Below are 69,145 nucleotides of genomic sequence, written 5' to 3' on the forward strand. Positions count from 1 at the left end.
CGGCCTCCAGCGACATTGCCGAAGAGTGTGATGATTTAAATGCTGCAAATGGTACGTATGGCCACATGATTTAATAATGATTCCCGTCCTGGCCATCGTTGGGGATGCGCTCATGCAGACTAATCTTTTGATGGGAAATAGGTGCCTCCTCTAAAGATGAAATTAACTTTCCAGCTCCAGCCTCCTTTTCCTGGGAGGGTACCCATTTGCCTGCCGCACCTGGTGATATTCCACGATCGCCATCTCCTGGCGAGAGAAGTAGGATTCCGAAAGAAAAGCAACCTTCCGTTTCAAGTTCGAATTCCAATCATCAAGTTGCCACTGATCCTGCGTCGAATACCAACGCACATCAGCTTAGTATGCACGGCCGTCATAGCCCCTCTGAGTCGTTTTCCTCATCAGTCTCTCGTGCCATCAACACTGGCCAGCATTCATCTAGAGCCGAGCCAAATAGAAATGCACACGAACTTGAACAAAATAGAGCTTCGGGAGCCATTCAGATGTCAGTGCTGCCTTCTTCTAAGTCGAACCACCAACTAATTAGACAAAATCTGGAAAATCCTATCCAATACCAGAGAGAACCAGATATGGGAAATGAAATTCCTGTGGCTCACCAGGCAACTGTCCGTGGGCATAATAATGCGCGGGATTTTAATGATTGCAATTTTGAAGCCAATAGAACGACTCACGTTGAACAAAACTCTGGGAATCCCACATGCCCTCAGTTGTGGAGTACGCGAGGACCCTCTCCGATACACCATTCGAATGCACAAGGACAGACGGATTGCATTCCGCACGGCTCGATGAGACTGGGCGAAGGGCAAACAGGTTCCGTTATCAATCGCGAACCTGGGCACAATTCCATAAGAGTGATCAATCCCATCCAAAACAACATCCATCCTTCATCACACTCAGCCCAGCTGCTCTATTCTAAAGGGCAGGATACAAGTAAAAGAGCATTTACAGCGAATGGAAGCAGCCCATCACACAGTATTACCAGGAACACTGAATGGCCGCTCTACGCTCATGCTAACGGTGAAAGTCATCCAGAAACGCCGACGTCAAGCATACGAAGTGGGCGCTCGAATAACCAGAATTTCGACGCAGATTGGGTATCTGAAAACCATCCGGCAAGATTTGTTGGACAGCATCCTCCATTATACCAATTTTGTAACAATCAAAATGGTCATCAAAACTCCAACTCCCTCCAATGTGAAGGCCGCCTGACGGCTACGGGGTATATACAAGCTACACCTAGATCGGCCTTTACCATCCTTTCAAATGCTCCTTGGCGCCATCACCACATCACGACTTGGACATCCTCTCACACAACTTATCTCTCGCAAATTGTTCCACACCTGCACTCCAATTTTACTCATCCGGGCTTATTTCCACTGGTAAACGAAGTTATGTCGCCTCCACCGAACTCTCTCACTCTCCCATTCTCTCACCCAAACAGACTACATTGAATTCTCCAACTTCTTTAATATCCTCTTGGATTGCCACAGGTGGTCTTTGGGACATTGATTATTTTTATTGGGCGTTTGCAGCAGTGGCTTCGTTGAATACTAAGCTTGGTCATCTATTAACTTCAGAACGTCTGGATTGTTCTCTAGTTCAAATCACACAAGTTTCACTATTGTGATTTGTTCTTCCTGTACCACTGCAGAGGGCATTTCTCTTGAGCACAAAATTATGTTCAGTTTAAGTCATATATATATACTTCTGAATACTCTAGCAGGTGTGGACAGCTCATAGTACTCAATCCACCACGTAAGCACTACTTAGATAAATGCAAAATTATGTATAATATGATACTTATACCTACACGCCTCTTGAAGACAGTTTGATATAAATTTGTGAAATGTCACTGAAGATACTTACTGTGAGCTTCTAGCATTTTACCTGATTCTTGGGACACTTGCCTCTGCGGCCTCTTTTTAATAGGTTAAAGTAGTGCAATGACAGCAGGAACAACAATAACAATGTCCAGGCAAGAAATGTAAGAAGTCTTTGAAAAGAATAAATGAACAAAAAAAAAAAAAAAAAAAAAAAAAGGGTCTCTCCATGTCAATCATAATAGGGAAAATTACTTTGAAAAGCTTCTTTGGTATTCTTTGGTAGATATTGTGGGCACCAAGGCCTCCTATTATGGACAAGCGCCTCACACATCAGCATACAGCGCCCAGTGCTCTGTAATTACAGAGTAGATAGTTAGCTGCCAATACAACCACTCAAATGTCCAACAGTTTAACCCTCTGAAAGTCACGTCAGCCAAAATAACAGGGTTTTAATTATAGTTTACTCCATGGGTATCAACACACGGTTTTAACCTTAAAAATGTTTAAAAATGTTAAATGTCAAAACCTGACATCGATGAATATGTTATTCATAACAGCTTTTTCTTGATTATGAGATTTAATATTCTGTGGATTTTGTCATCATTACGCAACCAAGAGTCGGAGAACAGAGCCCCGTACGCTGATGGAATGACTGCTGAATGTGGCTCATACCAATCAGAGTTGGGGACGGCGGCCTTAAATGGGAGGTTTAAAACCAATCAAACTATCACCTGCAAGCTATCCTTTTACAATCAGCAAGTGACAATTGTTAATAATGGAATGAAAAGGGTTGATTCATTATGATGCGGGGTAGGGAAGAACTGAGGAATACTTCCCAATAACTACCTTTTTATATGGTGAGCAGAGAGCAACAATCCAGACATTGCTGATAGTGAATGCGTCGCACGGTGCGGGGTATATATGTGCATATGTTCCTTTTAGAGGAGCCATGATCAGAAAACGAAACCTTGAAAACTAAGGGCTTCTATCTGGGTAAGAAAGAGAGGGTACATCAAGGCTGAAATTACCTTTCCACCACATGAAGAACGGGATTTTTCCGTTCTCTTGTTGGCTTGAGTAACTATGACAAAAAGTTTAACGGTCAAGTTCTAGACTTGTGGAAGGGCTGGTTATGGGACGCGTCGTCGATCAATGAACCATAGCCCTTGCGAATTGGTTGCCTGTTGCCTGTCACAGGCTTGAAGACTAAGGGTCTATGGCAGAAGGTCCGCGGGTTAACTAGTTAACGAGCCAAAATCGTGGAGCAGAAACCTTGACATGCATTCTTGAGCGAGGAGTGGGGTTGCTGTTATCCTGAGGTTGACGCCGACGTGTAAGTAAGAGGAGAAGACGGTCACTAAAACGGCTACAGGAAGTGCAGGTCTTGCAGAGGCCCAGAATCCCGGACTGAAAGGTCTCACTTCAGCCGCTATCCTGGCTATGTTCCTAGTCAAGCCTGGAGATGGAACATCAACCATCCACAGGGGGTGAAAGCTGAGCAAGAGTCGTTGGCCCACTGTGCACAGACATTATTAGCTCATGATTGGCCAACATTCGATAACTAGTCCAGGAATTCACTTCGAGCATTTGAGATTGACCGCTCAGGCGCAGGCTACAGCAACCACCTGCAGAACTTCAACAAAGATCCACTTCGTGCCGTTTGTTGGCTCAAGGGGCTTGATGGATGGGGCACCCTTGCATTCCCAGGGGGGTTGTTTATCGAAGAACTGCGATATCCAAAGAATAATTGAAATGAGTAGTTCGCCGTTTTACCACTAAGATGGGCCCTATCCAGAACTTTGGTTCGTCGCCTAAGGTGGAGGAATAACGGCGTTGATCCCACACCCCTCGTTTTGTCTGGTCAACCATCTCGCCGGAGTGTGAGCAGGAAGTGAGAAACAGGAAACTTCGGCAAGACTAGTTTCGTGCTTCAGCAAACCTTCCGAGCAATCATCACTTACTCTCTATTGCATGCCATGACAACCTTCTTTGCTCCCAGGAAGGTTGTATGTCTGAAAGTTGCTGTTCTAAAACAGGGATGTGCAATCTAACGCAAAATGGCAACCAAAAAGCTCGCGGCAATTCGGTATCACAGTATGCGCACGGGAGGACCTCAGGAAAGAAATTTTCTCTCTCCTAATAATACTTCAGAAGCCCACATTTCAATTTCTAGTGATCCATGGATATTATGGTTTTTGGCTTTGAAGGTCGCAGACACGTGAAATCCACATCGGGCCTTGGAAGCGGGCCGTAATCCAGGGACATCTTATCTTGGCCGTGCGATCTGCTCCCGTGTTCGAAGCTAAGGGGCAGCTAGAAAACACACTGCTGTTAGGAAACGGCACAGTATATGCTCCCTTTTCTCTCATACTCGCATGGCTCTCATTGATGGAGTGTTCCGTCAACAACGCCGTCGGTCAACGATTTTCTGGAGATCATTTTTTTTCTCGACTGTCGCATGCTGTTGCAACGCTAACTCTTTGAAAGAACTTTTTGGGAGCAGGGGAATTAGTTATAGGAACTATAGAATTGTGCAAAACAAACCCTCAAAATTCCGGGGAAACCATGGCTTCCTATGCACTGTCATAAGAAACAAGGACGATGTTTGCTCAACTCGATTTGAGTCAATTATGGTAAGGGGTAAGTAAGCCTCCCCACATTGTCGGTTGCACTTCTACTCCTTCTTTTAGCTCTGATGTTCCATTTGCGACCTCAAAACGTGCATATCGGATCTCTTTTCAAATCCCGTACAGCCGGACTGCTATCAAGTGGCCATCCCTAAATAACTCTTGCTGGAGCTGACGGACTCTGCTTGAACGCATATCTCGTGCTTGAGTTCTTGAACAGAAGTATCCTTACCCGTTTCCCCTTCAGGGTTGGTTTTTAATCCACAATCGATTTTCACCACTCGACTTTTGGAAAGGACTGCTGCATAAAACTCCAGTAAAAGCGTGGGAAAGGTGCGTTAATAAAACGACGAAAGAAATCAGTGGCATACCTTATCCTTGGGTCGGCGAATTAACCCCGAATCTGGCGGCCCGTCGGCCTTCTTAACTAGCTACCCTTACCGTTCCATTGGGTCTCTCAACAAATTTGATTCGAATGGAACGTGGTTGAGGAATATGCCATTAGACCTGCCAGCAAGAAACTCATGATAAAGAATAGAATATGCATTGCTTACACATGGAGAGCGTGAAATCAAGACTTTGGCCGTTTCCAAATAAAACCCTTGGAACCCGGTGGATTGGTGAGTTTATGCAGGAGATGACGGGGTAGGGTAGTGGGCAATTCGCTCTCGGCGATTGCTCTTCACCATCTCAATTCGGCTGCTCCGACAGCTGCTAAGTTGAGACTGAAGTCCCATATTGGCATTATGATATTCACTTCCTTCAGGGTTAAGGGGCTAAGCATGCGCCCGCAAAAGCTAAAACATTTGGCAATGCTGTGTGTTTCCAGCAATCGTCACCTGTCTTTAAATTTCTCAGTACTTATTCCCTCTACCAATAGATATTGTCTCATCCTGCTTCGGCTAGCATTAAATATCCAATGGTCTTCTAAAATCGAGATACTGCTGTCACAATAGTCTCATTTGAAGTCCTTTTTGTTGCCGTCACTGCAACTACTGACAGAGGAAAGACTGGCAATGCATAACAGGGAATATAAATCTTGTAAGTTTTGCTCTGATCTCACATTTTCACTACTAAATATGCCTTCTCAGAAACCTACAAGCCACAGTAAGCATGCAAGCCAGCCAGCAGACGCTGAAAAATATCGAGTCCGCTCCAGGAAATCATACATCAATTCACGCAGGAGAGGAGTACAAAACCAGCAGCCCCCATCGTCTCTTCTCTTCAACGTCCAACATCTGAAGATTTGATCCGTTTCCATGATTCTTTAGTGAGAGACGATAAACGCCTCAAGAAGAATACCATCGAACATCCTATGGAACGGTATTTGACGCCCGGAGATCTCAATGAACCGAGCATCTTTGCCCGGATATAGTTGTGTGAGAATGGTTTAAAATACAGATCCCGCGCCTTTGTGGAAGAGAGGAAGACGATGGGGCCACTTGAACTATTTACAGGCCCGGCCACACTCCAGAGCATCATGGACGCCTAAAAATACGTGATGGTGACAAAATGTTAGCTGAACTCTCTCCTCATGTTGTTCCAAGCAACGGCTGATCTCTGCGGACAGAACTTGTGGTTACCGTGCAATGTGCATTGTCAATTTAGTAGTTTTTCTTTTCTCCATTTTTTCCCTTTCCCTTCTTTTCCTTTCCCTTTCCCCTTTTCTTGTTTCCACTCCCTCCTCCCTCCTCCCCCATTCCTTCTGACAAATAAATGGAAGCTCAGCTTTCATGCAAATAGGAATCAGCTAAGAAGGTATTGCGTATCACTTCAATCACAATGTCTGAAAAATAATATCATAATTCCCGCACATGTCTTCAGGGGATAATATGGAACTCCTCCACATCTTAACATCCATGAGTCCCCAGCCTCCTGGCCACCTAGAATGGTACCTCCACGAAAACAGAGAGCCTTTTTCATTTTATTTTCCTTTCTCTTTTCTCCTAGCCTCTATTGATTTTCGGTTGTACGTGATTTAGACTGTTAATTCTGTTTATTCTTCCGTTGCTGGTTAGATATGAACTTGGATGCCACATAGATAGATACCAGGGCTCAGTAAAGAATTCTGCAAGCACACTAAAATAATTAACACTGGATACTTTCCAACTCTTATTCATCTTAAATCCCGCAATTCCTATTTAATGCCCATTATGTCGTACACAGTCAAACCCCTCTCTGTCATAAAAGCAAAACGGTGTGTGTATGACAGCTCTAGCTATAACATCCAAATGTAGAACCAGGCTTGATCTAAAGATCTGTCTTCGCGCTCAGGAACGCCACACCCAAGACTGCAAGTTGCAGGTGATTCTCACATGTAATTTGTGGAGGAGATGTTTTCTGTTCTTATACATTCTTCATGGCGATATAGCCATCATTTGGTACATCTTTGGCTGGTGGGAGGTGGATTTCCATCCGTATGGGCAAAACTGCATCAGGGTTTCGGGAGGTGCGGTCCGTGCGGGCCGAGACAGAACTTGGAACAAACCAAACGTCAAAAGTCCCTCAAGCTGCAAGTCGACTCCCGTCCATGACAAGCTTTCTTTTTTGCTTCTTTTCTTCTCGTTTTCCCTTTTCTTCCTTCGAACAAGCCATATTTAGTTCTGGCTGAAGGGAACCTCCCAAAATTTACGAGGAAGAAAAATACGACGGGGGCGGCGTGAACGGCAGGGAACGGCGTGCAACGACCTTCTCTGGTCCCCAGATTTCGACGTTGGACACTGCGACTGGGTTGAGAAATCCCTCTGTGCTCTGCCTGGTTAGTGGCTCGTTGTTCCATTACAATGGCACTTAATCACCTGGAAGCCATTCTAGCCTCCGAGATTATTGACGAATGGAGAAAGAGAAAAATCCGATTTAGATCGGATGAATGGCAGTGGCTAATTCGCGCTGGGTTGATTCCGCAGAACTCATTTCGTATCATCTCCTCTTAATGAACGGTTTAAACATGAGTGGATAACTAACTAATGTGAACTTATTCTTCAAAGTGGTAAATAACAGAGACGAAATCCTATAGCTCTCACATCGATCGGCGTGAAAGACCAGATACTGGCATGAGGAGGTAGTCATAGGCTCACTTATTTTATTCTTACATGTTACTCTCCACATAGGCTGGTGGGATAGTAACTACGACATCTATAAGTTGCTGCTTTTAAAGCCATTAGCATCTATGCTCCTACAGGGATGGAGTGATAAGTCCATGCGTGCCCACGAGCTTCGGTGCATCTTAGCTGGAGAATCCCTCTGCTGAAGAAAATGCCGCAAACCACTCACTATGAACTCTAAACTTAGTTACCTCTTAGGTTAACTAGGAGAAGAACCCTTAACGTACACGCGAAGTACTCCGTGGTCATACAACAAGCATTGGATTCAATGGGGTTCCTGGGTAGATCACATACTCCACACTCCGCTAGCCGGATGACAGGAATTGCTATTTCAGCTTCATGGGTTTGGAATAATATGGCTGCAATGATAAATTATAGCTGCTGGGACAAAAAATGGCAGTTACCAAATGTCAATAGCTTTTCAACGCAGTATGAAATAATATTGTATCCATTTTGCATTCTAGAGCCTGTTAGCCATGGAGGTGCCTAGATGGAGCACATGGCTATTTGCAAGAGAATTCAGTTATAATAGCCAAACAGAGAAAACTGGCCCTAAGGTCAATGTTCCCGGAGAATATCCGTACCGTTTTTATTCAACCCCCTGGCCACTTTCACCAGTTATGGATATTTACATACTTCAATGATATGCGTCAAAGAGTTCACAAATGTACCCAGCCCCTGCATTTTCGGCTTTGTTGTGTGAACAGATACTACTTTTGTAAACCTGATGGTATTAAAATAGACATACCAATTAGACAAATTTCAAGATCTTTTTCACTCTCCCTCAATTCTCATCTGCAAGTAACGGATATTTTGGAATTTTTTGAAATCATGTATGTACAAACACACATGCACTTTCACACGGGGTGCACCTTATGAACCTGTCACTTCCACAACGTTCATTTACTCGAATAAGGAAGAAATATACTGAACAGGTGTTTGACATTCGTGCACTGCAGGGTTTCCCACATTGAATGACTTTTAGAGTGAAATGTGGGATGCAGGTCTACACCTCAAGAGGTCAAAACGCTCTATGGGATGCAAGAATCGCAGTCAGATTCAATAGTGAAACCTCTACCCCACCCTGGCCGCTCCACAGTTCTCCATGTGCTATTGCACTCATTACCCCGAATCCAGGGTATGTAGTAGGGTAATGATAATCATATGCAACCCATCCTCAACGCCTGATCTGGCACATCTAAGCTACGCAGATATGCAGTTATTCTCCACGTGTTGCATGCTGAATTCATTTTGAGACAGAAGCTGCCGAATATTAGCACATGTTCTGGCTGTAGATTCGTGAACAGTGTTGGCGTCTGCATTCAGCATAATCTGGATAGGTGATCGGGATACGCTGCTTCCAAGCTCATGCTGGCACTCTAACTCCGGGGCCAGATCGAATCTCATATGTCCTTTACTCGTGGCTTCTCATGAATGATCCCTTTCACTAGAGACGGGCAGGACATATAACGGAGCTACCTGGGCCAAGCGGTAGCGAGACTAGAAAATACCCAAAATGAGACCTAATACAACTCCATGTGCAGAGAAGAGTACCAAGCCTGTTCGGAGCAGCCGATCGGCGTTGGGTTGGAATTTCTAGTGCTCTCCCCACAAAGTTTATTTCAACAATCCTCGAAATAACCGGTGGTTGGAGCAATCAAGGGTCCTCCTAACTGTTTCACATATGGTTAACTACCTGATATATATTCCTTGGCACACATACCTGGACAGAAGGGGAACATACTCTCCATCTTACCCTGGAAAAGAATCGGGGTGGAGTACCTAAGGAGCAACGAAAGGGAACTTTGAGGAGAGATGGGAAATGCATAAATACGTGAAAGATTCCTGAAAACTTCTCAATTGCGCCTTCTATCCAATATCGCAAGCAAATCTGGCAGAAGAAACCTGCGAATGCAATCACTTGCCTCAGTCCATCTTCACATTTTGTATTTGACATATTTCTTCTCACTCCTCGTTTGCCTAACTTGTATTCTGCTGTTGTTCGCAATTGAAACAGTACCGAACTCTTTGTTGACAATAATGCGTATCCATTTCGCGCCAGTACTCCTTGGAATCTCATGCGCAGCAGCCTATGTCGCAAGGTCACCAGAGCACTTGCTGGATCTTACCCCTCGGGTCTGGAAAAAAGCCGAAATATGCAAGCTTCCCTTCACTGGGGTAAGCCAAATGACGTTGAACAACACCTGGGGGAAAAGCGGTGCTGGCGAGTTTCTCGATAAGTTCCTGAAGAAATATGGAACTACAAACTGGACCAACAAGTTCTTTCAACATACCGTGAATATGGGTAAACATGGCGGCTCGACGTTTAACTGTATGAGTTACCCTGGCGGCGGACCCTGTTCGACACCTGAAAGCTCAGCCTGCGAAACCTACAACCCGCCAGAGGCCTTCTTTGTCCATCAATCATTAGGGATGCTGAAGGGTGCTCTCGATAGAATCCATGAATCGATTCAAAACTTTATGATTAGTGCCCTGCTTGAAGACATACAGAATGCGGTTGACATATTTGGTCCTCCTGAATCAGAAAATCGCTATATATGGTCATTGATGATTGGCGTGTTTGTATCTGCAGTCGCGTTTACCGGTCCAGTCTGGCAAATTGGTGCTCCACTAACTGGGGTTGTTGGTGCTCTGAATCTGGCTGCTGGTGCGGAGGCAAAGAATGCCAAACCTGTGAGACCCGCAGACTTCAAAAAACTAACGGAGAAGGATGTGAATCGTTTCTTTACGAGCATTGAAAGAGCTCTCAAGGAAACTGTCGAGGCAGTTTTTGGAGGGAATTTCGAGAGTGTTGGTGAAATCGAAGATAAGGTCAAGTGGATCGGAGGAATATTTTCAGAAGGCAAAATGATGGACAACACAAAACTTGAGCCGGCTATCAATACCTATACCAACGCAATTGCGGCAATGATTGTAGGTTACATTACCTTTTCCTCATGCACGCTTGCTTTAATGGCTGAGGCTGACTGTTGAAGAAACAAGGAATAGTCATTCAGTGTTTGAAAGCAGGGAAGTATTACGTGTCTCAAAGGGTACGATGAAGCCTTTCATCATTCTGTCACGACCGATTAATCAATAACATGCGTTCCATCTGCTTATCTGTTCTGGTTTTTAGTACGACATAAGCAAAGACAAATGTGAGAAAGGGAGAAGAATATGGATGAATAATGCAAGTCCACCTAGCTAGGTATCCGCAATTGCTAACATTCGCCCTTGACGTCAATATTTTGTCTGCCACCGGACTAACATGCTGGGATTATTGCTGACATTATCTACTTACCGCAGCGCTGCACGGCGATCGTAAAGAGAACAGAGGACCACTTGAGTCCCGGACCCCAAATACTCATGACTGAAAAGATGTATAACTCTTTCACCAATTACTATGGCTTCGATTACAAGACAGCCTTAACAAATGCTGTCGACTGCGCAGTTAAAAAAGGCAGCGGCTCTCCTGATTGGACGAAACTCCCATCTTTCACTCAAAAATCGAAATGGCCTGAATGCTTTGTTAACCTTCCCGTGAAAGATGAGAACTTCTTTGGAGAATACCAACCCAAAACACCAAACCCAAAAAATCCCTGGAGGAGTGGTTGGTGCGGGCTCCACATTACTCAGTATCAGAAAAACCAAAACCAAAAGGGGTGGAAGACGGGGAAAGAGTTTGAGTTTGACGTGAAGATATTTGATGCTGAACAGAAGGAAATTGGAAGCGCAAAAAGGGAAAAAGCAAACACTGGAAAGAGTTTTGGGATTGGCAGTATGCTTCCATACAAACTCATTGTCACAGCTGGCAAATATGACAGTTCTCCTATCGAATTTGCGTATGCAGGGGCGCACTGGGACTCTGATAATAGGAAACAATGCAAAATTTCAGCCATGTATGACAAGGGTAAGCGACAGGGAGACTGTGGATTCACGTGTTAAACCGATGATATTAGAGAGATACAGCGACGGGACAAAGACCCCACTAGTTAGCAAGTTTAAGTGGTAGCTTGCTCTCCAAAAACTGCACTTGAATTGAATCCCATGCACAAGGGCAACGTATGCTCCAGCGTTTCCATTTCCCAACCGTGAGTCAGTTACTGTATGTATATTCACGGGGTCTTTGTTATAATGCGGAAATGGATGAAGTCGAGCAAGCGAGGGGCTAACTGATTTGATGACGGACGAAGAGCTATGGATGGATATCTGACATTGAGCCTTTGAATCAGGCCAGGTCTGGAGAGTTCTAGGCCTGCCATTTTCTAATTGTAAGAATAGGGGGTCTTCACTGGATTGCAGTTCTGGAGCGAGATCTTCATCTGACGCTTAAAACATTTAGTTCCGCCCTTAGTGGTTCAAGGGCTATGCAGAAGCCCTAGTTGAGGGACCCCTAAATGAGAAAGCACCGGCTCCGATTCAGATTGTTGGGCCAGCAGCGATGTGGTGGTCCGATTGGATAAGTAGGACTTGGGAACGTTAACTAACTTGTGGCTGAGCCAACTAGCGGGCATTGCCTTTATCCAACCGCGGGTTGCCTTGCGTCCTTTGCATCTGCTGTGACGGTCAATGAATGGATTATGAGGAACTCATATCCCACATCACCAGTCGAACCACAGGAATCCATTCGTTGGAGAGGAAGATGTCAGTCTTCACGTTCTCCGTCTTTCAACACCATCCCTAATAAATTGATCCAACAACAAAAAACGAACATCTCGCTGCTCTCCCAACCCCAAATCTCTTCAGCAACCTTGGCACGGGAGGATGAAGTGATCCACTCTGTTCCTCGAATGCGCTTCGCCGATTAAGCGCGTTGCATCATCATCATATCATAATTAATGCAAGGCACGAATATTTGCATTCTTAGGAGAAACTAGATTTCTTGCAGCGGCAAGGTCGGCCATCCCATCTCCTTCTATCCGCCAAACCTTCATGGCTATGCTTAAAGCATCGACAACGCGCTTCAATTTGCTGGGTGATAAAATTCAGACGCGGAATTGGTGAAGCCCAACGTTATTCAGTCAATCATATTTTTTCACAAGAAATATTATTTTCTGTTCTTTCTGGTCGCCAACTCCATTCCGCACTCCCCGCACCCAGAAATGATTTCGCATCTTCTCCTTCCTCGAATATAACTTGTAAGGCGCCTCCTCACTGGATTTGTTCTAATCAATAAATAAGAAGATCTCAGCCAATATCTGCCCACGAGTCGCGGTTCTTGAAGAGTGCCTTCGTGATGTCAAAATTTCCCATCTCAGAAGCTTCAGGCTTCCTGAAACCCTCTCGGATAAGAACATCCGTTTTAACCCATACTCCATACATCCTCAGTGGCTTTGGCTCTCTCCTAAACCCACTAATTCTATTCTTTGCCTGGCCTTCTTTCAAAATCCAACTTGCAAATAGGGCCGCACCAAGTCATAAAACCTTTATGGAAAGGATTGTTTCATATCTCGACGGGATATTCTGCTTCACCAGAGGGCCTCTATTGCCCTTCATTTCTCTAACTAACGTGTCCGGGGGAACGGGATATCAATGTGTCCGTAAGGAGAAGGCCAAACTATCACTGGCAGATCTACCCGCGGAGGGCTTCTTGTCCGTTTTCCTAACCCGCTTGTAGGGGAAAAAAAAAATTGGCAGGAAAGGTGTCTTCCCTTCTCATGGTCTGGAATCAATTGGATTGGGACCAAATTCCCTCGGTTTCATCTCCCGAAATGGCCCTTCTCCTAGGCCATTCGCCGTCAACAGAATAAACCCGTTCAAACGACCAAATATCCATATAGTCCGGGAAACAACGTGGATCAGGTTCCAGAGCAAGTTGACTTTCTGCCATTAGACAATGGATTCGTGCTCTCATGTTTACGTAACTTCAGCCAATGCAATATGAACAACCACTGAATGCCAACCAGCCAACGTTAGCCAAGGAGCTTTGCCAAAATGGATGGAACCTTCGCTGGGCCGATAATGATGAAATCTTTTGATTATGGCCTTAAATATACTTCTCTATCCAGTGTTCCAATGGGGGTTTTGAAATCCTGTTATGATCCAGAGAATAACAATATGCTGTCCACCTGGAACATAGTACATCCAAAGATCCCAGGCCAAAGTGTGAATAACGCATGCTTTCCATTGAAGAGTTTTTCCCAATGTCTCAAGGCAGTAGGCTGGAAAACTTATATCCAGTATCGTCTTCCAGATCTGATTTCGTCCATTACACAGAAAGCTCTCAAACCTTTTCCATTCCAGACTTCAGCCACAGCACCATTGATGGAGACCATCATTCCACATCCATGGTACAACTTCTAGAGTGGACCACTCGCATGTCACTACAACGGACTGTAGCCCCATTATACCTTTTCAGGTCGGAAATGGGCGCTCTTCCATGAACATGAATGCCAACGAAACATTAAAGAACCAAACATCTCATAACATGTCTCCCAGGCCCACCGACTCCAGATCATCCAAGATCAAAACCCAACCAGCCGAACACACATTTGTCCAAATTACCTTTGATGCAACCTCTGGCAAGCTGCCAACCTCGGGATCGAACAGGAGACGGAAAACTAAACTTGAGAAGCAGGAAGCCGCTCGAATCCGACAGAGGGGTAGTGCCTGGGCAAGATGACGTACAAAACACCGCCCAAGTATGTGCTCTCCACTGCTCGGTCTGCAGCGCTGACTCTAGTCGAACCATGCTTGCAATACCTAGTGCAGTATTGATCATCATCAACCGAATGATATTCAATCAACGACAAGTGACCCCCGTAAGTAGATTTGTCCCCAGTATTTGGTCTAATAAGGCATAAAAATGCATTATAAAGGTACAAACAATATAAATGGATGTGTTACCTAACGGATTGATAGGTCGTTTAAGTAAATCGACCACCACAGCATCTCGGCAGGCTATTGCACACACAGCAAACTCCCAACAACCCCATCAGGCGACACCTTCTATCACCACGTCCAGTTTCGTCAGCTTCAATAACACACTGCCCACAGAAAAGTGTGACAACTCTATCATATCCTCCAACACAGGAACTGGACGTTAAAATTTTAAGGGTGACGAATGACACTGGCGAGATTGAGGGACAATTTCGGTGAGTCACGATGGCGCAGTGCAGCATACCAAAATGGTTATGTGACCAAAGGGATTATTTTGTAGGTATACTCGTGACAAAATAACAGCGAGAACTTTCCGCTGCTGCCCGAAACCATGGCGTTATGCCTTCTCCTGGAAACAATTGTGATGACATTCAGTATCAATCATTCCCCGTGGGTGGTGTCAACGTCGATAATTGCCATCTTAGGGCCGCCGTAGATCTCTCCGAAAAAAAACTCTCTCGATACTTACTAGACAAAGGGCAGCCTTAGGTAGGCTCAGCCCTTCGTCTTCCAGGTTCTCACTGAAGGCATTCAACAAGAACTGGCTATAAAGATCATCCCTTTTCTAGATGGACCACTGTGCATAAGCAAGACGAATGTTGCAGCTTTAAAAGACAGTTAGGTTGCACACACTATATCATCTCTTTTTAGTTCCGGTAAGAGATCGGCACCTGTTGGGGTTGAAATTTGGGTTTGGTAGGTTCGAGTAATTTTAATTCAACGCCCATCTTGGAATTTGAATTGTAAGGCAGGTGCCGGAGTAGCTACAGGCGTTTGGTTCTTTTTTGGCTTTAATGTGACATCAACGCATCTGAAGTCGTGAATGGTGAGCTATCTTTATCATATATCCAGGAGTCGCACTTCTGTGGTAAATTTTGCATGGGAATCTATGGTATCTATTTTTGTTTTCATTTTCTTTTTAGTTTCGAGTCCTCGTAACACACTGGTAGACAGCTGTCAAATCCCTACCATAATTTTTATATCAAGAAGCCTTGACATTGTCACAGAGAAGCCTGAGCTTCAATAACTCCAGCAGCGCGTGAAACAGCCTTATTCTGGACAACAACTTCCACTGGGTACTTCCATTCCATCATTTTCGCCCATCCTGTAAATAAAACAAGGGTAGTTAGTAACCGAAAAGGAGAATAAATTCTGTGGATAAGAGAAGGCTGGTAGCATACCCAAATAAGCACATTTCCTTCCCAAATACTTGCCGACAAACGGTATAATCACCATAGTGAGAAGTAATTCTAACTGCTGTATACTTTCCTTCCACTCCGTTTCGGCATCGGACTCATCATCCCCATCGCTGAAGCCCCCTTCTAGCGAAGAATCAGAGGCGGAAACGGAAGGTAATGAGGCAATTTCGTCTTCATCGGAGGATGAATGTAGATGCGACGTTACCATATAAGTTGAAGCTGACTGGGGAGAAAAACAGGAAGCAAAACTGAAAGTCGGAGAAGCGGACATGGTGAAAGTGTTAGAGGGTGGTGGAAGGTTCGACCAGAGCGATTGGTGATAAAATAAAAAAGCTGGCAGATCCCGGGAGGAGGTTGGGAAGGTTCGCGGTATTGTAACGCAGTTATACCAAAAAGAGCATTCAGACCACCCCAAAATCAGTCCCTGGTGCAATGCTTTGCAAAGCGAAAGTAGTCAAATAACCTAGCAGCTGTCTTGTGCAATGTGCAGATACTGTGCATACATATACGCTGTTAGCAGACGTAACAAGATCCATGGGATGTCGTTGGAAGGAAGGAATGCCAAGAAATATACATCACGTGCCGCAAATTCTTCTTTTTTGTTGCTCTACTGCCAGCAGCGAGTGAATAAGCGACGTCAAGGGACTCTGTCGATGTACAAACCGCCCTCATACTTCTCTCTTTTTCACCCTTCAGCCATATTTTGTTGAACATCAATCCTTTACGAACTTCTTTTTCAGTGCTTGCGCAGCAGTTGGTATTTTTGTGGTCACGGGCTGTCCTGGAACGATCACCATGGCTGACACGGTACGTCACATCCAACTTATTTTGCCGATACGCTTCCCACATTGATTTCCCTACCACTTTTACCATCTATGCTATAAAGAACCAGGTCTCACCAATATATAATTTCCAACTAACCCTTATTCTTTATTGCAATCCAAACCCAAAGTGCTAACTGTGTTTTTATTTGTAAAGGAAGCTCCAGTTGTCCAAAGGAAGCATAGAAAATCAGTAGCGTTTAGTGAAGGGACTACGATCATGGATGCAAATGGGGCTATCTCTGAGGCTAACCATGCCGACAAGACTACTGCTGAGAAGCACACTGCCAGTAAGTGATGGCTCCCTTACGGTGTCTCTTTCTTCCCATCAATGATCTACTGACATTCAACGCGCAAAAACTAGCCTCTCCAGACAAGGAGGTCGACGAAGTAACGGAGCTTTTCAAAGGGCTCTCAAAAAAGAAGAAGACAAAGAAGACAAAGGATGCAGACGCAGAGCCCTCCGCGGACGCCGAGTTCGATCCCTCGATGATGAAAAAAAAGAAGAAGAGCAGTAAAAAGGCTGCCGATGGAGACTTCGAAGCTAAACTTGCCGAAGCTGGTCTGACTACCGAGGAAGCTGCGCCAGAGGACAAACCTTCAACCGAGGAGATCGTCAGCGACATCGAACATGGCAGAGGCATCTGGGCTCATGATGCCACACAACCCGTCCCTTATAACCTTCTCGTTACTCGCTTCTTCACCTTAATTCACAGCCACCATCCCGATATTCTTTCAAGCGGCTCCAAGTCCTACAAGATCCCACCGCCCCAGTGTCTGCGTGAGGGCAACCGGAGAACTATCTTTGCAAATATTACCGATATCTGCAAGCGTATGAAGCGATCTGAAGATCACGTCATGCAGTTCCTGTTTGCTGAGTTGGTCACCAGCGGCAGTGTGGACGGAAGCAGGAGACTAGTCATCAAGGGTCGCTTCCAGCAGAAACAAATTGAGAATGTCCTGCGAAGATACATCGGTGAGTTGTTCTCATCATATAAAGTGTGTAATCAAGAGAACTTGCCTTTCTAATGCCAACTACTTCAGTCGAATATGTCACTTGCAAGACGTGCCGCAGTCCAGACACGGAACTCAACAAGGGCGAAAACCGTCTTTATTTCGTTACATGCAACTCCTGTGGCAGTAGACGCTCCGTCACTGCAATTAAGACTGGTTTCCGTGGCCAAGTCGGAAGGCGGAAGAAGCAACAGGGCTAAACGAGGTGATACGTTGGGGCTTAAAATACTTTGTTTCGGCATCTAGAAGCATGGGTAGTAATGGCATGTTCTCTTTTTCCAAAATGAAACTCAATGACTTGATTAGTTTTTTACTAGGCCTCCATAAAACTTTGTTTACGACCAATTTCCCTTGTTATCTTTTATTTTATCCTTCTGTCTCAGTCGGAAGGAGCTGGATCTTTTTATTTCCTTTTTTTTTTTTCCAATATTTTTTTCTCTGTTTTTGCTACTGAAATGTATACATATCCCCAAGACATGCTATTCTGTCTTAATGATTTTACCCCGTCGTTGTCACAATGTCATGCATTCTTGTAGCCTTCTTGCTTTTCTCCTCAAAATCTTACTTTCTCTCTTGCTTTTCCCTTCAGAACCATCCCATCCCTGAATAATGCACATGTATGTGTAGAGGAAATCGGGCCGCCTTGCGTTAAAAATGGAAATAGGGAAAAGAAGGAAGATTAGAGACATGTGAGAAGTCCGAAGCCAAAAAAAAAAAAAAAAGGGGGGGTATAATCAGAAGAAACTGAATGGAAAGTATGAGGTCTTTACGATAATTTTGAACTTTAGATGGTTGAACAGTTAAAGCTACGTGATGACTTTGCGGATTGTTCGATCTCAGACTTGAGAAGGAGAAGGGTTGGACGCGAGCGGAAATTGTGATGGGTATTCCATCCCCGTCGCATTGACGTACGAAATGATTCGAACTAACCTTGCGATTGCCCGTGGTAAGCATACGGATGTTTTGTCCTCCCCAGGTATTGTTTGGCTCGCATTACCTGCAGAGGGTTTAATGAAGGGTTGGGGTTTCGGTTGTTCATATCGGGAGCGGCGCCGTCGAATTTTCTGCCCGGTCCTGAAATTTGTGCTACACAACTCCTTGCAATAAAGTGCATGGGAACTTGACTTGGAATTGTATACTTGGGTACGTTCTATACATACCCTCTGGACTTGAAAAATGTTATCAGAGGATTTTCCTCATACCGCTCTACTTGTTTTGGAAGCAGAAACCAAGGGGCGATTAGTCTTGGAATAATGTTTGTTTCTTGTACCAATGTCACGTCATGAATGTTGAGGGCAGCAAACTGCCTTAATAATGATCCACACCCACATACTCAGCATCCCAATGGGTGGCTGGCATACGGGACCAGGAAGTGGTTACTAGATCATCACTTACCATTCTCACTATGTCGCTGATGAACAACAGCAAGCGCAATTAATTCTGGTAAATTTGTCACTCACGTATCACACTGCTGCTATACTCTTCGTCAAACTTCTCCAACCTGCTAGCTACATGATAGCCAGCCCATCTGCGGGTCCTAGGAGACGACTACAGCTGTGTTTGTTTTGCTTTCATTATCAACGTTGCTTGAGGATGCCTTTGCCAGACTACCGCTGTTAAGGGTAGCCCGGAAAGCCACACGCTGCGGCAGCAGGTAGCGGACATCGATCACTCGCAAGACGCATGTCATGGTGATCACGAGGACCAACAGTGCAATAGATGATTACCATCCATACTTATAATGCGGCATTTGCGAAGCAGGCCAAACCAGGACCTGAGACCACGCACTTATGGAGTAGTATCCCGCAACGCTGACGCCGATAATCAACGAACGCGCCTCCGGGTCCTGCGGGGTGATATCGGAAAGCCAAGAGAAGATCAATGGTGCTGTCCCGAGACAAATACATGAAATGAAATAAGATGCGTATGCAGCTGATACAGCTATCTTTGTGGGATGGGATGTCCAAATGCTCATGATAATGCATGGGATTGTCCCGAGCACAGCTTGGGCGACAATTAGCGTCCAGCGCGTCTCCATGAAGTCAGAAAGCAAGACCCAGACCCACACAGAGACAACATTAATCACCGAACCGCCGATCGCGGTCGCGTTAACCTGCGAAACACTCCATCGATGACTTCCGTCTGCGTTCTTCTGCGACTTGAGAAAGAGTCCGAAGTAGACATATCCGTACGTCCCCAGCACGGTCGCGATATATAGAGCCGCAATGAAATACACTACCCAGCTTGAGAATGTGCGACTGACTCCCGCCCAAGTCGTCCGCTTCGGTTCCCCGTGGCCGTGGCAGACTAGTCGCTCCATCGACAGCTCGGCGTGGTCCTTCGTAAACCACACCGCGCGGGGGTTGGGTTTGTTTGGCAGGTCAGGGAGCATGAAGACACCGGCACAAACCCATACTACGGTTATGATAGCATTTAATATGAAGAGCCACCGACAGCCAGCAATTCCACGGTGGCCCTCCATCGTGTTGGTGATGCTGGTTTACAAAGCACCGGACATCATTTGGCCAACACCCTGGCAGGAGTGATAGAATCCAATTCTGGATGCCAGCTCCGTTGGTGTGTACCAATTCACTGAGGGACGGAGTTAGTCTCTAATGGTGGAGTGGAGGGAGTGGAGCTGAGTGAAACGGGGTCCAGACAGTCCATGTTGGAAGGGTAGGGGAATGCCTTACTGAAAAGCGTAACGGTACCCGGCCAGGCCGAGGATTCACATACTCCCAGCAAAGCCCTCAGAATATAAACCTGCTTGGCCTCTTTTGCTATAGCGATGAGACCAGTAATAACCCCCCAGGAAACCTCTTCAAAACAGATATCAGAAACAAAACGATACGGCAGGGAAGGCTGTCCACCACTCACCCAGGCCAGAGAGCCAGAAGCTCGGACGAACATACGTCAAAATGATTTGAGAAGGGATGAGGAATATACAATAAGCAATCTATACCAGAAATTTCTATTACGGCGTCCAATTCCGCTAAACGAGTAAAGTTTAAAAGTATTATTAACTTGCATTGAAGTACGTTGTGAAACTGAGAACATTAGCTTTCATTCACCGATTTCTTCGACGATATTTGAAGCACTACTAATCTTACTAATTGAGCTCGTTTCCATGCAGATTCAGGTCTTCCTTCATGGCAGAAACATAGGCGTTGTTGATATTCTGCTGATCGAGGTATTTGATGACTGAATTGGTTGGTCATTTCCTAACTCTTATGGAAAGATTTTTTGTTTCGTCGACCTACCTTGAGAAAGACAACCAAACGTCAGAAGAAACATGTCTAGTCGTCGAACCAGAGCTTTTTCGCCTTGTGAGCGAACATGATTTGTTGTAGGCGCTGAGCGACAGAGGCGTTTGAAAAACCTCATCGTTTATAATGGCAAATAGTAGCAGCGAGAGAAGAGTGGTAGCGATGGGAGAGAGGACAGAGAGTCTTGTTATCTAGCGACTGTTGATCATGGCTATGATGTGAAAAAGCCAATAACAATACGGAAATAATGAACCAGTCAGTCGCTTAACGGGTGCCAAAGCACAGAGGTAACACTGCAACCAATCAGTATTACTGGTGTGTTAGCTACGTTGAGTATGTCGACAATTGACAATTATCTCTTGAACAATGGAAGGTTTGGCATAGGGCATCTAATTAGCCTTAGTTACGTCCAAGAAACCTCCACATTGAGATAAATTTTCTTTGCAAAGGCTTGAACGCAACAAGTATCCATCCACACCCCACAAACCGATAGAATAATAGTTTGAGAACTTTGATAATCAACTGTATTTGAACTGTTCAATTGCGGAAGCTTGCCGTTGCTGCACACGTCCGGGTATTCCAAAGGGGCCGTCGGCTGAAAGCCGCAATTTGGGTTAACGTTAAGGCTCAATGCCCGGCTCTTCCCTTGAAAACACCCCTTTGCGAGGCCCCGAAAATCGGTTCAAAATGCCGCTGGATGCGGGGGTCAACATCATGGAGATCGGTATCGCCATTAAGTGCTGTCACGGGAGACAACGGCTAATGAGGACCAAGCACAAGATTAAATAGTTTCGGTTGATGTCCACAACCACCTGCAGGAAGGACGCCAGTTCTGAATGCAAATCCAAGACTCCTCATTGCGTGGGGAATTAATCCCCTGTCCATTAATCTTTTCCGACACCGACACAATAAAAAACTTGTTCATACTTTATTATGTCCCATTTGTTATCTCCTGACGGGCCGCTCACGACTCTTCGGGGACACCTGCAGCAATGGTATTTGCTCCCAAGACCAGCAATAGCAATTCCGAAAACTGCTCTGGCAAATGTCTACCGAATGCAACCCCATGTCTTAGTTACTGGCAACGGACTACTCGACCATTCCCACTTCTATACGCCAGTCGAGAAGAGAAAGTAGTTTCCTCCAGGCTTACAATATGTGATTATTGGCTTGGTGTTTGGTGGCGGTCTTGTAGCCTTCCAGCTAGCTAGTTACTTGAAGCTGGCATTAACTGGAAGGATGTCATCATACTCGAAGCACGGAAGGCCGAGAGTGGTGCAGGCTCGCAAAACATCGGTCACATACGGCCAGGTCTGGCGACAATATGAAATATCTCAACATGATATTACTGTTAACAAAGTTCCCAGGTCTAGATCCTACTATCCTCAACTTTCCTCCAGATGCACTCCGAGGCTTTACTGCTTATTCAAAAACTCATGGTAAGGAACAAGCTCTTATAATCATCGCCAACGAACGCCTTCTTCTCTAACAAAATCCATGAATTCATTAAAAGGCGTAAGGTTTCATGCGAGTATATAGCCTCATTAACAACCTTTGATATTTGCATGACGTCTGAATTTGCTGGTGGTGATGTCTCACATGTTCAAGGCTAATGAAGGGCAGGGGCCAAGACGAGCGTCAAGGGTGTGCTGCAGCGGCCTGGTGTGTGGCCTGCCAGGTTATGCCATCCAACAAGACTTGCAGAATTTCTACTTCCAAACGTCGTATTCGAGAGATGCATAGTTGTCCACATTCTACCCCGCCACCGGATATCAAAAGGGAATCAGGTTCAGGGCTTTGGGACGTGCACACGTCACGAGGAACGGTGAACTGCGCAAAAAGAAACAACAACAAACAAAAATAATAATAATAATAATAATAATCCATTACACGAACGCTTATGCAGCTCTATTCCTCCCGCACATGGATCCGTATATGACACCAAATTGCGCGCAGGCTCACTCTCTAATCCCCACTCCGACTTTTGCATTAGAGAACATGTTGCAAAATACGTTCTCACTGCAGTATATCCTTCACCACTTCTACTCCCTCATACAGCTATAGAGCAATGGCACGCTGGTCTTCCAGGTGTCACGGTTCAATACCCTTTTATTTCCAGAAAAGATTGCTAACCATTTGAGTACGGATGATACTGAGTATAGCGAAGAAATAGCCCAGGATATGATGCATTTTGAAGGACTTAAAAATCATGCTTGGACCAGCATTATTGTGATGATGAGGGATTTCATGTCAACTGCTGGACTGGATTGAGCACTTAATCTGTGTGCACAATATTTCTGTACTAGTTTGGGCGGGTATGATGAGTGTTGTTTTTGAATCTCTTATTCATCATTTGTTTCCTTGTTCTGTTCCTTGTTCAGAATAATCTATCATTTCTATCCAATCTTGTAAGACTCAGGAATTGATTTGGTATTACTTTTACATTCAGGGATGGCTTGAATATTCACTTGTGCACCAGGTATTGTCAAACTTGTTGAGAAGGCTTGGTGTGAGACAGGATTACCAGATTTGTTTCCAGCTTTCCAAAGAGAGACTGGCCAGACTTTCATCAGGAAAAGCTGTACCACCTATCTGGTGAGACAGGTAAAAGGTGTGATTGTTCAATGTGTAAGATACACCATTCTAAATTCTGATCTCCACTAAATGCATGAGATAAAGACTTATATTATAGAAGCGACATATGATATCTATAAGATGATATGACCTTCCATGAAATGCACTTGAATTAAATTACTCAAAAAAAAAAGAATAAATAAAAAAAAGATATCCATATCAAAGCAAGAATAATAGGAAATTTCTGTTCAAAAAAAAAAAAAAAATATTAAGGGAGTTTTCAACAAAACGCCGCTATGTTCCAACCCCACAGCAATATTAGGAACATGCAAGTGCACACTATTAATTATATATGTATGTGCCTAGCCATATAACTATGCCTAGTAATTGTAGCGGTAACAGAAATTCTTCCCACCGATCGCAGCTCCACCCAGGGTATCCAAGATATCACGGACTCTAACATCGGGTACAATGCCACCCATGCTGATGCGGGTGTCCAAGGTGAGGGCGCCACCACCAGCGACTCTACCGCTGATGGTAGTCCAGCGGGATTGGGCCTCGTTCTGCCAAACACGGAAATTTCTATCGATGAAGGCGTGGTGCATGAAGAAGATGGGGTCGCTTGGGCTGGCAGCAACGTCGGCCATGACGCTGCCGATACCGTTGTGACCATAACCATGGGGACTGAGAAATTGGTCAGTAAATTGACATTTATGTTGTTTAATTCATAACGTTCTTTTGGGCACTGGGTTGAAGGAGAAAACTTACCCGGTTTCGGCACAGCTGTGCATAGAAGGATAGGTAGTTCGGGAATTGCAAGTCTTCACGAAATCGTTGGTGCATTGGGCGGTTTGCTGCTCGTTGACTGCCCGTGCGAGGCAGTGAGGGCGGTTTTGTGTGCCAGGGCCGATATTGCACGTAAGTCTGGCAAATGCACCATCAGTAATGCAGACGCCTTGTCCGTTTACAGGGCGAGGAAGGGAACCGAAGTAGTCGCTGGTGAATATGGGTGACTGGGCGAATCTGCCGGCATCCTTGGTCTCATCCCACCAGGGAAAGTTTCTGTTAAAACCGCACTCGTCACGCAGCACTTGTTCGAAAGCCCAGACGAAGTATCGGTGCCACAGTAGGAACTTATCATTGCCGTGGATATCTGATAGCTGCTGTTGATGGAGACGGGCGAAGTCTTCGTAGCGGTTCTTTGCACCCGAGAACCTGCCAGAGGCGGGTCTGTTGGTCAAGCACTTGATCGCATTTACAAATGCCAGCCGGTCATTGTGCGAGAAGCTGCGCCATTCAGTGCGCATGTTTGTCTTGCCATTGCATGCAGCTGCGAAGGTTTGGAAATTGGCTGGAGCAGCAGCGGGCGCGGGTGCTTGTTTGTTTGTTGGGGCATCTAAAAATTTACCCAGAAGATCCTTTCCCTGCTTGACATCTTGGATGGACATGGTTTTGAATGAACCGAAAGATGAGAGCGGCAGATTAGGGCTCAATTTTTTCATGAAATCCGTGACCGCGCCGGACGCCACGGAGGCGCCCAAAAGAATGAGTGTCCACCGCATTGTGTATCAACAAGGACCAAGTTATGTGTAAAAGTTGGGAATAAAACGAGTGACTGGGAATAAATCATTCAGAGCAATCCAGAGGAGAGAGAGACGGGGGGAACAGCTCTTTTTCTAATGCCACGATTATCGCCCCGTTTGGGGTGGGTTTATGCCTGTATAGTTCGGGGAGCGTGAGCTCCTAAGCGATTCGATGCATGTCTTAGGAGTAGCGCCTTTACAGTGCTGCTAAACGGGCGTGAATTTTTTCAGGGCTCTAATGGGTGAACCCCTGAGTCTAACTCCATCGTGGCTGGAATTGGGTTTGGGTCACCAGCACTCCGAGGACCCACTAGTTACCAGTTGTGACATTTAGTAGATTCCAAGGTTCCCTCAGGCCAGAAGCAACTCTCACTGAATGGGTTCAAGATCTGAATTGAAACAAGACAAAGCGAGCACAAAGCATTCAAATATTAAATAAGTGAAATCCTGATCCAATGATTCAACACATTTCCCAGAAGTGGTCCAAAAGTGTCTCTTTTTTCTGCATCATGACATTGTACAACAGCATTAGCTGCCCACTAATATTAATTCATTCTAGCGCCCTGTGGGAAAGGCTTATCGAAGGATGAGTGCAAATTCTAGCTCAGGCCCACAAGTACGGGCTGCAAACAAGAGGCCCTCCAATAGCATAAGAGGGGCGAGAGCAATGTTAATTGGGGCCATAGCCCATTGATATTGGGAGAGGCGTTCAGCAACCGAGGATCCATGCCCACTCATGAGGTCTTTCTTGGGCCATATCGCTGCGCTGGATCCAGCCACGGCGTGGGCATGCATCGGCATGTCCATCCGTCTTGCTTAGTAGCGCCGACCATGACTGGTTCATGGAGCGTGTTCCCATATTAAATGGATGGCTTGACAGTATTTCTTGAAAATTTTCCAAACGTGGTTGTAAAAATATCCTGTCAGCTCACAATCCCAAAAACAGGCTTTTCCAAAGTTGAAGGATTTTATGTAGTATAATTTGGATTCTTGCATGGTTTCCTGGGTAACTTTTCCCGGAGATCGAGTAATGTCAGAAGCGCTGACAATCCTCGCCTTCCAGGCGCCCACAGTGTCAAGTGTCCAGCGTCCACCGTCCTTGCTCCGGAACGGCCTGGGAGATTGCCCGTCCCAACGCCTGGATTCCGAGGGGTTTTGATTGGATCTGGAGCCAGCTTTTCAGCTGCACGTTGTGCTGTGACTCTGTCTGGACAACGGCAAGGATGCTGGATACGGCCATTCGTCTTTGCCTTGCGCTAAACCCCTCAATGACTCGTGGAAAAGGGGCCAAGCCCATCCCATCGACTCCAGCGGCCGGGGCGTATTTGTTTTGAGACATTTGTTGTTGAATACGAAACGCTATCATTTTTTGGCCGTCGCTTCTCGTTTTTCCATCTTGACCCATTCCTATTGTCCACACCATCACCGTCTAGTTAATTCAAAAATAAAATTCCCCCACGCAACACATCCTTCCACCGGCCCCAGAGTGGTGGTTCTGATTGGAGTGGAATCTTCGCACCGTTTAAAACCAAGTTAGTTCAGGTGAGCATTACTAAGCTGGCTCGGAAGTGCAGTGTGCTAATTTTCAGCAGTAGCAGCCACGTTCGCTTAAACGTGAAGTCTAATAATAATACCCCCATGTGTTGTGTATGCATGGACTTTGCGACAAGAGACAAAAGATGGATTTCCATCCCCCCCCCACCACCACCACAGCAGCAGCAGCAGCAGCAAAACAAAAATAGATACCCTGAGCAATAATGATTTCATTCTGTTTATCTCTGTACTCTAATTCCTTTATTGTGGTTATTCTCTGATTGTTATTGAGAAAATGTGGAAAGAAATGAACTTTGGGAGACAAAGAGTGAAAATCTGTCAATTAGATTTTATGAAAACGTTGTAAAGGATTTCATGCAAATAATGATTCTCATCAATGTAGCTTCAAAAATTCACAAGAAATTCATTTGAAACTTGCATGAACTCAAAAATAACAGAAGATATAATAAAGAACATTGTCCAATTTCTATTACTTATTTTTTCTTGAAGACTTTGAAATTCACTCTAGTATATCATTTAAGATACAATTCCCTCTTACATAGTGAAGTAATGCAAATTTTAATAATAATTCATCTTTAGGTTAAATAATAGATGTTTAAGGGGTCACATGATGTGTTAAATGTACACCATAATCATTAACTCAATTATATACAGAAGAGAGATATACGCAGTAAACCCTTGCTATAATGATTAATCTTGGAAGCCTATTCAATTTGCCATTTAGAGGAATCCGCTATATGGAGGTTAAGCATTCAAAGTAAGCCCGGATATCCTGCTGCTAACAGTCTTAATACATACAGAATAATAAGCTGTACAGCCAGAAATCTATCATTCCGTATGATTCGCTCTTTTCAATCTGCATTCAGTGTATTTCTGATAAACAGCATATTTTCAGCACCTCAATAAGAGAGCATGATGTAAGAGGTGAATTGAAGCATATTTCAGTTTTATCCTCTGTACAGACATCCCATATACATCAGATATGCTTGAAGGTGTCAAGTATCATGTAAGAGTGTTTCAATATATTATATCCCCATCTGACTAGCGAAATTTTAAGACGCACAGAGATTAAATTATTCAAAAGTTTTAACTTACCAAAACACTAAAAAGCACTGGGAAGATGGCTTAACTAAATATTTTGTTTCAGCCACCATACTTAACTAAACTGTTTAGTTACTTAAGGCGTAAGGCATCCTTACCTAGAATTTTAATAATAGTTATGTTTAGGTACCTAAACCCACTAGGTATTTCAATTTGGATTTAGTATATCTTTGGTGAAAGTCAAAACTACCGGCAGAATGCCTCGACCTTCCATAGTTAGGCTGTAAAGGCGTACGTCATTGGGAAGAACGACCTCAGATTTGTGGTCAAGACTTTTATCCAAAGACAACAGAAATATAGCAGGAAAATGAATAAGGGAAATTTATAACTAAGGGATACTTCAAAATTTATATTATCCTCAGCTGTCATTTTAACTATTGGGCTGAATAAACAACGAAACCTTAACAGCCAGAAAAGAAATTCAGGAATGGGGACTTGGTGAGCCTTTGTCCATTGTGTCACGGATCGATCTATCAATGTATCAAATCACCTTTTCAGATTTCCAGTAGCTAGCTACTTAATGAACAAACCAACATTTGATCTATCAAGAAGTGCAAGAAGCATATATAAATGATCGGATGAACATCTTTGCTGAACGGGAGTCCACGTGTCTATCCTGGATTTGGTTTGAACACGAAAAACGTTAGCCTGATTCTTGGAATTTTAATTGGGTGAAGCATTGTTACGCTGCAGCGGCATGCAGCGGCATGCAGCGGCACACCGCATCTGAAAGATAACATGCGATTGCTATGCATGTCACACAGGTTCCTAGAACAAAGGACTCTGCGCCCGGTTGTTGAGGTTGATGTCTTGGGTGAACACAATTGACTAAGCAGACTATTAGTATGGATAACCAGATTCAGATGTCAAACGCTCATTGTTCGCTGCTTCTACCGGTATATTAATACTTCTCGGAGAGCGAGATGATCAACATTTCGGAAGTGTGTATAAATATCAGTGCCATATCCACGGTGAAATGTGGTAAGATATCGGGATACCCTGTAACCCCCTGGAGAGACGGTGGCATCATTCCAGGCGTGCATGCCATTATTTGCGCCATTGGCATCCAGCCAAATGGATAGATCATGATAGTTTGTGCATATATGCATGTACATAGATGCGAATCGGCCGAAGAGAACGGAGATTGGGATCCCAGATAGTAACATAGTAGGAATAAAGGAGAGGGTTGTTCGATCCCTGTCGGTAAAATTGTATACATATTTGAGCTGTTTTCTCACAAAAGCAAGTTGTAGGCAAACACCTTCTAGGGGACGATCCTCTGAGATCTGCGTGGGTTGGGCTGCCGCAGTAAGGGTGTCACTTTTTGCGTTTATGAGAGATGACGTTATGCTGATAGGAGAAACTTAAGTTCACATCCTCCGCTCCATACACCTGAAAACCCTCACCGCAGCCAAACAGAACATCACCTTTAGCCATGTGTATCACGCTTGAATCTCTATCGCTTCTCAATGACATTGATGCGTCGGCGATCTCATGGTCCGGAGGTTGCCTGGACATTTTTGGCTTGGGCACTAATAAAAAAGCTCTCTACCACAAGTGGTGGAATGGAGCATGGGGCCCTTCTCTATCCGACTGGGAGAATCTCCGTGGCACTTTCAGCAGTGAACCAACGGCAGTGTCATGGGGCGCCAACCACATTCATCTTTTGGGAACTGATAATGAAATATTTCATAAACGGTGGGACGGTAATTCTTGAGGAGGATGGGAAGGTTTATGAGGTGTTTTCTCAAATCCATCTACAGCTGTTTCCTGAGCGCCAAAATGCTGGACATCTTCCGTCTGGAGATAGACAATCATCTCTACCATAAGTGGTGGGATGTACCCCCTTGGGCCCATCTCAAACTGGATGCGAGGCATTAGGCGGCGTGTTTAGTAGTTAACTCACTGCCGTTTCATAAGGCCCACACCGGATTGATCTTTTCTTCTTGGGAACTGATAATCAGATGTACCACAAGGCATGGGATGGAAACTCTTGGAGCAGAAGGGAGGAGCTTGGGGTGTTTCAAATAGTCACCAGGTGCAGCTGCTTGCGGCTGCAATCGACTCGACATTTTTGGTATCGGAACAAACAACGCACCTTTTCACAAACGGTGGGATGGAAGTTGATGTGGTCATCACCTACGGGATGGTAAGATATAGGTGGTATCCTCACTAGCCCACTGTTTGTTGTCTCCCAGGCGAAGAACCCAATTGATATTCATGGCGCGGGCACGGATAACTAAATGTATCATAGATGGTGGGATGATTCAAGGTGGCATGGATGGGAAGGTCTGGGGGGAACATTCAGCAGTAGACCGTCCGCTGTATCCTGGGGTAATGGGAAATTCGATATATTTCGTATCTAGACGAGTAACAGAGTGTACCACGAGGGATGGTCGTTGGGGCCCTTTCAGTGACCCCCTAGGAGAGCCCCGGAGGAGTATTTAACACTCTATGATAGTGGTCTGAGAGTTTTTAGGATTTCTCTCTTTGCAATTCATTTTTGATATTGTGTCTGTCGTCCTGTCAGTGTCCACATCAACATACCCCTACCTAGCCCGTCTATCTTGTTCTCATCTCTTTTACTCGGCCAACGTCCCAGAAGCTCGCCACAAAGCTAACATTTTCAGGTTACATTTTCGGCCTGATTGAATTTAGCAGTGACACAGCTCACCATTGTGTTGAGTTTTCGGGAATTCGGCTATATTTGAAGCAAATTAAACGCGAAAGAGTTCATTTTAATAAACCTAGCCTGCTGCTGTTCGATAAAGTGAAATGAAACGAATCAGCCTCTCAGCGACGTGGTTGCGTAGGATGCTTGCGTCGCACTGAATTAGCTCACGTGGTTAAAGCAGGTCCCAAGATCGGCGATGAATGCAAGAATCTCAGAGCCTGCGAATTGTCAAATTGCCCATGTAGTGAATATCCGGTAAAAGTTTGTCTGGTTTTGTGTAGGATCTCCTGTCTTTTAAACTCAGCGACACGATTCAAGAGCCATGAGAGTTCGACAGAAATTCCCTGCACTGTTTACCTATCAGACTAATATTAGTAAAAGTTGACTGAAAACTTACTAATTGAACTAAGACGCAGAGTTATGGTACCCTTGAATGGGACAATTGCTGAGGTAGAGACGGAGAGAAATGCCGTAGATACTGAGTGATTTAACCACGGACAGTTTCATAACCGCCATACACGTTACGGAGTATTGGACTTTTTCTGCAAAGTTCTCGTGGGCATTCCAACTTATTTCACATTGGAGGGAAGAAAGCAACGAATTCGCCTGAAAACCAAGATATATCACGAGCCATCAAATTAGCAGAAAAGAGTTTACAAAAAAAAAATTGCCCAAAAACAAAAAGCAATGGGGAATAACAGTTATCGGCAAAAGAATGCACCTGGATCAAACTGGACAGAACGAGAAACCAAAGCCACAAGATGGATTAAAATCTTTATCTTCTTTATCTTTCAAAGACATGTACAGATTAACATTACCCAGTTTTCAGATACTCGCATTACGCTCCACCTCCAGCGGCCCCATTTGCCATAACCCAAGATGCGAACGCACCCGGATTCCTTGTTTGCATGTATACACTCCCAGGGCCGGTGAATTTACAAACCAATCCCTCACCCGAAGTCATCCCAGAGATAATGCCACCAGAAGCCACACGCTCCATGACATATTTGCAGCTCCAGGCAACCAGGTGGCCGTTGTCGATGTTATATTTTTCACCATCGGCTAGCTGTAGGGTTTGGGGAAGAGGAGGAGTTAGTACAGTTTCTTGTATTGTTTCTTTCTTTTTATGATCTGAATACTTTGATCATTGGGGAGTGGTAAAAAACATACGTCCTTCTTGATTATAGCACCAAAGCTTTGAAGGAATAAAAGACCGTTCCCAGAGATTTTGTACACAAACAACCCTTCACCGGAGAAGAAGGCCTTGCTCAAACCCTGGTTCTTGTAGTCTTTGATAACACCTTGGGTAGAGGACAAGTACGCATCCTTGCCAACAGACCATGTCTCATGACCGCTAAGGCGCAAGACAGAGATGTCACCAAGCATTGTGGGGGCGAGGAGAAGTTCTCCAGGGCCCGTGTAGGTCGAAGTTGACATCTCGCCGCCAGCAATGAGCTTCTTCATCGAAAACTTCACGGATCCTTTCAGAGTCATAGTGGGCGACATGGCAATCATGGCACCTGTAGGATGTGCCTCTTGTTAGGTTAATTTTGAGCAATTGAGCGGGAATAAGGCTCAGCGGTTATGAGAAAGAAGAGGTTATGTTCCGTAAATGTACTTTACAATACCATACCTGGCTTAGCTGTCAATGGACACCCCATCGCCAATTGAATAGTCAAGACAGTGTTCGTGTCTCGGTGGCTGATCCGGTAGCTGCCACCGTTGAATGTACCAACATCATCTGCGGAAGTCGACTGTACACCAACGAATTGCCCCTGTGGTGGTGCTCCACCAGGCGTAAGTGCGTGTTGCATTTTTTCAGGGATGGGTGACGGTTGTTGATGGGGGGTTTGGGGATGTCCACCAGCGGGAGGGGGAGAGGTTTGGCCACCAGCTGGGGGAGGAGGAAAAGACGGGCTAGTTTGACCTCCTGGCGCAGGATAGCTATAGTTTTGGGGGGGTGGTGGATAACCTCCTTGATTCGGAGGGGGTGGATATGCCGCTGAAAATGTTAGTCCAATACGTCCGTAAATGAGAAGCAACACCTAGAGATAAACATTTAAATGGGGAAAAAGTGGCCTAGTTGTCCATCTATCCAAGACGTAATAAACTATGAAGAGGCCGACAAGTTAAATTCACATATGTACTGTACCTTGTTGCTGGTTGGGAGCTGGAACAATTAACAATCGATTTTGTTAGCTTCCTGTTTACATCAATTGCAGTCAGGATAGACAAAGAGATAGCCATACGGGGATAGTATCCTCCCTGCGGAGGTTGTTGTCCTTGGGTTTGAAACGACATTCTTGGGCCTGATTGTCCGGGATTTAAATGAAGCGGGGTAAGGAACGTGGTTGCAAAGATGTAAGAAACAAGATAAAAATAAAGTGGTTTCGATATGTAAAAATAAAAATAAAATAAATAAAATTAAAAATTAAAAAATTAGCAGCGGTTGGTTATAAGTAGTTGTGAATATAATCCTTCCGGCAAAATGCAAATGAATATATTCTTTTCTTTGAATCCCGTACTTTGAAAGGGAGGCGAGGGGCTTAAATATATTGAGGAAACAGCAGATCGACGACGATCAATGTTTTCTAGTCCAAAAGTCCGTTTTAGGCCCCAGCGGCTAGGCGATGACTTAGTTGGGTCGTCCAGTGGCTTTTATATTTATGGACAGGGAGAAGAAATTCCATCAGAGGTTGCTCAAGGCACCCCAGCGAAGAACCAAGTGGAAGTTACCCAGCACAGCACGATAGCGACTTCGAAAGTTTTGTCGTCAAAAAGCAGCCGCTAGCTCATTGTCTTCCATCAAGGCGGATTTGGGATGATATGAAGAAGCATATCAAACGAGGCCTAGAACACGAGGTCTTTACTTGGCAGAACTGTGATTGGTAAGAGGAAAATGGCGTTCACTTTCCAGTCGCATCCACCAGTTTGAAGACTTTAAAAATAACCCAGGGCATGAGCGCTAAGAGCATGATAAATCCAAATGCGTGTTACGGTGGTGAACCGTGCAAGCTGCTGCAGGGTCATAACAGACCGTTCAATGCCTACTGTGGCCTGTCAAACTTCAACAGGAGAAGGATGTTGGAAGAATGTGAACAGTTATCGATAACTTGAGAATCGGAGGTGACAAACTTTCATGTAGATAGAAGCAATCGAGAAAACCGCCGTCAATATTTGGCAGGTGGGATTTCATTGGCTTGTCGGGATCAAGAGGGACTCGTAGCAGCTGAGTCGTTGGCATGAGTTATTCCACAGGCGCCAACATAACCCCATATTCGTGTTCCGCATCGTTGGCTTTGGTCGATTTCCTTTCGGTCCCCCCCTACTTTGAGAATGGATCTATTTTAGTATCGATGTAGGTAGAAGTGCTTGTCAGAATCAGAGGCGAAGAATCCAAGATACATGGACAAGATGTACCTCTAGTTATTGGTCGGTGATCAATTTTAGGTTTCAGCAGATCTCCCTTCCTTTATGATCTGCTCACAGGTTGTTTGATTAACTACTACTGTAACTATGTTTTCGAGCCGCACGCGACAAACCTGACCGTACGCAGGATTTTAGAAATCGACACAACGTAAACCTCCATTGTAGCAGTCAACCACCTTGATTCCTGAGGTCTTCATAAGGTCTTCTAACTAGAAAGAGCCGGATCGAGAAATCGGAAGTGCATCTTGAACGATGATTACTGCTGAAACCATGAGGTCGATTCAATTGTCACCTCGATGTCAAAATGGCTGTTTGCGGTTGCTGTGCTGTAACCAGCGCTACCCAGGTATGACTGGGAGCTTCACAGTTGAAGTCGATGATGATGAGAGGATATTCAAGGTTACCGAATCAGAAAGTCTGTCCCCACCAAGAGGTGATTCTGGTCTGGTTTGACTTGTTTGTAGCATTTATGGAAAAGGTGTGGAAACTATTGGACTTTCAAGGCGGTTTGGAACACCAAAAAATGTGAAAAAAATATAAAAACCCCAAAGGATTAACACATTATATCTCACGAGCATGTATTTATTGGTTGTGGGAAATATTAAGTATCCATTACCTCAGGTGTTTCATCATTAAACTCCAACAAAAAAAATTAAATAAATAAAAATAAAACGCGAGCTCTACATGAGTAGTATCAAATCATAAATCCATCAGACAAAGTTTCATATTCCCACCGGATCAAGACAAATAAAATCGGGCATGTTCTTTGTGTGGTGGTGTGATTTGTCAAGTACAACAGATTTGATCCCATTTTCCAACAAACTGGTGACTATGACCCCCTTGAATATGAAAATGCCATCGTCTTGCTGTGGTCACATATCATCTGTCGAAGGAAATGGTAACAGAGGTGGTGAACAAATAAACAGAAAAGAAAAGAAAAGATAAAACACGGAAAGCAGTAGGAAAGCAGTAAATTGAAGCAAGAAAATTTAAGGAAAACGGCAAAGAATGGCAGCCTCATAGTATAAAACAAGGGAAACATAGAATAGACATTGAAGAAGTAAGGGAGAGTGTTAGGGGAGAGAAGGGGACAGCAACCAAGAAGATGTCAGTCAAAACAAATGAGAGTTGTGTCCAAAATAATAGTCTGCGCGTAGGATGTTGCTGCTTTCTATGAATCTTCGTTTTTCTTCGAGAATTTTGATGTAACATCAACATTCTGGCGTATCCATGCTAGAGAGTTAATCGAATAAATCAGGGTTGGAGAAACGCACAAAAGTGTCCGGTATAATCCAGGTGGGAGCGCCATTATCCCAGGTGGAACTGATAAATCTGCCAACAGAGAGGAGTTGCAGGAACGGTAACTTGTCGGGTTTTGAAATCGCAGCCTTGGCAGTGACATGCAACAAGTTCCTCATCGATAATTTGACAGAGTGCAGGCGCACCAGCATCCCTCATTAATCAATTTGGATCTGACGAGAAGAAACAAGCCCAGACAGTGACCAGATTTTCCGTCACCACGTTTTTGCACCTTGATTGTATGTGGGGAAAAAATAATAATTTGAAGTCATAAAAGGAACCTCCAACGCCAATTTTTCATGCTGAAGTCCCAAATCTTTATCCGAACCAGCAAAGCCCAAAAACAAAAGGGAAAGAATCCTGAGAGTTACGAGGATGGGTTAGGCTAGAAAATGCCGTTGACAATCTTGGAGCCGACCGTTGCACCAGCACCAAAGATCGCTAAAATATGATAGTTAGTAAATCTTAAATCGTGTGATAATACTCTTGTCAAAGATGACGATAGCATTAATAAACATACCGGCGTTTCCCATTTTCTTTCCAAATTTCTTCCCATTTTCCTCGAACTTGCTGGGTCTTCCACTACTATGTCCACCAAATGATCCGGACGAGCCTAAATGGGCGACTTCAAGGGGAGCATTGCCATAGCCACTGACTGGCTGTGGCGAATGGATAATTGATTTCTCCTCAATGACACTGACATACGTTCGAGGGAAGATCCCTTCCAGCTGTGTCCGCTCGTTTCGGCCGCGCCACCCTAAAATAGTCATTAGTTATTAAGTCTACACGCAAACGCAGCAACATATCGGAATTCAGGTGACATACAGTCATTGTTCATGTGCTCTAGAACTTGGATCCTATCCTGAGGCTGCAAGGCCAAATCCCCAGCATCTGTAGGTGCGTAGGCGTAGAGGGCAGATGCGATGGCCAAGACAGGAGGCCCCGAAGCGTAGGCAGGTGGGGCAACAGGGTCGTGGTAATGTTGGGCTTCTGGGCTCTTCTCATTCAACCGCAGGCTCGACAATTGATTTGTTGGTGGTGGAGAATCCCCCGTGGATTCGTGTAGTGAAGCTTGGAGCTGTGCATCACTAGGTAGTTGAGAGAGGAGGGAGGTGAGTTGACTCTGGGTAATGAGGGATGTATCTGCGAGGAATTCCAACTCCTGGAGGGTAAAAGATATCAGTTAGAATACATTTTTTATTTAAAATTCACTGTGAAGTCGTTTAGGATGCAGGGAAACAGAAAAACTGACGGAGCGGATGGTTCTCAATGACCGTTTGGCTTCGTAGATGGATGTTTTGGGCGCCATTGTTGACTAAGTCACAGGAAATGACCAGATAACGAACGTTCTTTTGCCCAGGAGATTCAGGGAGGGCCCAGAATCAGAGGAAACAGGTCTTGAGTAGATACTCAGATGAAGAAAGGATAAGAGGCAATGATGAGATATGGGATGGGGGTGTTGAAGACGATGAAAGGTTAGTATGGAGATGGGAAGATGGATAGTTGAAGTTCAGATCAGGTGTTAGCTGAAGGACTTTCGGTTTTTGTGAGATGGGTTTATGGTAATCTCTTGTACCGGATGAGTGGCTAGCCAAACTGTATATGTGATCATGTGGTCACTGAGGCAATGATGAATTTGTCACTACTAACACACTGCAAACTAGAAGTTAGTTTATTTTATTTTGAATTTTTTTTAGAACATGTTGCATATAATTATTTATTATATTTCAATAATGTTATCTATAAGTTTTAATAAATAGTAAAAAATCATAAATATAATTTAATATAAAAAATTTTTAAAACAGTTTTTTAAAAAATATAAAATAAATTTCTTTAATATTAAATTAATAAATTAAAAAAAAATTATTAATTATATTATTATATTTAATTTAAAAATAATATATTAATTAATTAATTTATTAGTATAAATTTATTATATTTTAATAATATTTTTTTATAATATTAATATTAATATAAGTTTTAAAATAATTATTTAATTTTATTTTATATATTAATAATAATAATGATAATAATAATTAAAAATATTTAATTATATTTTATACTAATTAATAATTTAATAAAATAATACTTATTAATATCTTTATTTAAAATTAAAGTAAATTTATATTAATTAAATATTTATATAAAATAATTATATAATTAATATTTAATAATTATTAAAAATATATTTATAATAATATAACTATAACTATTTATCTTATAGATAAGAGATGTTAATATATAATTAATTTTAATATTTATAATAACTATATAATTTTCAGCTCAGAAATAATAGTAATTATATAAAATAAATATACTACTAGTTTTAATTAATAATATTAAAAATATTAATAAAATATTATCTGATATAAATTAAATAATATATTTAATTTTGAAAATATTCTTTGAAATTTAAATTATAACTTTTAGTTTTTTATATTAAATATTATTTAATAATTATTTTAATAATTTAATTATCAAAAAATATATAATAAATATATTAAACTATTGATTTATTATTTATTTAATAATGTTATTTCAATATTTAATTAATTAATTCTTGAGATATATTGTATTTTAAATTAATATTATAATAAAAAATTAAAAAATTATATATGTTAAAAATTATTTAAATAATATTATAAAATAATATTAAATTATTAAATTAAATTAATAATTAATAATATTATAAAAATAAATAAAATTTAATTATTTAAAATTTAATACTTATTTATTATATTATATTTTAAAAGTTTTATAAAAAAAAATAATATATTATATTATTTTAATTATTAATTTTTATAAATTTTAATAAAAATAAAAAAATTATAATATATAATTTATTATTTAATACTATAGAAATAATATATTGTTTATATTTACAAATATATTTAGCAATATAGCTGCTTTTATTAAGTTTAAAAATACTTTTTAAAAATATATTCTTAGAATATCATTTTGAGTAATTATATTTTACTGTGTTACTTGTATATTTAAATTATAATTTTATAATGTAATAGTTATTATATGCTAGATGATACTCATATTCATAAAATAAAATAGTGTAGTAATATATTATTTTCAATAAACTAATTGATATTATAATCAAAATTAAACTAAGTGAAATAAATTTTTTTATAATACTTATTCATATAATATTAAATAATATATTTTTTTATTATATTAAGATTAATTTATAAAAATACTAGAGTTTTTTTAAAAAATATTTATAACTTTTATTAAAACTTTTTATAATTTATTAAAAATTTATATATTTTTTATTTTTTTTAAAATTTAAATTTATATTAGTATTATAATTAATTAAATTTTATATATAATATAAATAATATTATTTATAAATAATTAAATAAAAAGTTTATTAATTTTTAAATATAATATTAAAATTAAAATAAAATATTTAATTAATTTATAATATTTATAATAATAAAAAAATTAATATAATAAATCAATAAATAATTAAAAATATATTAATATATATTATAATTAAATTTAAAATTAAGATAAAAGTTTTATTTTATCTATTTAATTATATAGATAGTAAAAATATTAAATTAAAAATTAAAATATAAAAAAATAAGTAATTAAATATAAAAAAATAATTAAAAATTTAAAAAAAATAAAAAAAAATTATTTTAATTTATATTATTAGCAGTAATATTAAAATATTATTTTATAATTTAAAAATATATTTATTTTCAAGTAATTATATTAGAAATAAGAAAAAAGTATATAAAATTTATTAAATTTATTAATAAATTAATTATTTTTATTATTTTTATTAAATTTTTATTTATAAACTAAAATTTATTTAATAGTTTAATAATAGTAATAAAGTTTAAAAAATATAAATAAAAAAATAATTTTTAACTTAATAATTATAAGATTTATTATATATATAAAATTTTTATGATAGTATTTTTTTTTAAAAAAAAAAAATTATTAAAATATATGATAAAAAAAATATTATATAAAAAGTTAAAAGTGTGAAGTTGAATTTATTTTAAATTTATAAAATTATAATAATTAAAATAATTATAATAAAAAAAAACTAAAATGTATATAATAAAAATAAATAAAAAATTTAAAATTTAATAACTAAATAATATATAAAATTTTTTTAAAAATATAAAATAAATTCAACTACTAAATTAAAAAAATTATAAATTGACATACTAAAATATTAACAAAAAATTAAGATATTTTTAAAGAATTAGTTTTAAAATATTTAATTAATTTTTAATTTTAAATTTATAGATAATATGTTTAAATTTAGCAATATAAACTACTAGCAATTTATTTGAAATCTGGCAGTAAGAACTTTGAATGAGATCGAGAGTTATTCAGAGCAATTTGTAAAAATTAACATTCAATCTAAAGCTGTTGATTAAAATGCGGCTCATTGAATGGTGTGGCTCATTGAGTGGTGAATCACGTTAACTAGATGGTGGAGAAGTGGATGGGAAGGCGGTGGATTTCATCAGCCGCAGACTATTGCTGCCAAAACGCTTACCACCTTGACAAGGACATCCCCAGCTCCGTATTTTTATCTGCAAAGCAATCAGACTCGCTGCAACCAACATTCACCAAGGTTCAACAGTTATCTGATTGTCTAAGTGGATGAAATTAGCCAAGTATAGCTCAAAGTTCTATGCCACTACCGACGCTCACTAAAGCCTATCCAGTTCAATATTCCTCCCTGGCTACCCCTTGCCAACGTACTCCGCAATACACCGTCTCCTAGTTCTCGAAGCCTTCTAATTCCCAATCTGGAAATCACAATTTAATGGCAGCCCTAAAGTTGAGGATCGAAGGAAGCACTTTTCGGGACCTGCAGAATAGAGAGGTCACACTGAGAGGAATCAACGTTGACGCTGGCTCTAAATACCCGAAAAAGCCCGACATACCCTCGTATGTGCAGGAAAATTTTTACGATGGGGATAATGTTTCCTTCGTTGGCCGTCCTTTCGAGCTGAAAGATGCACACATTCACTTTACGAGATTAAAGAGATGGGGCTACAATAGCATCAGATATATCTTTACCTGGGAGGCACTTGAACATAGCAGACCGGGCAAATATGATGAGGATTTCATCAAGTTCACAATTGAAATATTACGTATTGCAAAGAAATATGGGTTTTATGTCTATATGGACCCTCATCAGGATGTGGTACGTCCGTTGAATTCTCCGCAGTCGACTATATCATAGGCTTATAGATAAGGAAAGTAGTGGTCCCGATTTTCTGGCGGCTCAGGTGCGCCCATGTGGACAATATATGCGGCGGGCTTTAATCCTCGAAATTTCAATGTTACCCAGGCTGCTCTTGTGCAAAACACATACCTCCCAGACCCTGCTTCCTTCCCGAAAATGGTCTGGAGTACGAATTATACTCGTCTGGTCTGTCAAACAATATTCACCCTTTTCTGGGCTGGAAAGGACTTTGCACCAAAGGCGATTATCAACGGCCAAAATATTCAAGATTTCCTTCAGAGTCATTACATCAATGCCTGCAAACATTTGGCAACTCGAATCCATGAGGCTGGTGATCTCGAAGATGAAGTTGTCATTGGTTGGGAAAATATGAATGAAGTAAATAGAGGGCTAATAGGAGTTCAGGACATCTCCGTTATCCCTCCAGAACAACAACTCCAACTTGGCACTTCCCCAACTGCATTTCAAGGGATGCTGACTGGTTCGGGACGTGCATGCGAAGTGAGCACTTGGGGCTTTGGTAGCTTTGGGCCTTATCAGATTGGAAGGGAACTTGTCGATCCAAAGGGTGAAAAAGCTTGGTTACCGGCTGATTATAACGATACCTTCTACGGCTGGAAAAGGGATCCCCAATGGAAATTAGGTGAATGCCTCTGGGCCCAGCACGGAGTCTGGGACCCCTCCACAGACACGATCCTGAAAAAGGATTACTTTGCCAAAGACCCGGAGACTGGTAAATCCCTCGACTACGAAGGCTTTACGAACAAATATTTTATGAATCACTACCGAAATTTCAAGAATGCGATTCGCAGTGTACATACCAGTTCTATTATATTTTGCCAGCCTGCCGTTTTGGAGCTTCCACCTTCTATTAAGGGAACTGAAGATGATGATCCGAACATGGTCCATGCTGCCCATCAGTACGATGGGCTTACCCTCATGACGAAGCATTGGTGAGTGGACACTCGTGTTCTTAGAACAACGTGTTGTTAACAGATGTTCCTAGGAATCGAGTTTATAATGTGGATGTCGTTGGGGTTATAAGAGGGAAGTATCTAAGTCCTATATTCGCCATTAAACTTGGAGAAACTGCGATAAGAAATTGTCTTCGGGACCAGCTACGATTTTTGCGTAATGAGAGCTTCAATTATATGGGACTTCATCCAATGGTCTTCACCGAACTTGGCATCCCGTACGACATGGATGATAAAAATGCGTATATAACTGGCGATTTTAGCAGTCAAGCCAGCGCCATGGATGCCAATCACTTTGCTATAGAAGGAAGCGGGTCAAATGGCTTTTCCCTATGGTGCTATGCATCAGAGGTACGGAGATAACCCATTAAAATAAGGGGGAAACAATGAATGGCTAACTCAAATGGCTATTGCAGAATTGTCATCAATGGGGGGATCGATGGAACGGTGAAGACCTTTCCATATTTTCAGCAGACGACCTGGAATTCCCTCCAAATCCTAGCGTACTTGGAGAGGTACCGCAGAATCGATCATCAACTTCTTCGGATCGCAACTCCCCTACATTCTCCACTAGTCAAAGCACCACGACTGATCAAGTCTCTCCTGAAAATCTGAAAAAGGCTATTCCTAGCCAAACCATAACCCAAACGATACAATCAACCTTAGAACTGACAGGCAAACCTGGCTACCGTGCAGCTGAAGCGTTTGTCCGGCCAAGTCCCCTCCTCACCCATGGAAACGTGAAGGAATATGGCTTCGATTTGCGAAACTGCGTCTTTACACTCTCGTTATCAGCCGAAACTTCCACACCAGAAGATGCGCCTTCAATAATCTACCTCCCCGAGTGGCACTACCCAAGAATGCACATTGAGGTGGTGGCCAGTGGTGGAAAATGGGTTTTTGAAGTTCAAGAGGTCGGGTCAGGGACCATGCAAATATTGAAATGGTGGCATGCAGAGGGTGACCAAAACATCAAAATTTCGGGACCAAAGCGCAAAGCAGGGATTGTCCCCGACACCAGTGAAGACGAAGGATACCTTGAGCAGTGCCAGCGTGGTTCATGCAGCGTGATGTAGGTCTGGGATTCTTGACCTTTCCATCTCTCTAGTGTTTTTTTTATTACTATCACTATTACTATTATTTATTCTGGTTTCGGTTCATTATACTGCCTCTTGGATAAGCGAGTTTCGGTGTTTGTTAACTTTCACTCTTTATTTCTGTGTCTTTCGTTTCCCCAGTATTCTTTATCTTCACTTGCGTACAAATTTTCACTCAGAGGCAACCTTGATATATACGAATTTCCTTCAATAAAGAGGAGCGTAAGAATACTCCTATTGATTCCGGTCTTCGACTCTTGTCCTGTGTATAATCTCTTTCATTAGTCTTTAAGTCCCAGGATATCCATTGGAAACCATGCAACTCTTTTATCTCATCTACAACAACCTTTATTCTACTTTTTACTTCCAGCCGATCATCGATAGAAGTATGAAGGTGCCGATTTCCCGTCAGTTAACTTCAGATACTACAATCCAGTTTCGGGCACCATTGGTATTCTTCCACTTGAATTATTAACTTACAAAAATATCGATGTCCAGTTGACTTCTGGCTAACATTTGCATTCACAGTTGACAAAGATATATACGGCTGGGCTTTTCAGAAACATTGCCTAAGAATCCCATGACATTGCCCTCTGCTAACATGTCACCACGAGATAGAGCGTAAAAGCATATACCGTGGGCTCGCTGTCAACTGGAAAATATTGTTCGCAGCAAAGCTGTCAGCTCCGTTTGCTGGAACAGGTATCTGATTAGCCTACGGGGTTAAAGCAGCTAACTTCAACCCTCGATTCATTGGCACGATAGAAAGATTTTCTCCATAAAGAGACCGCATATATATATCAAGCTTTTCTGTTTCAGCGTTGCTGTCCTCGGGAGAGCGTGCGAAGGTTGGGAACAGCGTGGAACAGCCCGCTAAATGGTAGTATGGTAGTCTATAATTGGAAAACCCTGTATGCGCAAGTTGCCGATTTAGGAGGATAAATATCTAGATAATTGCTATGTCGATGGACAGCGAATTCCGGAGTAAAGTGTCAGCAATAATGCTGCGATAAGTCAATGGTGGGAGGTTACTAGTAACTAATCGGGTTCAGGTTCATCAGAGGATATAGAAATAGGGAATACAAATGACAGTAGATTATCAACAATATTTCGTAAACGAAAAATATGAAATAAAAAGAGACAGCGAAAATGTAGGGCAAGCAAAAATGAAGAAAAATTTGTAGAATTATGAATATGTCTAAGGGCTTTGTGCCATAATTGAAAAGAAAGAAAAGAAGAAGAAGAAAGAAAAAAGGGAAGGGTCGGGTATATTGTGCTTCTGTCAGGTTTATCACCTCAACATCCAAATAAGATGGATATCCACGTCCATATGAATTCGCCATAAGACTATAGCTCATACTGATACGTCCACTAATGTTGCTGATAATGTTGCTGATAATTTTGCTGATAATTTTGCTGATAGTTTTGCTGATAGTTTTGCTGATAATTTTGCTGATAATTTTGCTGATAGTTTTGCTGATAATTTTGCTGATGATTTTGCTGATGATTTTGCTGATAACTTTGTTGATAATTTTGTTGATAATGTGGCTGATATTGCATCTGATATCGAAGTTGGGGCAGATCGTTGAACCAGGGATGGCGGAGAGCGTCAGCGGCACTTATCCGCATTTCGGGCCGTAATTGCAGCATGCGATTAAGTAGATCAAGACCCACATGATCAGCCAGTGGAAGTATGAGGCTCAATTCCTGAGTGGCATATACAGGGAAATTCGGCTTGTACTCGGGGAACTGTGAGATCCCAGGCCAAGAACGCTCTGAAGGCGTGCCCATAATTCGGAAGATTTTCTGCAGTTGATCCTCATTCGTGGATCCGGCAAACAATGGACGTCCCATGTACATCTCAGCCATGATACATCCTGCAGACCATATATCAATGCTGGTATTATACATGTGACTTCCAAGAAGTACATCTGGAGCACGATACCACAGAGTGACAACCTCATGCGAAAATGCATTGACCGGAATTCCAAAAGCTCGTGCTAAACCAAAGTCCGCAAGCTTCAGTTGACCCCCAACATTTATTAACAAGTTTTGGGGTTTGAGGTCCCGATGAAGGACACTATTGTGGTGGCAAAATGCAACACCTCGCAGTAGTTGGTGCATAAAATCCTTAATGGTGGCATAGTCGAGATGGTTACCCCGCATCTCCATATACTTTTTCAGGTCCCTATCCATGAATTCGAAAACGAGCATCAACTTGTTCTCAATATGGATGATGTCATAAAGAGAGAGGATATTCTCATGTTTGAGCTCTTTCATCAGAGAGATCTCGCGGATTGCAGTAGATGGAGTGCCTTCCTCTGTGTCTAAATGGATCTCTTTCAAAGCCACCAGCTCACCGGTCTGACGATTTCTCCCTTTGAAAACCTAGACATAAAATGTTAGACAACCTCCTTCTGAGGAGTAATTTATAACGAACATTGGAGTTAGAGTAAGCGAGCGTAAGATATTTCCATTGAAAACATACAGTTGCATAAGTGCCTTCACCGAGCTATATAGTCATTTCATCAGCCTAAATGCCATAGTAACCTCCCTCAGCTCTCGGAATTTTTGCACAAACCTTCTCCAACCGTTGGAATGCATTCCGTTGCGTGGGTCTGCCGTTCATGGTTGGCAAAGTCCGTACAGAGAGGGCAACTGTCAGGGGCAAATATGTATACGATGATGAACATAGGCGACGGTGGAACTTCCAAGGAAAGAATGACAAATGGCAACCTTCAGACACTCTACAGAAACATTGCCAGTCAACTTGCATCTAGGCTACAAAGTAGAATTGAACATGTTAGAAGAAATGGAAGGGGTTTGTGCTTAGTTGTCCCCCGCTTCAGCCGCTTACTAAATATGGTTAGGTAGTTAACTAGTTAGTTAACTATCTATCTACAACACATCAATTGATTTAAAAGGTGAAACCACTACGACAGCACACATACATTTCCAGACTTCCTTATGATATCATTTGCCTCTGTCACACTGGTGATCTTGCAACAGCGAGATTCAATGTGCAGTGCCAGCAAGAATGTGAATCCAATTCATTAACTCTTGCCATGCATGATCCGCTCTACTTAAAAGGACACATTTGGGCGTTTAATTTAAGATCAATTCAGCGGGTGTGTAACTACCTGTGGCGTGAAACTTTCGCTGCAGATCAGTTATAAGACTGCCTTGATAGGGGTTGGATATTGTATTCTCTGATCCAATATTCCATTTTCTCAACTACCAAGTGGGACGGACGGGTTCTGCTTTGCTATGTCGAACCATCCCGGGGGGATCGTTTCTTCTGTGTTTTTGGAGACTTTATTTCGATTTGAATCAGAGTCTAATTACAGAAAGGAAATGAGTATTTACTCTCTGTTTCCCAATTACGGCGTTCTGGTGAAGGAGTTGATATATATTACGGTGGCTCTTGGGCCCTTTCTGGTGTGATAAGTTGGTAGAAAAATGTCAAAGAGGGTGAGGTTAACTAACAACGTAGGTAATTGTCACTAAGGAGAAAATTTAGAACATCCCTTTTCCGCAAGGTGCCCTCAACACATATTTTTATAAATGCTATTTTATTGAAAGTGATTTTATATCTACTAATTTGCACATCCATGGCATTTATCTCTGTTGCTAAATCATTTCTCAATCGCTTTCATGCTTTAATATCTCAATGCCTTGTTGAAAGCAACAGTGGTGAAATGCACCAGTCCTTGGTAGCAGAAGGTGAGTCTCATTTTAGCCTGAAAATTCTATGCATTGATTCCTGGACTACTATTCACAATCTATGACTGTCTCTCATTATATTTGATGATGTTGCAATTGACTCATTAGCTGAACAAACTGATAGTTCTATGATGTTTATCATGATTTTTGAAGAGTGATGTATGCTTCACTGATGTTATTCATTTCATTTCGTCTTGTCCATTTTTCCACTGAATTACTATACCTCCAAGGTTCCTAGTTGCCCTTGAGGGGAACAATCCTAGAATCTATTTTTGGCTACTCAGGAATTATTCTTAGTGGGTTCGAGAACTCAACATTACCAACAATTCCAAAGTTCTTCATACCAAATGCTGTCTTATCCCAATTATCATGGAATTATCATGGATATAGCTCCATTCACATTCTTGAATATACAGAACAGAGGAAGATATATATTAACAGGTTGGAGCTGATGAAATAAACCGCAGCGGTACAGGAGGTCGATGTTTGCGGGTGAGCTATAAAAAACCACTGGACCAAAAGAAGTCAATTCTTAAGGCACACAGGGCTATTAGGGAGGACATTGCTATCAAGGATATCTACCTATGTATGTAACAGCTGGTAACCAGCGCCTGAGTGACCAGTTCGGTGATTACGCGTTTTGAGGCACGTCGTTCATGTCATTAAATTAGACTCGATGTCGAGATAATTGTTTTGTCTCAGATTTGTGGCTCCAGCTGGGTGTCCTGCGGAGCTGATATCGGCATTTGCAACCTCGAATCTGCAAATTATTTAAACCCAGGGGCAGTGCCTATTCAGTTTTTGAAATTTTCAGAACGTTAATATTTTGGAGTATACAGATTAGAGAAAAATTCCACACAGCCATTGTAGATATAATTTAGTGTATCAAAATGCCCTAACAGCAGAACTGCTGAGTAACTGAGTGACGAGCGTATTTATTCCTATTTAAAACTACGAGATTGGGAATTACTATTCTTCCAACCAGATAGAAATATGTAGCTGTGGGCTTTTTCAGTTGATGAATTGATGAGCACAGCGTTGGTATTAAAAACTAGATGTCAGATCAAATTGTGGAGGCCATGATATCCACTGATATGGCGTCCCCATGGACTCTATCCACCCCAATTAGTCGTAGGTAATATATCATTTGCTTAGCTAGATTGACAAATGACTATCCTTCTAGACTAGGAGTATCAGACGTTCATGATATCCGCACCATTATCTCATCGAGACTTAGTTTCTCGCGAGCATAAACAGAATTCTGACATGATCTAATGGGCTAGAAAAAGTATAGGATAAGCCATATTAACCGTCCGGATTGTTAGCTAATATCCGCCAGGCCAAGCAAAGGACCAGTTCAAGCATCTAAGGCCCAAGCGGACATGTTACTCCAGATTCAGGATGGAGCCTACACAATATTGTGGCCCAATAGGAAATGGGAAGATTTTAATTCTTATTGTTCTTGGCCCCGTTTAGTTGTTGCAGGTTGTAGTTTAACAGCGAAATGGGGTCGCAAGGTGTAGGCATTGACAAAGTTAACGAGAACAAAACTGCTACTTGTCATAGCTGGTTCGTAACGCAGAATCCGGGACCGTTTAGAAGCCCGAGAGCATCCCCGGCGGTTCTAATATCGATGTGGAATGCCAAGTAGAACGAAGGAGAGGCGGAGACCGAGCGGATGCGTTCACAAGTGCCGATCCGAGTCGACTGAAAATCTGGAACACATTTACAACGGTCATCAATACTCATTTTCTATATTCCTCATCTGAAAAGCGACCAAATCCTTCGAGGGACGGACAGATGAGGCAGGCTTACTGCCAGTCACGCATCAAGGTTGGTGGTACGGAAAGTGAATTGGGGACGGTGAAAATGAACTCCTTTCGTTTTCACATTTGAACCGTTTACTAGTAAAACGGCATATCAGAATTAAGTACCAATAAAAGACAAAACAAGAAATCAAAGTGCTGAATTCGGAGATGTGGTTGATGAAGTGCGGCCGTTGAGGGTGGCTCGTGGCGGCGGGAAAATATGCCAAGGCGGGTCGCCGACAACCCGCAATTTCTATTTTTTTTTTTTGCCAGGCGGTCGCCCAAACCTCCAACAACCTTTCAAGTCGCGTCGCCGAACAGACACATCCGCAGGCAGATCCATCTCAACTGGCTTACCAGGTATCATAGAAGATGCTAGGAAAGGCCTCAAGCTAGTGATTTATATCCAAACAAACAAAATTCCATCGCTGGGAATTATAGACCAGTTGCTCGTGAAGTTCATCCCGCCTATTGCTCAGCGAGCTATACGTCCCGCCACTATTCATAGAGCGTCGACACGAAACTATGAATTATTGATATAAGTATTTTCCGTTCAGAACATTTTCTCCGTTGCTTTCTCTTCATTGAGAAATAGAAACAGCATGGCCGGGCCTGCCCCTCTACCACTGGATCTTGAAGTTGCAGGCGGCACCAACATATCATCGGATTCTGTGTTGTCAAATATCATACAAGCTCTTAGTATCATTCATAGTAGGTCATCGACTAACGAAACCCGCCATCAAGCTTCCGAATTCCTCGAATCTCAGAAAAATTCAAAATCAGCAGTCCATACTGGCCATTTCTTGGCATCACAGAAGAGCAACTCTCCAGTCCTCCGCCATTTCGGCCTATCTCTACTTGAGCATGTTCTCAGACATAATTCCTCAGGTTTGTCTCCTCCAGAACTGGAACATCTAAGGGTGATAATTTTGAATTTGGCCCAATCAATCAGTCCTCAAGATGAGTCTTTTATCAGCAACAAGACCTCACTTTTATGGGTAGAAATAGCAAAACGGAGCTGGGGTCTCGAGTGGATAGAGATGGATAGAAACCTGGTTCAAATTTGGGATATCTCTCTGGCGCACAAGAAATTCGTTCTTTCAATTTTAGAAACTTTATCTGAGGATACTTTTCATCACGAAGATACAATTTCTTCACTTCGTGGTACGGATCTCAATCGTGCACTTGTCGAAATAGTTACGCCGTACTCTGTTTTCCAACAAATATACCCAAGGAGAGAGCACCACATCGAGCTACGCCACGGAAGCGAAGGCTGGCTTTTGAGGACATGTCATTTTTTAAGCGATTGTCTCGATAACATCCACGGCTCTCGCGAAGTCAAAATATGCGCTGCGAAAGCTTTAGCAACTCTTCGATCACTGATGTTTTGGTCCATTCCTTTGGCGATATCAACATCCATGTGTGTTGAAACTACTTTCAAAGCTTTAAAATCTCAGGATGAGGATATTCTTATGGTAAGTATCTTTCCCTCCTCCCTCCGTTTAACTTGACTCTTGTCTTTCCACGAATTTACTAATAGACAATTTCGCAGGCCGCAGTTGAAGCTCTCCATGCACTATATAGCAGGACAAGCTATGATATGGCCGAGTTTCAGGCCCTTGTCAATCTGGTATATCAAACTGATAATCTCCAGTTGCTCCAAAACGTTTATAACTGGTCGATTGTTGATGTAAACGACATTTCGGATGTGAAATACAGTATATCTAAAAAACTATCAGAGGTAACCATCGACAGTCATATAGTTGTTTATTGGAATTCCAGCAGCTGACCTATGACTTAGCTAATGTCTTATATTTCCGGATTCCTTGAAGAGAAAAACTTCGATTTTCACCAGAACATCGATTTGGGGTTCTTTTTCCCGTTCCTAGTCAACATCCTTCGGCATCCAAGCCTGACCGTGTCTATACCCGTCCTTCATTCGTGGTCAAGACTATTGGTATCTTCCAGAATCACGGGCTTGGATGTCATCCATGGACTTATTGCACCCATACTTGAGATTTGCACTCAACGTCTTGTTCGCTACGAAACTTTACCTGAGAATACCAATGATCCCACAATCATATTTCTTAATGAAGATATTGATACCACACCGGAAAGGCATGCATTTGTTGGGAATTATCGACGATACTGTTCCCAAACGATTGAACTGATTGTGTTTCAACGACCACATGAAGCGATCCCACATATACTAACCAGAGCAGATTATGTCCTTAACAATCTCTATAATTCAACTGGTCCTTTTAATCGTAAGCATTACCAGTTACTTTACTACAAGGCTGTAGCTGATAAATTTAGCGGCAAACTTTAAAAAATACTCGCCTCCGTCGTTGCAAGCAGATACCCAGTTCACGGTAGTTGAGGCAACGCTAAGGGGGTTCAACAAATGGGTAGATACCCTCGGGAAAACGCCGCAAGAGGATGTACGTATCTCTATTCATGATGGATGTTCTTGATGCTGACTTCAACATCAGGAACAACAACGGCTTGGTCTAGAAAATTCCCTCGAGTTATGGGCGCTCAATCTGTTGCAGAAGAATTTCGACGTAAGTGCCACTATATTCCTGTTGTTCCCAATATATTGGCTAAATTAGGAAAAGGACCCTGTTATCAAAGAACGAGTCATAAGGTTATCAGTTGACTTTTCTTATAAGCCGTTGAAAAATAAGCCAAGTTTTGCTCTCAAGGTTCTGGAGCATATTCTGACGATCAACCCGGTGGATCGTCCAGAATGTCCAACTTATTCTGAAGCCGTGAAAGAACTTTACAGTGTAGCTACCTGCGAAGTGCGCCGGCTGGCTATACGTTACGCTGGTTATTTTTCAGTACGTTGACCCCAACTGCAGAATATGGGCATCGCTAACAAGTCCAGACCTTTTATGATGCTCTAGAACCAAAAGTTCAAGAGATTGTGTCAGCGTCTAATGGGGAGGAGAAGCCCCATATGGAGCTTTCTGCTATCCTGCTTATAATAATGTTAGTATACGCTAGTGATATGGAGGAGGTGGGAACTGATTGTAGGCAGGCAACGGGCACCACAAGTAGATTCTGTTGTACGACAGTCTAGACTACAATTGTTCATCGAACCGATCAGACAATCCTGGAGCAACGAAGAGTTTAAGCAGAGCTCAACCACCTTTGAAGGATTTTGTCAAATTCTTGGATTAGACCGAATTTGGCCTTACCTAGAGCGTCTACAGGCTCAAAATATAGAAGATTGGTTGGCGATACCTCTCGACGAGGAGGGAAAGAAGATACAAGCCCTTATGACATCAAATTTTCAAGTACCATCCCCCGGTTTTAATATAATCAGCGGGACTTAAGCTAATTTTCCTAGCGACTTCCACTGCGCCTGACGAAAACAATGTTATCCGTATCCACAGAAAAGATACAAGTTAACGACCCAGCATACTCAATTGCATGCGATTTATGGCGGGAATCAATCCCTCTTATTCTCCCGACATTGCTTCAGCTTCTCAGGTATGTAAAGATAGTTGTCAATTCTCGAACCTAGACTGATCAGCGTAGCCACGCACATGCGTTCCACAACCCAGACAGCTATCCTGAGCTGTCACCAAATATGCGTCCACTCGTTCGAAGAATCCTCACGGATCGGTTTTGGCAAGCGGGCATCTCAAGTGGTAGTAAAGAGGAATTCTATGCACGTATCACTGCCTCCAAGGCTACACTTGAAGGATTTTCATCCTCCGTTCGAGGGAAAGTTAGAGCTGTACGAGAAGCTTGTTATTCCATTCTTTTCAGCATGAGCAGGCTCCGCGATCATTTCTATTCATTCGAAGAACTCCCTGTCCCCCTTTCTCAAGCATTATTTAAAGATGCCACGTGTCTCTCCTCCCATCAGTTATCTATGCTTCTCAATATTTCTCGCTGTCTAATTGACGATTGCCCTGAGAGATATCGAATCAATTTCTTAACCCCGATCTTATCTGCGCTATTTATTCAGATCGACAAAAAGTTAACTAATGAATGGGATATAATCGAGCATAAAAAGTCTGGTATGCTGGATGCTGATCTAACAGAGGAGATGAAGGACGAAAGTATCCTGCGCCAACTCACACATTCGGTTGCGGTTATGGTGGCCAGTCTTCTTGATCCGCAACGTAGAGGTAGGTATTCCCCCAGCCTAATTCAACAGCTCACCCGTTCTCAAAATCTAACACATTCACGAACAGATCCAGAGAAAGGGTCTGAATCCACCAAACAGAACGGTATTACTAACCAGCCGTCCCCTTCCGATTCAATGCGCAACTTCATTCTCTCAACCCCTCAGATTCTCGAGCCAGTAATTATCTTTTGCACACACGCCATTCGCATGAAGGACACACGATCTTCTGCTATCATTACGCGTGTTATCCGATCGATCCTGGAAGTGTTTGTCCTCAACGTCGACAACCCTACCACGAGAAGTATCCGCGAATTCATCAGCACAGATATCCTTAAAGCATGCATTACGTCCGTACATGATCCTTACTTCGTCGACATGCAGAAGGAACTTGCACAGCTTATTGCCTCCATTTGGGTTCTCTACGGGGCTAGCAGCAACACGCCGACGAGGATCATAGAGAGCTTGCCAGACATGTCTAAGAGCAAAGTTGAGGACACACTGGCGGCACTTAAGAAATCCGAGTCTGGAAGGCAGCAAAGAGCGCTAGTTCTTGATTTATTAGAGGGCTTGCGAGGTGTAAGTATCAGTGAACAAGGGCGCATTACTGTTCCCAAAACTGTTCAAAGGGAACCCAGATCTATTCTGCAAGCACGGTACACAACGGAAATGGAAGGGCAAGAAGATATCAAGGTCAATATCAATAACGGGCCGGATCTGACAGGGGTGGCAGATATGTTTGGGTAGTAGGTTAGGAGGGAGGCCTAAGTCACCCTGGGTGGCACATGAAAAGTGTACGGGGAAACGCTGTGCTATTAAGCTTAACATCCTTCAAACAACCTCAAATTTGCTGTTTTATACCTTTTTACCTCTTTTGTTTGTAATTTTGACAAATGGAATAGATAGAATCAAGCAACGCTCTCTAGAAAGGGCATCTTATTTGAAACGGTTTTAAATGAAGAGCAGTGATAAGCATTGCTATGAAATCATTCCTCTCATTTTTATGTATTTAATAATCTATTACTACTATGCAACTGCATATATATAGTTAAGTTCCAACTGAAAGGAAACCGCAAAACAAAAATCGTATTTCCCTCATATCATCATATAACAATTTTTTGTTTCTATCCAAACAAAATCCCGAAATTCATTCAAAAAGAGCACCCGGAGCCTCACCCTCCAGACACTCTTCATTTCTTCTTCGGAAAAAGTTCCTTCCCAATATCACGGCCACTAAGTTTGACATTCAGTACCCTGGAAATTCGTGGAATGACACTTTTATCCGCTGTTGGGTTGCTTTGTTCCAAAGCAGCTATGACCGGCTGTGTAGTATTGCATTTAACAGCGAGTTCCTTCTGGGTCAACCCTTCTTCGTTGCGGCGACGCTGGATGGTCATTCCGACCTCGCGGGGGATGCCCTTCAGCGGGACTATGTCGTCACTTCGGTCGACTTTGGTGAGAAGTTGACCTTCCACGCGTGGGCGAGTGGTCTATATATTGGAATTCACAAGGAAATAGCAGTTAGTTTTCAGCAATGGTAGAACAGATAATAACCACATAAAGTAAAATATAACGGAAAGATTAAAAGGGGAAGCACGTACAGCGTTCCCGGTGGCATATTTCTTCTCGGTTGCAATAATAGCACCAGATCTCTGGGCGGCGTTGAGTGCAGATCGGCCTCTGACAACTGTCTCACGGGGTTGAGCACCACCACCCCCACGGACTCTGCTTCCAATACGGGTTACGGAGTCCCAGTCTTCAGACATATTGATCGAAGGAGGTTGTGTGACTATGAAAAGAAACTAAGTTGTTTTCGTTTGATGATAAGCAATCAGGAGATGTGGCGGTAAGCGAAAGGGTGATGAAATGTTGGACTAACAAAAGTACCAAGGGCTTCAGGAACGAGGGAAATTAGTAGAAGGGAGGAAGTAAAGTGATAGGTGTTTTACTTGTGAGGAGAGCAAAAGTGAAGGTAGAGTTTACAGGCAGAGATAGAGGAGATGCAGAGTGAAAAGATGATGATGGCGAAGTAAACGGTCGATTTGGCAAGTTGGAGCTCCGTATGTAATCCTGGCGTAATAAATTAGTATGGGGCCACTGCACTTTTCTTTCTTTTGGGACCAACGGTCAAAGTTTAATTCGGTGGCCCGTTTGTCTGCTTATTAATATATAATACAGCGTAACGTAATTACCAAGGCGAACTTAGTGGACTTAGTTGATCATATGCTTGAATTGATGTGATATAGCTTTACTAGAAGAGATCTCTATAGTGAACTTTGTTATGAATATTGAATAGTAAAAATGAAAAAATTAGCTGAGAATAGAATAGCTTTGTTAGCAATATTTAACTTGTTAAATTAGAAGAGTAGAAATTCAGCATCAGCTAGAAGCTCTTAAAGATTGAACTAGCTCATAAACAGTTTCTAAGAATGAGATATATTCAGCTTCTGTAGAGAATCTAAAAATATTAATCTGTTTATAATTTCTTTAAATAATAAAGTAATCAGTCATATAGATGATAGTCTATGATAAAGTGAGAGGATTTTTAGAATGGATTCTGAGGTTTTATATTTTCTTTCAGGCAATTAGAGTGATCCCAGGTTAAAACATTTTTAGCTGCTTTGCATATCTATCACTCTTCATTTCACGTACACAACAACAAAATTCATATCCTTATGATCAAAAGGCGTTATGTCTTATGTTCTTGAGCATTTTGATAGGTGCAAAAAAAGGGGATCATGTTTGAGGGGTAGTCTTACATGCAACTGTACGAATATATACAAATCAATACCAATGTGGTTAACCGCATTCCATGATTCAAACTTGGCATCATATGGTGCTAAATAAAATCTTTCTTAGGCAATTCCTTGGGGGTCTTTATCAACCCCCGTGAAGCCAGAAGACGAGCTTGTATTAACCTGAGGAAACGATAAATGTTATCTAGTATTGGAGTTGGAACCCCTTTAGCTCTCGCAACCAGTAAAGCATTACCCAGTATTGCTTCCGCCTCGACCGGATTTCCCTTATCCACATCAACCAACATGCTGGGCCGGAACGAAAGTTCAATCGGAGCTGTCTCAATCATGTCATCAATAACGCCTTTACCAAGATCATAACCATCAGCCTTTGCAATGGCTACGACTTCTGCCATAGCAGGCCGAATTAAGCTGTAGTCACTGCCAAATTGCCTAATTGCTGTGCTGTCTAGCTGCGTAATGGCACACAGGGGATTGAACGTGGCATTCCACAATAACTTTCGCCATCAGTAAAACACAATGTCATCTACTTTTCTGACTTCGACGAAATTGCTAGTGGTGTATGCCGTGGCGAATTCGTCGAGTTTTGCTTTCTCGAGTGAGGCATCCAGGGATGGATTGCGAAAGGCTCCCAGGTCCATACAGTCGCGGTCGTTGTGGCTTACATGTCCATCTCGCTGTTGAGCACCTATGTAACTAGCACCCGAGAGCAGGACGCAGGTTGGGAATGCTTTGATAAAGTCTTCCTCAATGTATATTCCGTTTTGGATCAGGACGATACTAGTATGTCCTGGCGTTACAGCTGGCTGGATGATTTCTGGAATGCTGCATAGTTCTGGGATAGTTTTCATTGTGACAACGACATAGTCGAACGGTTGAGACGGTTCAGCTTTGGGGACCGAATTTACAACTGTTGGTTTTATCAGTCTTGAGATTCTTCTCCATTCAGCAAGGAATCATTGAGATGAATTCGTACTTTCACTCACTGGGTCGCCATGATGTCAAATTTCCATGATCAACCGAATCAATCGTGAAGCCATGCTCCCATGATGAGCGTTTGGTTTCCTCCGCCTTGCTTCTCGCCGGTTGGATAGGTAAAAAGGTGATTTGTATAGCTAGGTTGGGCTGCTTTATCAGATGGCAAGGAGGAAGCGGTATGCAAAGCCGAGACACATGTTAAATCAGATGTCTAGTTAAGTTGTGCGGGAAGTGTGGTGGAGGATGTCCAGCCATACGATAAGGTTGGCAATCCGGATATGTGGATAAAAAGTTCCGACCAGCCCGTTCCTGCGCTAGTTCAGCTTGGCTGTTATCAGTGTAACTTATCTATTCTGACGGAGCAGAGTGTGGAATCTCATTGGCTTAGTAATCCATGACGTCCACTTTTTCTTCCCCCCTTTTCTCACCCCTATGTTCATGCATGTCTCTCTACTGCTAATTTACGTACAAAATCCAATTTGGTGGCATGTCTGAGAGCAAACAGTTCTGAAATTACTCAAACAAAGAAGAAAGGAGAGCGAGAGTTTTGACATGATGTTTGATGGATTTTCTATTGCATCAAGGTGATTCACATTTGATATAACCCCCTAACCAAAAAAAATACCATTGCAAGTCGAGCGAAGATTGATATTATAGTAGAGAGTAAAGAATAAATAAGAGAAACAGTAACAATCTGATAGTAAAAGGTAAAAAAAATAAAGTAAATCCACCGAATCAAATCCCTCTTGCAAGGCAAAGATTCTCTCTTATTTCACTGAAGTTTTGAAACTCATATCTGAGATAAGGGATGAAGTCTATTGAATTTAATATCAGTTACATTTACAAAAATCTGCAGTGGCATAGTTTGTCTTTTCTCAAATTAAACTTGTTTTATCATTTTATGGTATATTCTTCATTAAATTATAAAAAAATTATTGGGCTGCGTATGTCTGTAATATAATTATTTTGTAAAGAAATATCGCTTTTAGAGTGGAAGTTAGTGATTGGGCTTGAAAGTTTAAGAGTAATTTGCGACCCACTAAGTCACCTGACCTAAATCTCTTTGCGGATCTCTGAGCATCGACTTGTCAAGGAAATCATTAAACATCAACACGTATTGTAGGGTAGACCTTTCGGAGGACGATTGGAGGACGATCACGCCGTTATTTTAAGGTATCCTTTGAATGATTCACTTGATCGACTAGAAAAGCTTCTTCGAGACGCAGAGCATAACTACAATGATGGCACGACGGAAAGCCGTGAAGCCTGCCATTGATGCAACATCGAAACTCCTCAACATCTTGATACCTGCGTTCACCAGCAGGCAATAAAAATGTTGCATCATCCGAGCTGTCAAGATTATTCACCTGCCTTCAAGATGGTGACTTCAGCTATGAACACTGCCGCACACTAGTACGACTTGTCATCCAAAAGGCGACCAATTTTGAGATCTGGAAAGCCGTCCTCGACCTCATCGCCACTGTCTCGCGAGCGACCCCTCCGGCAAGCATGCCTCCCACTTCCTTAGGCACGCTGATCAAATCCACTTCGTCATCACAGAAAGGCTCCGAGCAGACGCGTGAGTTGGTGATTTTAAGGATCTTTGAGGAGACACATGGCTGCACATTTCGAGGTGTCAAGGGTGGCTTTGTCAAGTACTTTGAAGGAAAAGACTGGGGTGACAAAGCAGATACTATCTGTCAATGTGTGCTGGCCCCAGACAGTGACAGTAATTGGGCTCAGTTTCTTGATCCTCCTACACAGGATGATGTCCTTGCCTGGTGGTTTCATCTTCAAGAAGACTTGCTCTCAGAATCACACAGCACCTACTACAACACAGTGAGCAAAGCAGATCTTACCAGTTCAAAGACAGAATAGCAAGTCAACCTTCTTTTGCAAGCTAGAGGTGGGAGCCTCTCACAAAACAAACATGACTGGAGAGACATCCTGGTGATTGACAAGCTCAAAAACCCTACGGAGGAGATCAGGACAAAAGGCACCCTGCTGCAGATGAGCTGCTATGTGTGTGAGGTTTTTGCCACCCAGCCCACCTAGCAGTTGATCCACGCATTCGCCATCTGCGGGACCAAGATGGAGGTGTGGGTGTTTGACTACTCAGGCCTCTACAGCTCAGGCATCATTGATGTCTACACAGACTTGAGACAGTTTTTTCAAGTGCTTGTGGGCTACACCATGATGAGTGATGAGGAGCTGGGACTGGACATCTTTATTGCTAGGGATAAAGATGGCAGCAAATCAGTAATTGTTAAAGAGCCTGGGACCTTAGAGGAAAAGATGCTGCAGCTGAGTGAAATGCTTTCCTTTTCAGCATGCCATGGTGTGTCATAGGACAACATGTTTTCTCATAAATGATGGACAAGTGGAGGGTGTGGTCAAATTCTCATGGGTGTCAGACAAGCAGTGACCAGAGGCGGAACTCCTTGAGCTAGCAGGTCAAAAAATGTCCAAGGAGTCACCAGGATCATTGGCCATATGCCATTACTTGTATCACTGACATGCACTGCAGCCTAACTTTTGACAACAAGCAATATAACTTCAAAATCGCACTCCCCAGTGCGGCCTTCTCATTTCATCAATCTCAGCCGCTCACTGAGCTCTGTAGCTTAAGTCAAAACTCATCTTCCAGGAAATACAGATCTCTGGATAAAGAGATGCAGGTATCCAAACTATCACACTCCATCAATTAGTTGTTGAGGGACACTCAGCAGGAGAATGAACTATCTTTCTCTGTTCAGTCAGCACATAAGCCAAGCCTCTTTAACAAGAATGATGAGAAATTCTACAATAATTGTGTCCTATGCTGTCTTATGGTATCACATACTAGCAAGCTGATTTATAACTACAAATCATCCTTGGAACTGCTCATGGCACTTCACAGTACTATAAAGATGCATCAGTCTCTTAACCTGGATGAGAACATTCTTCATCAGGATATTTCAGAGAACAATATAATAAGAATTGATTCAAGCAAGGCAGACTGTCATGGCTCAATCTAGAGGCATGATGGTAATAAAACAAAAGCTCAATTCATCTATCTACTAGGTAGCTGCAACGAGAATACTAAACTGGGGATTAGAATATGAGAATGAACGAGTAGCTCAATATGTATAGGTGGTTGGGGATCGGAGCGGATCAACCTAATCAACTAAATATGGTTGGGGTTGGAACGGATCAATCTTATCCCATATTACCAGCGACAGCGCTAACACAAGCAGTCACTTAGATACGCTAATTGATTTGAATCTTGCTAAAGAAGCTGAGAGCAGGCAAAGTGATGCATGGTATTAGACTGGCATAATGAAGTTTATAATGATTGAGATGCTGCTTAATATCAACTATATCTATCAGCATGATCTTGAGTCATTTTTTTACATGCTTATCTGACAATGCACTTATCACAATTGAGAAAAATTAAAGCAATTGCAGAAGTTATATCAGCTACATATCTGATCAGAAGATAATATGCTAAAGAAATGATGTATAGAAAGTCATGAAGAAATCATAAATCTCAAACAAAATAACACGGAAACTGGTGAATTTAATTACATCTTAATAAATAACTTTTCTCCACTAAAAGACAGTATGCTGAAAAAGTGGTACACTGAAACTTGTAAAAAATCATAGAAATCAAGTGAATTGATATGAGTGCAGATAAGCTTGAGAATATTTTAACTGAGTTTTCTTCAGTGTTTAAGTTTATCAAATCACTTTGCAGAGCTATATAAGATATTTTTTTTCTGTACTGAGATAGAGAAATTATTATTAACACTTCACAGAATCTAAAGCATTTAAATAAATTTATTATCAAGACATACAATAATATAATTATCAAAATCAAATCTTGATGTTAATCTAATTATCATTTTTAGTCTTTTTTAATGTGTCAGGCCTATCCGCCTTCTTACGTAATCCGCACCGTATATAACTTCCGCGTAGCTAGCGATCGCTTCTTAAACAATCAAGCAATCTATCCTTCACAGGTTATGAGCCCGGTATTGCGCAAATAACTGCCAATTCGGGGAATTCTTGCCAAATATAGCGTATATTAATCGCTACTCGCTTCATTCAATATAATATTGTCTTATTTTATGTCAATTGATCGACTTGGCGCGCTCTTATATTATTATTTTTTTTTTCTGTGTTCAATCCGTTCGCTTAGCGGGTGAAAAAATCTGCAACTCGCTAATTTTTCAGCGACTGATCGCACAAGAACGTGCCCCAATCCGCTCAATCAAGCTTATAGGCAAGAATCTCGCCGAATAAGATTACTCCGTTATAAAGAAGATTAATACGACATGGCGGAACGTATGATGACTCGCTCGCGGTCGTGATCGAGCCAATCCAGCCAATCTGACCGATCTGAAAATGACCAGGGGGTCCTGAGCTCACAGACCCCCCCCAGGGGCGTTCAAGAGTTCCAATATTGGACCCCCCGAAACGCCCGATCGGCAAGCCGGGCTGATTACAGCCCCTACCACGGTGAGGCCGGTCCGCCTACGTCGTGTCGAATATGCCGATCCGACTCCTTCAGAAGATGGGGTGGAGACGCCTGCGGTGACCCCTAACCCGCCGCCGGCAACTGACTCCGAAGAATTGCAACTGAGGAGATTGGATCTCGAACGTCAAAAGATTGATTTAGAACTTCAAAAAGAGAGGCGCAAAGAATTGCAGCTTCAACTTCAATTGGAGGGGCTCCGCGCTCTGAATGACAGGGCCGCGATGCCCGCAAATCCGCCGTCGGGTCGACCGTCGGCATGGGATCCGAACTTGAGGTCCCGAATGCAATATAACCTCTACGACCTGGATAGCTGCGTCAGCAAGGCGATCAGCCAGTTCAAACAGGACACTAAGTATGCCACCAAGCCGAACGCTCTGGTCGGATCTTCGAATTACCTCTCCTGGCATGCGAATATGAAGGCCAAGCTAATTGACGCTCAATGCTGGGTTATATTGGAGGACAAGCAAGTCAAAAGCCCTGATGAGGACCCCGAATGGGCTCCTTTTTGGGAGGCCAAAAATCGCTGGCTTTACGCATTCATTTCGAACGCGTTGGCAGCCAGCATTAGGCCCCGTTTTAATAAATATGATGAGGGCAGGATCGCTTATTCCCTTTGGCGCGCGGTTGAGGAGGAGTTCTCCATCCTGAGAACGCAGCTCTGCAGGGAAGCAGTCCTGGCATTTACACCAATGGGTGGTGTCCAAGTCACTGACGTACACACGTTTTTTGATAAGTTCAATGACGTTATTATGAAATTGGAAATACTCGATATTTTACTGCCAAATGACGTGGTATTCCACGTGTTCTATTCTGCACTTCCCAATATATGGCGAAACTATGTGCAAAAGAAAATCGAGGAGGTACAAGAGTCCAAATCGAAGTCTGTCGTGTTGGACGTTCATTCGATCATAGAGGAAATACGCTCTCGATTGAACCCCCCCAAAGAGGCAAAGAAGGCCGCCCAGGCGGCTAATTCTTCGGCCAACGTGGCTCAGGATGAAAATGCGGCTGCGGGTTCCAATAACAGCAGCAATGTCCAAAATAATTCAGCCCGTGGGGGCCGACCCGGGGGACGCGGAGGCTATCGAATGGGCGGACGTTCAAATTTCGACCTCCCAATCTGCCCGGAATGCGAGCATCGTCATGGCGGGCTCTGCTGGGCAGCCAATCCGGATAGCGCCCCTGAAGAATGGAGGACCGCCAACGCGGCGAGAATAGGAAAATATAATAATAAGAAGAGTAGTGGGGGCAAAAAGGCCCCGCCAACTGCAAATGGCAGCTCCGAGACGTTCCAAATGGCGAATCTAGTGCAGGTCATTGGGGTGCCTGCGTACTCTGCTGAACCAATCGCCAACCCGCTCACCATATGGGATAGCGGGGCCGGATGTCATATTGCGTGTGATCGATCGCGATTTTCCCAAATAACAGAGGTTAGTGGCCCTACGATTCAAGTGGCCAATAAGGCTACTTTGAAGGTTCAAGGGATCGGGGTCGCCTCCATCCCAGTCGGGGAAAGATTAATCAAATTCGACCACGTCTATTTGGTGCCAGGCTTATCCGCCAACCTCATATCCGCTGGCCTATTGGAGCGCCAGGGCTATATTCGCCGTGATCTGCAGGTGGACGCCGGAAATTACTTTGAGATAATAGCACCTACAGGAAACGACATCTTCTACGCGAATTTGAATTCCAATAATATATATGTTCTATCCGACACCCCCCCAATGTTCGGGGGTATTATGAATGATCTGGAGCTTGGACCACTGGCATACTTGGCGGTCCCGAAGCCCAGGGCGATTTCAACGGATTATGATCCGAACGCTGCATCACTGGGTCTTTTCAACCGCGATGACGTGGAGCAGCTAATTAACCCGAAGGATCCGGATACCGATACCTTCATTTTGTCCCCACCAACCTGACTACCCGCCATTATGCCGAAGCAGCTACCGATTGACGAGTGGCACCAGCGATTGGGCCATATTGGCGAGGAGAATCTAATTAAAATGTCGTGGGAGCCCCGTTTTGGAATCACCATCATCGGCCCGAAGAAGCTCTCGTTCTGCGCCACGTGCGTTAAAGCCAAGCATAAACGTGCAAGTTATAAAAACGCCCCGCTACGCTGTGCCACCCGCAAAGGTCTTAAGATCTGGGAGGACCTATTTGGGGGTGGAGAAACGCTTGGTAATGAAGAAGATACACCATCTTATGCGGGTAAGAAGCTCGTGATGGTGATCACTGACAATGCCACACGAATGCGGTGGACCTTCCTATTGGAGCGCCGCAATGAGGCTCTAAAATATATACGGACCTTCAACCAATTTATGAAGAATCTGCTCAATCGCGGTGTTGTGATTATCCACTCTGACCGCAGCGAGTTGAATTCAAACACCGCAGCCGCCTATATGATGAGTGAGGGTATTAAATGGGAACCAACCCCGCCCCACACTCCGCAGCAAGATGGTGTGTCCGAACGTTCTATTGGCCTGATTATCGAAAAAGCCCGAACGTTATTAATAGATTCCTCCTCCCCCCCCCAGATGTGGGGCGAGGCGGTAATTGCGGCGACCGAAATGCTTAACCTTATGCCAACGTCAGCCAAGCTCTATAACAGTGTAGAGGATCCGGATCCGAAGCCGGTTACCCCGTATGAAGCTTGGCTCGGGGCCCTGCCCTCCGCACGCGGGATTCGCCAATGGGGGTGCAAGGCTTATTTAAAAATAGTGCCCAAGCCGAATATGAAGATGGCCTCGCGATCGCAGGAGCTTATATTTATGGGCTATGATGGCTTTACTAATTATAGATTGGTCGATCCTTCTAACAGTCGCCTTTACACGTCGAAAGACGTGATATTTCAAGAAGATCTCCATTTGGCAGATCCTCTGGCCCCGCCTGAGTGAGGTGCCAAGAACCTGCCTTCCGCCGCCCGTGTGGCCGCGGTTGCGATCCCCTCCACCCAACGCGATTTATCAACAGACGATTTCATGGTGGACGGGGAGTTTATATCTGCCCCTCCGGTATTTCTACACCCTACAAATAATTGGTGGATAGACTATGAGATTACTGCGCGGATTCCAACATTTTTGGTGCGGAACACTACTGCCCTCCCAGGGTCCGCTTTAGAGACGGAGGATCCTCCAATGCCCACTGAGAATATTACTTCAGTGGGGGAGGCCTCAGTGGGGGATTTCGCCGACAATTCGACTGACGTCCCCGCAGACCCCAAGATCGCCGGCTTGCCAGTTCTGAAGAACCTCACCCGGGCTCGGGCATCTGCAGATTGGAAATATTACTTCCATGCCTGCGTTAAGGAGATTAACCGCCTCAAGCAGATTGGTGCATGGCGGCTAGTTGAAAGGACCCCAGATATGGCGATTCTACATGGCCAATGGGTGTTCGACAAAAAGATTAATAATGCGGGTAGAATCGATCGATATAAGGCCCGCTGGGTAGTTTGCAGCAATTATCAAGAAAAGAGTGTCAACTATTCAAAGACATTCGCACCAGTTGTATCGGCCTCCACCTCCTGAGCACTTATGGCGATCTCGGTATCCCGAGGATGGCATGTTCTGCAGATCGACATGGTTACGGCGTTCTTAAATGCCCGGCTTCCCGCCAATGAACATATATATATGCACCAACCCGCCGGGTTCCGCGAGGGACGCGGCGATCTGGTATGCGAATTGATGCAGGGACTGTATGGCCTGAAGCAAGCAGCACTATTATGGTATGAGGAGCTGTGAAAAATGCTATTGGAAACAGGCTTCCGCGTCAGTCCTCATGACGCCGGTTTTTTCATAAATGACGTCCGCAAGGTCTATATAACCATCTATGTGGACGATGTTCGCCTATATGGCCCGAATATATCGGATATTGAATGGACAAAAGCCCAGATCACCGCTAATTATGAGATCAAGGATGTGGGCAATTTGAACCGGTATTTGGGTATGAAGATTGATTGGGATGCCGAATCATTATCGCTGTCCCAGCCACTGTTCATAAAGAACCTGCTTGAGGAATTTTCAATGGATGACTGCCACCCAACATCCTCCCCTATGGAGGAGAATGTTGATTTCATGAGTGATAATGAAGAACTGATTGCTTATACAGCGGAATTTACATTACATTCCTACCAATCGGGGGTTGGCTCTCTGCAATATCTCGCTGCCAACACACACCCTGATATAAGGTCCTCGCTGGCTTCCTAGGGAGATTCAGCTCCCGCCCTACCTCAAAGAATTGGGCGGCATTCAAGCGAATTCTTAGATATCTACAAGGCACTCCCGACATAGGTGTGTCCTACTGAAAAGATGCGGATATAGAACCCGTGGCGTTCGCTGATGCTGATTGGGCAGGCCGCGATCCGGGTTCCCGCTCCACCACCAGATATGTCATTTATATGGCAGGGGGTCCCGTTGCTTGGCGAAGCAGCAAGCAGACAGGCGTTTCAAAATCATCTACTGAGGCCGAATATATCGCATCCTCGGAGGCCGCCTATGAGCTTGTCTGCCTCCGGGAATTGCTGGAGGATGCCGGCTTCATGCCGTCCCGGCTCAATAATCTCGATGATAATGACGGCCTGATCAAATCACCGGCCAATAAGCTAGTGTATACAATTCGGGCGGATAATAAATCAGCAATTGAACTGGCCAAAAGTGAGGCTATTCCGCGCCGATCTAAGCATATAGAGGTCCGCTTCCATACTCTTCGGGATCTCGTCCGCAAGAATGAGATCTCAATTGATTACGTCCCGTCAGCCGAGAACGCGGCAGACGGGCTGACCAAGCCGCTTGGGGCGACTAGATACGCCCTATGGCGGCGGATATTAGAAGACGCGGTAAGCGGGCGGAAATGATTATATGGAGGAAATGACTGGTTTTTCAACAATACGGGTTTTCCAGTCAAATTATGTACCGATACCTAGCTACAGGCTATTTTTTGATGTAATCTCGCGTACAGTTACATCGGTGAGTGGGGGTGTCAGGCCTATCCGCCTTCTTACGTAATCCGCACCGTATAACGTAATCGATCACTCAACTGGCCAGATCACTCAACTGGCCACCTTTCCAATTTCAACCCATCATCAACAATCAAAGCTCAATTTCTCAACCACAATGAAAATTCAAGCCTCTAATCAGGAAGGAAAACTTCTTTTGGCCATTAGAGCCTATGAAACCAAGCAAATTTCTAGCATTCGAGCTGCTGCTAAGGCCTATGGTGTCTCTCGTGCCACCCTATCCAATCGACTACATGGAGGCATTCCACGCGTGAAATCCCAGTCTCAACGCCAGAAATTGACACCTACAGAAGAAGAAGCTCTAGTTCAATGGATAATCTCCATGGATGAGAGAGGCCTACCCCCCCGAATTGCAAGTGTACGATATATGGCCATTGAGCTACTCAGGGCCCGTGGATCTAGCATATCCCCTAGCATTGGAGAATGCTGGGTGTGGAGATTTATTAAACACCATTCTGAGCTGAAGACCAGGCTCACACGCAGATATGATCACCAGTGAGCTCTATGTGAAGATCCAGAGATTATAAAGAGGTGGTTTAGAATGGTGGATAATGCCATGAAGAAGTATGGAATTCTACCTGAGGATACATATAATTTTGATGAAGTTGGCTTTCTTATGGGGGTTATTTCAACAACCTTAGTGGTCACTAGGTCAGAAAGAGCTGGAAAGGCATCTCTTATACAGCCAGGAAATAGGGAATGGGTGACTGTGATTGAGTCAGTCAATGCAAGAGGACGGAGCCTGCCTCCAATGATTATTCTCAAGGGCAAGCTACACCAGGCTTCATGGTATACAAACCTGCCAGCAGATTGGGTAATTGGGGTTAGTGAGAATGGCTGGACCACTGATCAGCTTGGTCTAATATGGCTGAAAGAGGTGTTTAACAAGCATACTCAGGCTTATACAGTTGGAAGATATAGACTCTTGATTCTGGATGGGCATGGGAGCCATGCCACTGCTGAATTTGACCAATTCTGCAGAGAGAATGCTATTATAGCTCTCTATATGCCACCTCATTCTTCCCATCTGCTGCAGCCACTAGATGTGAGCTGCTTTGCCCCCCTGAAGAAGGCATATTGCAAGCAGGTTGAATCTGGCATGAGGCTTGGCATTAATCATGTGGATAAGGAGGAATTCCTAGAACTATATTCTGCTGCTAGGAAGGAGGCATTGAAGGATATGACTATTAAGAATGGATTCAGAGCCACAGGCTTAGTGCCATTCAATGCAGAGGAGGTTCTTGAACGCCTATATTATCAACTACATACACCAAGTCCCCCAGGCACATCTCATGAATCTCAGGCCTCCTGGACCCCAAAGACTCCCTGAAATGCTGTCCAATTGGAACGTCAATTCAACAAGCTCAAGCAGTTTATCAAGCGTCGTACGCAAAGCCCGCCTAGTCCTACCAACCAAGCTCTAGATCAACTAGTTCGGGGGTGCCAACTAGCTATGCATGGGGGTGCTCTTTTGGCTCAAGAGAACAAGGCTTTACGAGCTGCAAATGAGAAGCAGAAACGCAAGCGAGGACAAGGCCGTGTTTACATAGGTCAGGAAGGAATTCTGACTGGAGAAGAAGGATTAGCTAGAGCTCAGACTGCTCAGGCTGCTCAGCAGATGGTGGATAGAGGGGTGGAGGATTCAAATCAACCCACTAAAAAGCGAGCACCGGCACGCTGCAGCAAGTGTGGGAATACTGGACATAGGGCCCCTGGATGCTTGCAGAGCTAGGATTTAATTGTATATAATTTTTTAATGGATAATTTAATATAGTGGTGGCGGAATTTAAAGATTTGTTTAATGTACAGTGGGGAGGTGGCCAGTTGAGTGATCTGGCCAGTTGAGTGATTGGTTACGTTATAACTTCCGCGTAGCTAGTGATCACTTCATAATCAATCAAGCAATCTATCCTTCACATAATGTTCTTATTGAATAAGTTTAATATTCTGCATGCTGAAAGCTGATTCAACTCTGATATTTAAAAAAAAACTAATGTATTAGTCATCACTCTATGAAGTTAAATTTATTATTGATTATTATAATAATTTAAAAATAATTAATATACATAAATTTTTTAAATATTAATTATTTGATGCGTACAAGCAATTGAATAGGTAGGATAAATCACGTCTGATTCTCTTCTAATAAGATGGGCAAATGCCCTGCTATATATATACACACTATAATCGCTCTGTATGGTAGGAGCGATTGCATAGGATAGGAAATATAGGAAAGATTGGGGCCTCTGAGTGGATTAGGGAGGGGCGAATAGAGAGTGGATACTAATATAGGAAGGGGCGGAAGAATAGGGGCGGAACGCCACATTATTAATAAAATATTATTATTATAAGATTTTTTCAATATAAGTTATAATAATTTTTTAATATTGAAACTTTTATAATTATTTATTATATAATTTAAAAGTTGATAAAATAATAATAATATATTATAGTAAAAAAAATTTATTAATATATATATTTTTATTAATTATTATATATATATATAATAATATATATAAAATATTAAAAAGTTAATCTAATTTAAATATATTTTAAATTAAAATGTAAATATAAGTTATATTTTTAAAATTTTTAAAAAAAATATAAAATTTTTAATTTGAAATTTATTATTAAAAATATTTAATTATTTTTAAATAGTTAAATAATATTAAAAAAATTAAAAATCAAAATTAAAATTAATTAAATATATTTTAATTTAATTCAAAAAATAGTTTAAAAAATAAAATTAAAATATCAAAAGATTTTACTTAATTTATTTTATATATTTATTTATATAAATATTTTAAAAATAAAAAAATAAATGTAATAATAAAAAATATTACTAAAGTTTAAAAAGTATTTTAAAAAATATCTTCTAATATTATATAAAAAATATTAAAAAATTATATAAATTTTAATAAATATAATTTCTCTAATTTATTTAAAAATTCAAATTTTATTTTAATAAATTACTTATTAAATAATAATATTAAAAAAATTAAAAAAGTAATATTTAATTTATCTACTAAATATAACTTTTTTAATATTAAATTTTAAAATTATTTATTTAATTTTATAAAAAAATAAAAATTAACTATAGAGAATAAAGTATAATTTTAAATAAAATTAATACTTTAATATATAATTAATAAATATTAATTTTAAATATTAATTTTATTTTTTATATTTTTTATATTTTTAATAATTTTAATTTTCTATTTAATTATTATTATTAATTTTTAATGAAGTAAAATTTTATAAATTTACTTTTTTAGTAAATAAATTTTTAAATACTATATTATTTTAAAAAATCTTATAATTATATATTTTAAATTATATTTTTTTAATTATTTAATAAATAAAATAAATAAATTCTAATTGAATATATTTTAAAATAAATAATAATAATAATAGTAAAATGATATATATTTTTATTTTATAAAATATTATTAATATAATTAATATTTAATTATAAAAAAATAATATATAATAAATAAAATAATTTTAATTTTTAATTAATATAATATATAATATTATAAAATATTAATAATTAAAAATATAATTTTTATTATATTTTATAAATTTTTAAAAGTAAATAAAATATAAAATTAAAATTAAAAAAATATAAATATATATAATATTATATATTTATCTACTAGATATTAATAAAAAGTTAAAATAATATAATAAAAAAATAAAAATAAAAACTTTATATTATTATAAAATTTTATTAAATATTTTTTAATACTATTATTTTTTTATATAATATTTATATATTTTCTATTTTTATTTAATATAATTAATATAAAGTATTATTATAAAATTTTACCAGAATTATATTATTAATAATATTTAAAAAAAAAATTTAATTTAATAATAAAAATAAGTTTTCATATTTTTGTATAAAATAAAAGTTTGATAAAAATTTAATATAAATTAT

At 42.0% G+C, this 69,145-nt stretch overlaps 20 protein-coding genes across 20 annotated transcripts in view; 10 read left to right on the forward strand and 10 right to left on the reverse strand.

Moving 5' to 3' along the window:
• Positions 1–1,469, forward strand: part of PADG_11724 (uncharacterized protein) — a gene marked incomplete at both ends in the record, with an annotated part of 3,561 nt that extends 2,092 nt beyond the window's left edge. The window contains 2 exons of the mRNA XM_010761650.1: positions 1–51; positions 142–1,469. The exon at positions 1–51 is cut by the window's left edge and continues 699 nt beyond it. Coding sequence (XP_010759952.1) covers positions 1–51; positions 142–1,469 — 1,379 coding nt within the window. The remainder of the gene's footprint in view (positions 52–141) is intronic.
• An 8,143-nt stretch (positions 1,470–9,612) lies between these two features.
• On the forward strand, positions 9,613–11,954 carry PADG_04207 (uncharacterized protein; the record flags this gene model as incomplete). Its single annotated transcript, XM_010761062.1, has 3 exons — positions 9,613–10,506; positions 10,879–11,482; positions 11,854–11,954. The coding sequence occupies 3 exons, from the start codon at positions 9,613–9,615 to the stop codon at positions 11,952–11,954; spliced, it is 1,599 nt and encodes a 532-aa protein (XP_010759364.1).
• Positions 11,955–13,715: 1,761 nt separating this feature from the next.
• Positions 13,716–14,194, forward strand: PADG_04208 (uncharacterized protein; the record flags this gene model as incomplete). The annotated part of the gene is made up of 2 exons (XM_010761063.1): positions 13,716–13,930; positions 14,011–14,194. 2 exons carry the CDS (start codon positions 13,716–13,718, stop codon positions 14,192–14,194), a joined length of 399 nt encoding a protein of 132 aa, XP_010759365.1.
• A 1,258-nt stretch (positions 14,195–15,452) lies between these two features.
• PADG_04209 (uncharacterized protein) lies at positions 15,453–15,921 on the reverse strand (the record flags this gene model as incomplete). Its single annotated transcript, XM_010761460.1, has 2 exons — positions 15,453–15,556; positions 15,633–15,921. The coding sequence occupies 2 exons, from the start codon at positions 15,919–15,921 to the stop codon at positions 15,453–15,455; spliced, it is 393 nt and encodes a 130-aa protein (XP_010759762.1).
• Positions 15,922–16,445: 524 nt separating this feature from the next.
• PADG_04210 (translation initiation factor eIF2 subunit beta) lies at positions 16,446–17,685 on the forward strand (the record flags this gene model as incomplete). The annotated part of the gene is made up of 4 exons (XM_010761461.1): positions 16,446–16,457; positions 16,629–16,761; positions 16,836–17,447; positions 17,516–17,685. The coding sequence occupies 4 exons, from the start codon at positions 16,446–16,448 to the stop codon at positions 17,683–17,685; spliced, it is 927 nt and encodes a 308-aa protein (XP_010759763.1).
• A 636-nt stretch (positions 17,686–18,321) lies between these two features.
• PADG_04211 (uncharacterized protein) lies at positions 18,322–19,967 on the reverse strand (the record flags this gene model as incomplete). Its single annotated transcript, XM_010761064.1, has 6 exons — positions 18,322–18,559; positions 18,646–18,792; positions 18,819–18,888; positions 18,946–18,993; positions 19,094–19,156; positions 19,274–19,967. 6 exons carry the CDS (start codon positions 19,965–19,967, stop codon positions 18,322–18,324), a joined length of 1,260 nt encoding a protein of 419 aa, XP_010759366.1.
• A 1,776-nt stretch (positions 19,968–21,743) lies between these two features.
• On the forward strand, positions 21,744–22,240 carry PADG_04212 (uncharacterized protein; the record flags this gene model as incomplete). The annotated part of the gene is made up of 3 exons (XM_010761065.1): positions 21,744–21,909; positions 21,973–22,062; positions 22,119–22,240. The coding sequence occupies 3 exons, from the start codon at positions 21,744–21,746 to the stop codon at positions 22,238–22,240; spliced, it is 378 nt and encodes a 125-aa protein (XP_010759367.1).
• Positions 22,241–23,705: 1,465 nt separating this feature from the next.
• Positions 23,706–24,887, reverse strand: PADG_04213 (uncharacterized protein; the record flags this gene model as incomplete). Its single annotated transcript, XM_010761462.1, has 2 exons — positions 23,706–24,009; positions 24,094–24,887. The coding sequence occupies 2 exons, from the start codon at positions 24,885–24,887 to the stop codon at positions 23,706–23,708; spliced, it is 1,098 nt and encodes a 365-aa protein (XP_010759764.1).
• A 597-nt stretch (positions 24,888–25,484) lies between these two features.
• PADG_11725 (uncharacterized protein) lies at positions 25,485–25,709 on the reverse strand (the record flags this gene model as incomplete). Its single annotated transcript, XM_010761651.1, has 1 exon — positions 25,485–25,709. The coding sequence occupies one exon, from the start codon at positions 25,707–25,709 to the stop codon at positions 25,485–25,487; it is 225 nt and encodes a 74-aa protein (XP_010759953.1).
• A 274-nt stretch (positions 25,710–25,983) lies between these two features.
• PADG_04214 (uncharacterized protein) lies at positions 25,984–26,331 on the reverse strand (the record flags this gene model as incomplete). Its single annotated transcript, XM_010761463.1, has 1 exon — positions 25,984–26,331. The coding sequence occupies one exon, from the start codon at positions 26,329–26,331 to the stop codon at positions 25,984–25,986; it is 348 nt and encodes a 115-aa protein (XP_010759765.1).
• Positions 26,332–28,998: 2,667 nt separating this feature from the next.
• Positions 28,999–29,739, forward strand: PADG_11726 (uncharacterized protein; the record flags this gene model as incomplete). The annotated part of the gene is made up of 2 exons (XM_010761652.1): positions 28,999–29,269; positions 29,528–29,739. The coding sequence occupies 2 exons, from the start codon at positions 28,999–29,001 to the stop codon at positions 29,737–29,739; spliced, it is 483 nt and encodes a 160-aa protein (XP_010759954.1).
• Positions 29,740–31,075: 1,336 nt separating this feature from the next.
• PADG_04215 (uncharacterized protein) lies at positions 31,076–32,538 on the reverse strand (the record flags this gene model as incomplete). Its single annotated transcript, XM_010761066.1, has 5 exons — positions 31,076–31,303; positions 31,408–31,757; positions 31,871–32,239; positions 32,390–32,407; positions 32,487–32,538. 5 exons carry the CDS (start codon positions 32,536–32,538, stop codon positions 31,076–31,078), a joined length of 1,017 nt encoding a protein of 338 aa, XP_010759368.1.
• A 1,380-nt stretch (positions 32,539–33,918) lies between these two features.
• PADG_04217 (uncharacterized protein) lies at positions 33,919–34,119 on the forward strand (the record flags this gene model as incomplete). Its single annotated transcript, XM_010761067.1, has 1 exon — positions 33,919–34,119. The coding sequence occupies one exon, from the start codon at positions 33,919–33,921 to the stop codon at positions 34,117–34,119; it is 201 nt and encodes a 66-aa protein (XP_010759369.1).
• A 1,231-nt stretch (positions 34,120–35,350) lies between these two features.
• Positions 35,351–36,274, reverse strand: PADG_04218 (uncharacterized protein; the record flags this gene model as incomplete). The annotated part of the gene is made up of 4 exons (XM_010761464.1): positions 35,351–35,406; positions 35,486–35,722; positions 35,791–36,127; positions 36,218–36,274. The coding sequence occupies 4 exons, from the start codon at positions 36,272–36,274 to the stop codon at positions 35,351–35,353; spliced, it is 687 nt and encodes a 228-aa protein (XP_010759766.1).
• A 3,495-nt stretch (positions 36,275–39,769) lies between these two features.
• PADG_04219 (hydrolase) lies at positions 39,770–42,245 on the forward strand (the record flags this gene model as incomplete). The annotated part of the gene is made up of 4 exons (XM_010761068.1): positions 39,770–40,153; positions 40,214–41,148; positions 41,202–41,520; positions 41,586–42,245. 4 exons carry the CDS (start codon positions 39,770–39,772, stop codon positions 42,243–42,245), a joined length of 2,298 nt encoding a protein of 765 aa, XP_010759370.1.
• Positions 42,246–43,637: 1,392 nt separating this feature from the next.
• On the reverse strand, positions 43,638–44,895 carry PADG_04220 (CMGC/CDK/CDK5 protein kinase; the record flags this gene model as incomplete). The annotated part of the gene is made up of 3 exons (XM_010761069.1): positions 43,638–44,654; positions 44,755–44,778; positions 44,848–44,895. 3 exons carry the CDS (start codon positions 44,893–44,895, stop codon positions 43,638–43,640), a joined length of 1,089 nt encoding a protein of 362 aa, XP_010759371.1.
• Positions 44,896–48,399: 3,504 nt separating this feature from the next.
• Positions 48,400–52,685, forward strand: PADG_04221 (karyopherin MSN5; the record flags this gene model as incomplete). The annotated part of the gene is made up of 11 exons (XM_010761070.1): positions 48,400–49,272; positions 49,350–49,538; positions 49,599–50,064; positions 50,114–50,238; positions 50,290–50,361; positions 50,416–50,640; positions 50,688–50,791; positions 50,841–51,099; positions 51,153–51,295; positions 51,344–51,942; positions 52,009–52,685. The coding sequence occupies 11 exons, from the start codon at positions 48,400–48,402 to the stop codon at positions 52,683–52,685; spliced, it is 3,732 nt and encodes a 1,243-aa protein (XP_010759372.1).
• Positions 52,686–53,128: 443 nt separating this feature from the next.
• Positions 53,129–53,704, reverse strand: PADG_04222 (multiprotein-bridging factor 1; the record flags this gene model as incomplete). The annotated part of the gene is made up of 2 exons (XM_010761465.1): positions 53,129–53,428; positions 53,540–53,704. The coding sequence occupies 2 exons, from the start codon at positions 53,702–53,704 to the stop codon at positions 53,129–53,131; spliced, it is 465 nt and encodes a 154-aa protein (XP_010759767.1).
• Positions 53,705–54,777: 1,073 nt separating this feature from the next.
• Positions 54,778–56,161, reverse strand: PADG_04223 (uncharacterized protein; the record flags this gene model as incomplete). The annotated part of the gene is made up of 5 exons (XM_010761071.1): positions 54,778–55,146; positions 55,225–55,604; positions 55,681–55,809; positions 55,930–56,000; positions 56,142–56,161. The coding sequence occupies 5 exons, from the start codon at positions 56,159–56,161 to the stop codon at positions 54,778–54,780; spliced, it is 969 nt and encodes a 322-aa protein (XP_010759373.1).
• A 749-nt stretch (positions 56,162–56,910) lies between these two features.
• PADG_04224 (uncharacterized protein) lies at positions 56,911–58,021 on the forward strand (the record flags this gene model as incomplete). Its single annotated transcript, XM_010761072.1, has 4 exons — positions 56,911–56,984; positions 57,031–57,511; positions 57,551–57,694; positions 57,728–58,021. 4 exons carry the CDS (start codon positions 56,911–56,913, stop codon positions 58,019–58,021), a joined length of 993 nt encoding a protein of 330 aa, XP_010759374.1.
• Positions 58,022–69,145: the final 11,124 nt, after the last annotated feature.

This window comes from Paracoccidioides brasiliensis, assembly GCF_000150735.1.
Source record: "Paracoccidioides brasiliensis Pb18 unplaced genomic scaffold supercont2.4, whole genome shotgun sequence".
NCBI lineage: Eukaryota > Fungi > Ascomycota > Eurotiomycetes > Onygenales > Ajellomycetaceae > Paracoccidioides > Paracoccidioides brasiliensis.